We start from the raw sequence: 72089 nt of genomic DNA, 5'->3' as shown, positions 1-72089 counted from the left end.
GAAAGAAAGAAGGAGGAAATTGGCCGAAGCCATAAAGAAACCAAAGAAAAGAAATAAGATGGCTTATATATAATAGGTGTCCTGCTTAGCTTATATATATATATATATATATATATATATATATATATATGCTTTCCAGTTTCCTTTCCCATGTCTTTTTTTTTTGGTAAACCCAACTCCTAGAAACTACGACGGATGGAAGACTCTCTAAGAACAGATCCAGTCTTTCCTTTTTGATCGGGGATTTTTCTACTCACTGTCCAATGGTTGAAACTAAAGAGTAACGGACTTCTTTCCAGCTATCCTAACCTTCTGACATGCGAATATAAGAAGGATCAAATCATCACCAACTGCTTCATCTTTCAAGCCACTCTTTCTAATGATTCGTCTATGACATCATTCCAACTACCATCCGATCTTTCTTTAGATCTTGTTTCTCCTTTCAAATCTTTTTTTGAGCCACCACGTTTTTTACCTCCATCATATATATATATATATAAAAGCTAGACACCTAATCATTTCTATTACATTAATCATCATCATCAAACGAGCTATTAAGGGAATAAAAGAAAGAAATGCAAAATGTGAACCTCCCTTATATGTAACATCTCCCGTAAAATATTGTCATTAGTATCTAATCGGCCAGGCATGCTTCAGTTTTTGGGTAAGGCAAGAGAGAAAGAACTGTGAGAGAGAGAAAAGGAAACCGTGAACTTCCTTGAGCATTTGACTTTGATTTTTTGTAATTCGTAAAACCAATAAAAAATTTAATTCGATAAAAGTGTTTATATTCTCTTCTTTTATACGTTGGCGTTACTTTTGTCCGATAGAAGTTGATGGTGACGAAACTTCTCTTCTCTTTGAGTTTGGCCAATTAGAATTTTAGGAGGTACAAGCAATTACTAACGTTTTCTTCTTCAACAGTGATGGAGGAATTATCGTCGATCTAAAATTTCTCAATAGAATTTCATTTCAGGCATAGTCCAATCCAATAATTAACCCTCAATCAAAGTTTAATTTGTTTGTTACAAATACAAACTTAATAAAAATCGAGAGTATTTAATCCTTGGGTCGTCTCTCAAAAAATTATAGGAAAGTGTGCATATTATTGGTTATGATAAAGTATTTTTGGGGTTTTGGGTTTAATAGACAAGAAAAGTATAGGTCGAACTTATTAGCTACCATATAAAACCAACAATTAAAGAAATATAAATACTAAAAGGGCTACTTATGGCAAGGATCAAGAGTCAAAGTTTTCTATCTTGGACCATTAACCACAACATAGTGATTACAAAGGATTAATTCCACTTAGTTATCCTCTAACAATTGAAGGAAAGTCAAGTGGACATAATTGGTCCTAGAACCAATTAACAATCCTAAATCACCAATGGAACTAGACATCAACAATCTCAAGGGATCTAAGTCCTCAATCACAAGTCAAGAGCACCAAAATCTACTCTAAAATTTAACCAATCATTTTATCAAACACTTGGAAGGTACTAAAAGAAAATCATGGTAAAATAGCAAGAAAAATAAATTCTAAAGCTACCAAATGCAAGAATCAATAACTAACAATTAAAGAAAGCAACAATAAACATAGAAAACATAAATTGCATTAAAGAAAATTAAAATCAACAAGGGTCATGAACATAAAAGAAGCAAAATAAAAGAAATAACAAGTAAAACTAAGAAAGCAAAGGTGTAGTAACAAGAAATTGAAAGAAAAACTAAATCAAAGCAACAATTAAAGTCTAACCCTAAGAGGAATTTAACCTAATTATACCCTAATTCTAGAGAGAAAAGAGAGCTATCCTCTCTAGAATATAACCTAAAACATGTTTCTATTCTCTTCCTAATTGCTCTCCCTTGTTCCCTCTTGAATTTTGCATCAAATAGCTTTATAAATGAGTTAGATTGGGCTTCTACAGCCCCATAAATCGCCCCCAGCGTGTTTCATTAAGTTGGTCACGTGCTGCTTGTCACGCGTACTCGTGGGTCACGCATACGTGTCATATTGCGATTTTCAATTCTCGCGTACACGTGGGTCACGCGCACGCGTCGCATGACAGATTTCCGAAACTTAATTTCTTCATGAATTCTCCATCTTGCATGCTTTTTCTTTCATTTTTTCAATCCAATTCTTGTTTTATAAACCTGGAATCACTTAACAAATATATCAAGGTATCGAATGGAATTAAAGTGAATTAAATTTAGCAATTTTAAGGCCTAAAACGTATGTTTTTAATCATTAAGCGCAATTGAGAAGAATTCATAAAATCATGCTATTTTGGTGAATAAATGTGGAAAAAGTTCATAAAATCTATGAAATTCAATACAAGATAAACCATAAAATTACGGTTTATCAAGCAGCTCGGTCAGAAAGCTTCTCCGGAGTTTTCGTTGATTTTGATTTCGTACGTAGGTAGGTAGTTTCGTTTTTAAATTAAAAGTTTTTAATTCATGAATGCTCAAAAGCTTAATGAGTAATTGCAAATAATTTATGATTGTCTGGACTGGTTGAATGACGAATTTGTGTTGGATTTGTGATTGTAAAAATAATTGAATTTGATGAATATGTGTTTGGTTTCCTAAATGTTTAAGAATGCTAAAAATTCTAATTTTTAGCTGGTTGTGATGAGAGTTGTTGAAACTGTGGCTGTGAATAAATTATGTGCATGCTTTGGTAAAATGATGTATGAATTGAGATTAAAGTATTGATCGGAATTGTGTGGGATTGATGAAATTGTTGGATTGACTTATTTATTAATAATTTTGGTTGATTCTGAATTGAGTACTGGTTTGGATTGAGATAAGTTGAGAAATGATGAAAGTGAGGGAGCTCGTGAGGGTGGTAAAGTTTATGTTTAAGTAGAGGTTCTGTTTGAATTTCTGTAGAAATATACGAAAAATGATTTTATTTTAGAAACCTGATTTACAAGCTTATTTTGAGAAATGACTCTATGTTAGAAAAAGATTTGGTTTACATATTTACTCATATTGAGAAACGGCTTTTTGTATTAAAACTTTGATTTGTTTGAATTATCAAGAAGGGTTTTTGAAAATTGAAATGGATTGGAAGGGATTCTTGGAGGGTGGCAAAGCCCGAATTTTAGAAGAAATGCTACAGAAAATTTTATAAAACGATAAGCCTTTGTTTAAAGCATTATTTAAAAGAAAATTCGATTGAAGAATCGTATTAATTGATTTCGATTTATTAAGAAAAGTATAATGTATTATGTTCAATCTATTGAGAAAAGATTTTGTTTATGAATTGGGTTAGGTCTATTAAGAAAATGACTTTTATCTTGATGAAAAGTTAAAGAAGTTTGGATACTTAGGAATTAAGCATTTTGATGTTACAAGGGACGAGCGATTACAAGTGTAATTTTCTGGAGATGTGGAGGTGTAATTAATAATATGGTGATGTGGAGGTGTGGATAAATATGTGGTTATGCGGTAGCGTGATTGATTATTTGGTGATGCAGAAGTATGACAAAAAGAATAGGAATGAGAAATTAAGAATGAAAGGATAATTGAATATTGTATGTTTGAATGGGCCTTTGTGCCGAATGCTAATGCAGAAGTGCCCGCCTGACTGATAGCCTAAGATTGTTAATGCAGGAATGTCTGTCTAACTGATAGCATATTTTATGTTGAATGGGCCTTTGTGCCAAACCTCTAATGCGAAAGTGCCCGCCAAACTGATAGCCTAAGGTTGCTAATGCGGGAATGTTCGCCTAACTGATAGCCTGTTTCTTACCGTGATGCCAAGATATCCTAACTGACATGAGTTCGCCCATGATGATAATTGTGCCTGACTGACAGGATAAAGAAACTATATTTGGGGTTTGCCCTGAGTAACGTCGGATTGCGGGTAGACAACCAACGCATGAGCTCATGGCCTGCGTAGGACAGACATGCATCATATTGTTTGCACTTTTGTATTTGGTTGTGTTTTGCTTGTTGTATTTTCCCTATGATTGTGCTAGTTGTCTTATTCTGCCTTGCTTGTGTTTTTAATTGAGTCTCTAGTACTATTAGTTTATGTATTAAAGTGATTAAGAATTAATGTTGTGAATGAGTTTTGTTTTAAGTTAAAAAATTTTAAAGAAAGCAAGTAATAGTCTAAAGTAAAATTAAAAAGTATTTTCAAGGGCCTGATAAGAGAATAGTTTTACTGAGTAAAGTCAATTATTCATATTTTGGTTTATTACTTTTACGGCATTCACTTTTCCTACTGAGAACATGCGAGGACGCCGTTCTCACCCCTACAGATCTTTTGTCTCAGCGACAGGTTCGGGAATCCTTGGCAAAGAGCCGCGACCGATCCAAAGATTTTTATAAATATATGTATTCATATTTTCTGTATTTGGTTTAGTCCTAGAATTTACTTTCCCGATGCCGTTTATGGTTTTGACTTTTAGAGGGTCATGATTTGTAATTGAGAGTTTTTGAATAAGTCTAGTATATAAAGCTATGTGAATATATATACTCTTTTGGTTAAGTGTTATAAAATAAAGTCTCATTTCGGTTTCTTGTTTAAAATTTTGATTCATACCCGCGAAGGTTCAATATTAAATAAAAATAGTATAAATAAAAAGGTTTAGAGGTAAGTGGCGCCTGGGCTTTTAGTACGATCATGAGGTACTAAAAGCTAGGGTGTTACATTATGGTATCAGAGCAGTTCGTTCTTATTAGAGCCTTAGGAATGGACTGACAATGCTTCAACTATGACGAATATAAGTACAAATAGAAATAGTACAGCTAAGGACATATAAAAAAACACTTCATTATCTTCCTCATCCATCTTGAAAAGAGAAGTTTGTAGGGGAGTGAGAACATCATTCTCAAATGGGTTCTCAGTAAAAAGATTTTTAAGAATTATCATAAGAAGATATTTTAAATAAAACTATTTTCAAAATGCAGTGATTATCAATTTATTATTCAAATTTAAAATTCGTATTTTTCTTACAAAAATTTCAAGAAAAATAAAATTTTAACTAAAACTTACCACTAATTTAATCATTCATGGCCTCCAGCCTAAATACAACCAATCACAGCCTACGACCCAATGTATAATCAAATCTCGGCCTCTAGCCCAAATCAAATCACCTCGGCCTCCGGCCCAATAATAAACAATTCACCATCAAAACTCAATCTCAAACAATCCACGCTAATGCACTAGTATTTTACGCCAATTCCATCATCATGCATCCACACGTGTGCGCATGCCAGGCGTGCGCGTCGATGCTAAATCTCCAAAGCTCCATTCTTCATATTTCTTCCACTTGTGCATGCTCCCTTTCTCTCTTCTAAGCCTTCCTTGCCCTATAAACGCTGAAATCACTTAACAAACATATCACGACATTGAATGGCAATAGAAGAAGGTTAAAATATAGCATAATTAAGATTAAAGAGGCATGTTTTCAACCATGAAGCAGAATTGAGAAGGAGACACAAAATCATGCATTTTATATGAATAAGTGTGAGAGAATATTGATAAAACCCCCCAAATTCCACCCAAGATAAACCCCTAAAAATGGGGCTAGGGTAAGGGTATAGATGCATATGGTTGAGTGAGCTTGAAATTTGAATCTTTGACTAACCTAAGCTCTCACCTAACCTATGACAATTTATTCAGATCTAATATAATGACTAGCTACCCACGATTCTCACTTTTTCACATACTCATGCATTCTCTTTAGTTCAGATTCCATATGCATTGTTGTTGTTACCTTACTTTAGGGTATTTTGTCCCCTGCAATAAATTTTTTTATTTTTTTATTTTTTTAACATGTTCTTTTTTTTTGTTTGGTGAACTATATACAATGGTGCCAATGCATATGACTTAGGAATTTAATGCATGAGTACATACCCAATTCCCAATATCTTCAAAGAAAATACAAAACATACTCTTACCTCAACCAATGTCCCAAGTTTTCCCACATTTGAATGAAACACACTCATTAGCCTAAGCTAATCAAAGATTCAAATAAAGTACATTTATGGTTTTCCACTTAAAGGCTTGTAATGTGCTAAAATTAAGAACAAAATGGGTCAAAATAAGCTCAAAGTTGGCTAACAATGGTTGATGTAAAGTGAGGCTATTTGGGCAAGTGAGCTAAATAAAATGATGGCCTCAATCACACACATGCATTCATACACACAATAATAGACATATAGAGTCAAACAAATCAAGAATTGCAATCATAGCAGGAGAACAATGCACACAAGAATGGAAATACGTGGTTATATGATGTAACCACACAATTGGGCTCAAGACTTACATGCTTGTGTTCTCAGCTCAAAAACCATGTTCCAAAATAAATTCTTCAAGCAAGCTTAACACCAAAATTTTTTTTAAATTGGCAGGGTACCCTAAAAATATAGTTTCTTGGAAAAGAAGTCATCACCCTAACCAAGTAGTCCTAAAAGAAACAACTATTATGAAAAAAGTGTTCAAAAACAAAAACTAACCATGCAATTTATCCTAAGTAACAAAGGAAAATCAAAGTTGTGGGTGTTGAAAGAGAGAGATTATTACCCACGGAGATCGGTCGAACGACCTCCGTATACTTAAGAGTTAGCACGGTCCTCCGTGCTGGTAGTAAGGCGCAAAGGGCGATCAGGTTTGGAACTTCCATTATCCCTTTCATGAGTGCCATCTTCACTTAAGTTCGAAGTGGAATATTTGCCTTCATGTCGTTAGCCTCGTGTGGGACACCAGTAGCAGCAACCAAATCTGATACCAAGGCAAAAAATGGAATATTTTCCTTGGCATGTACCCGACCCATTACTTATTGGATGAGGAGAGCAATGTTGACCAGCCGCTCAATAAGTATGCACCAAACTAGTAAGGCGAGGTCCGTGGTGATCAATGACTCGTGAGTGCTTGGATGCACGTAATGAGATAAGATTTGGGCCCATGCTCGAGCCTCTACAGCAAGATGACGTGCATCAATGCTCTTAGGCCGGGGTCTGAGGCTCCCTTGGGTCCAAAATGGCTCCAGTCCAACAATTACCCGGAGGATAGCATCCCAATCAAAATCAAAATCAAAGTCATCACGCTGATGTAGGACCTCTTGGGAACCATCTACCTCATCCGCCACCGGCAAGACTTTAAGTATCCCTTGAATAGCTTCTTCCGAAACTGGGACTTGCTTCTGGCACTCAAAAACACTCTGAAAAGAAGGGGATTGGTAATTGGAGTAGAACTCCACCATCCAATTCTAGCTTATACCACGAAGATTCTGATCAAGGAATCCAAGAGATATGCGCCCGGTCTAAGGTAGAACGGAAGTGGTTGTCAGTCACGCGCGTTCATAGGTAAGAATGATGATGAGTGTCACGAATCATCACATTCATCAAGTTGAAGTGCAACGAATATCTTAGAACAGGAATAAATCGAATTGGATAGAAAATAGTAGTAATTGTATTAAAACTTGAGGTACAACAGAGCTCCACACCCTTAATCTATGGTGTGTAGAAACTCCACTGTTGAAAATACATAAGTGAAAGGTCCAGGCATGGCCAAATGGCCAGCCCCCAGATCTAAGAACTAAACGTCCAAAGATGAATAATACACTAGTAAAAAGTTCTATTTATACTAAACTAGCTACTAAGGTTTACAGAAGTAAGTAATTGATGCATAAATCCACTTCCGGAGCCCACTTGATGTGTGCTTGGGGTGAGATTGATCTATCCACGAGCTGAGGCTTATCTTAGAGTTGAATGCCAAGTTGTAACGTATTCTAGGCGTTCAACTCTGGTTCGTGACGTGTTTCTGGCGTTTGACTCCAGAATGCAGCATGGAACTAGCATTGAGCGCCAGTTTACGTCATCATATTACGAATAAAGTATGAACTATTATATATTGCTAGAAAGTTCTAGATGTCTACTTTCCAATGCCGTTGAGAGCGCGCCATTTAGAGTTTTGTAGCTCCAAAAAATCCATTTCGAATGTAGGGAGGTCAGATTCTAACAGCATCAGCAGTCCTTTGTCAGCCTCCTATCAGAGTTTTGCTCAGGTCCCTCAATTTCAGCCAGAAAATATCTGAAATCATAGAAAAACACACAAACTCATAGTAAAGTCTAGAAATGTGAATTTAGCATAAAAACTAATGAAAACATCCCTAAAAGTAGCTTGAACCTATTAAAAACTACCTAAAAACAATGCCAAAAAGCGTATAAATTATCCGCTCATCACAACACCAAACTTAAATTGTTGCTTGTCCCCAAGCAACTGAAAATCAAATAGGATAAAAAGAAGAGAATATACTATAAATTCCAAAATATCAATGAATATTAATTCTAATTAGATGAGCGGGACTTGTAGCTTTTTGCTTCTGAACAGTTTTGGCATCTCACTTCATCCTTTAAAGTTTAGAATGATTGGCTTCTCTAGGAACTTAGAATTTCAGATAGTATTATTGATTCTCCTAGTTAAGTTTGTTGATTCTTGAACACAACTACTTTTATGAGTCTTGGCCGTGGCCCTAAGCATTTTGTTTTTCAGTATTACCACCGGATACATAAATGCCACAGACACATGACTGGGTAAACCTTTTCAGATTGTGACTTAGCTTTGCTAGAGTCCCCAGTTAGAGGTGTCCAGAGCTCTTAAGCACACTCTTTTTGCTTTGGATCATGACTTTAACCACTCAGTCTCAAGCTTTCCACTTGGACCTGCATGCCACAAGCACATGGTTATGGACAGCTTGATTTAGCTGCTTAGGCCTGGATTTTATTTCCTTGGGCCCTCTTATCCATTGATGCTCAAAGCCTTGGATCCTTTTTACCCTTGCCTTTTGGTTTTAAGGGCTATTGGCTTTTTCTGCTTGCTTTTTCTTTTTCTTTCTAAAATTTTTTTGCCATTTTTTTTCGCAGGCTTTTACTATTCACTACTTTTTCTTGCTTCAAGAATCAATTTTATGATTTTCAGATCATCAATAACATTTCTCTTTGTTCATCATTCTTTCAAGAGCCAACAATTTTAACATTCATAAACAACAAGATCAAAAAATATGCACTGTTTAAGCATTCATTCAGAAAACAAAAAGTATTGTCACCACATCAATATAATTAAACTAAATTCAAGGACAATTTTCGAAATTTTTTTGTACTTCTTGTTCTTTTGGATTAAAAGAATTTTTCATTTAAGAGAGGTGAAGGATTTATGGAATTTATTCATAGCTTTAAGACATAGTTACTAACTACTAATGATCATGAAGTAGAGACACAAAACATAGATAAACATATAACATAAAAACCAAAAAGCAGAGAAAATAAGAACAAGGAATGAGTCCACCTTAGTGAGGGTGGCGCCTTCTTGAAGGACCAATGGTGCTCTTTGAGCTCCTCTATGTTTCTTCCTTGCTTCTGTTGCATGATCCCTAGTGATTTTGGTGCTCCTATCCTTAGTTGCTCCTAATAATTGTGTGGAGAAAAATTTATCCCCTGAGGTATCTCAGGGATCTCTTGATTTGTAGTCAAATGTTCTACCACTGAGCTATAGACCCTTTAGATGAATCTTTCCATCTTCTATGACTCGGAGGTGGAAGCCTTTGTCTTCCCTTTCTTTTTTCTAGAGGTTTCTCTGGCCTTAGGTGCCATCAATGGTTATGGAAAAGCAAAAAAAACTATGCTTTTACCACACCAAACTTAGAATGTTGCTCGCCTTCGAGCAAAAGAAGAAAGAATAGATGAAGAATAAGAAGAAGATATGGAGGAGATGGAGGGATGTGTGTATTCGGCTATATGGGTGGGATTGGGTGGGAAAGAGAATTTGAATTTTGAAGGTAGGTGGGGTGTATGGGGAAGAGTGGATAGATGTGAGTGGTGAATGAAAAACAGAAGCGATGACCATGAATGGTGAGAGAGATGGTGAGGTAGGTGGGGATTGATGTGTGGAAAACGATCCAACACAAAACTCACCGGCAAGTGTACCGGGTCGCATCAAGTAATAAAACTCACGGGAGTGAGGTCGATCCCACAGGGATTGAAGGATTGAGCAATTTTAGTTTAGTGGTTGATTTAGTCAAGCGAATCAAGTATTGGTTGAATTATTTTGTATCCAACAATAAGTAAATAACAGGAAATGTAAAGGGAGAGGGATGAATTGCAGAAATTAAAGAGAACGGAAAGTAAAGGTGCTGAATCTTATAGAACAAGAAATTAAATGACTGAAACTTAAAGCGCAAGAAATGTAAATTGCAGTAACTTAAATTGCAAGAAATGTAAATTGCTTGAATGAAAAGGGGAGTTGAGGATTGGGAATTCAGAATTTCAGCAAGGGAAATTAAATTGCAATGATTAATAAAGCAGAAGATGAATTGGAAGTAACTAGAATTCAAACAGGAAATGAAATTAAATTGCAGCACGGGTTCACAGAAGAACCAAAAGGAAAATGGGATCTCAGGACTCCAGAGACTAGATAGCAAAGTCTAGATCTCAATTGCCTTCCCAGATCCAAGTTCACAAAGCAATTAACAAGAAATTAAAGAAGAAGCAGTAAAGGAAATGAAATTGAACTCAATTATGCAGTAGAGAAATTAAAGAGATCTTGAATGGATATTGAGACAGAAATTCCTCAATTCTTCACACCCAAGACTCAAACAAGAAAAGTAAAAATGCTCAAGCAAGAACGAGGAAGAAGAGAGATCAATTCTCCTCCCCAATTCTCTGAAACCTCAGTTCCTAGCTCTCAATGAAGTCTCAGAATTCAAAACTCAAAAGAAGGTTCAAAAACTCAAAGTAAAGTAAAAGTTCAAAAGCTCAAAAAAAAGGTCCTAATTACATCAAACTATCTCCTATTTATACACTTTCTATTCTTGGATCTTGGGATTTGGATGGGCTTTTGATTTGGTGAAGAATTGAATTAAATTGGATTTTTTATCCAATTTCAGCCCATGAAAAATTGGCTTCCAGGAGGCTGCCCTGCCCTTATGGAGGGCAGGGCAGAAAATTGTGCGTGCAGCCCTTGGTGCGTGCGTGTTGGTGCTGCAGGATGCTGCCCTGCCCTTGTGGAGGGCAGGGCAGAGTTTTTTGGTGTGCCAGATTCTGCCCGTGCGTGCGTGCTTGCTGGCCGAGACTCCTTGGTGCGCCAGATTCTTGTGCGCTGGCCGTGCACCACAAAATGCTGCCCTGCCCTTGTGGAGGGCAGGGCAATGTTTCCAAAAGTGAAGCCCCGCGTTCGAAACTTGGTGGAGGCACACGCTACTTCTTTTCCTTGGTTTTCTTGGCACCAAAATAAGGCCTAGTTCCTTGCTTCCTCATGGTGCCAAGTTCGATCCTTGTGGCAAGCATTGGTAAGCTTTTTCCTTGAATTTACTTCTTTGATGAGCCCGATATTGCTCTTGAGGAGGGCAGGGCAGAGTTTTTGTTCCCTTTGATTCTTGGCATCAATTTGTGCTCCGCCCTTGTTGTGGGCAGGGCAGTGTTGCTTCTCAAAGCTTGTTTCATTATGTTGCCCTCCTGGAGGGCAGTGTGCCCTTGTAGAGGGCAATGTTTGCTTCCTCCCTTCCATGCGCCACACGCTTTTCTCCTTGGGCCACGCTTTCTTAAGCCACGTTTTTCCTTTTTTTCTTTCTTTCTTCACCTACAAGAAACCAAAACAACCACTCAAAGTATCTCTAAATTCACAAGGTTTATAATTCATTAAAAATCAATTAATTCTTACTCAAACCTCATGATTTAGCATCAATTTAATGGTAGTTGCTTGATTTAAAGAAGTTATGCATTTTCATTCCAAATCACTTACTTAGGATGCAAGAAAGTGCATAAAAACTAATAAAACAAGTGAAATTAGCTTGAAAAATGGGTATATGATGACTTGTCATCACAACACCAAACTTAAATCTTGCTTGTCCCCAAGCAAGCATCAAAACTAAGAGAAAATGAAATGAACAAGAAGAGCAATTATATCCTTATTAGGCATATAGCAGAACTTGATTTTTGGAGTTTTTATGCAGACAATGACAACCCAAGTTATTGTTTGCTGTTACATAATATACACCTTTCCTCAAAGGCTTACTAAACTTGCTGTTATAAGGTTTACTCCTTAATTACTCCCTTACTAACTTTTCTTTTCTCATGTTGCTTAACCAGCTTATTATTCTTTTGGAGGCTTGGTGTCTAATGTTGCAGTAGTAGCCTTTGGCTTTATTTTTACTCAACATCTTTCCACCATAGACACATGGCTTACTATTTTTTCCTAGGATCATTGATGCCCAGCATCTCTTTGGATAACTAAATGTTCTGTATCTAAGTTGCTCTTTATTATGGACTTTCAATTGGCCATCCCAAATCAGTTGATCTAAGTGACCGGGTTTTAAAATACCCCTCAGAATTTACTTATCCAAGCATATCCTAGTACAAGAACACCACAGGCATATGTCCTAGGGTCCAAGCTATTGGTGTCCAACCTTTATTCTTTGTTTTTCTTGCCACATTGGCTTTTTCTTCTTCCTTTTCTTTCTGATTTATTTTCTTTTGTTCTCAAGGGATTTTTCTTTATTGATAAGAACCTTTATAACAGCAAGCTAGCTCACATTTTAATGAAAATGATACTATGCAGCAATTATTTCATGAGTTATACATTTAATCAAACACATACACCACCATTAACTTCCATTCTTAACTTATGCAACATTGGATATTTACTTTCTAATTCAAACAATTCTCTTTTATTCAAGCATATGGGAAACAAAACAAAATTCAGCTAGGTGATGGATGACAAACACTTATGCAAATAAGCATTCTTAACAAACAATTCCACTTGCAACTAGATAAACACTTTAACAGGACATACAATGGTTTCCAGATTCAAAACACTTCACAGCAACAAGGATTAAGTTTAAATACAACCTTTGAAGTTGCAGCCTTTTGATTCTTCCTTCTGTTGTGTTCTCTTTGAGTTAAGATGCACCATATCTTCAGTTGTTGACTCATATCTTGCATAGTTCTCAAAGTTGCTTGTTTCTCAAGCCCTTAAGTGCATGGTTAGTATGCATAAATTGAGTGTGGCTCTTGGATTTATTTTGGTGTGTGAACGCCAAACTTAATTATTTGCCACAGCCTCTGATGCAACAAATCAACCATGTGTGAAACCTTGTGTCTTTGCTAAAGGTTATGGAATTAGAGCTAAAAAGCAGTTAAATAATTGAATAATTTGTTTGATTGCTTAGAGCTAGCAGTATGTAAGAGGTGAGAATGTGTTTTTAAATGAGATTTTTGGTGGAACACCAAACTTAGAATCTTTCATTCTCCCTTAAATTGTTTTGGTGTGCAACACCAAACTTAGCTCCTTGCAATCCATACTAATTTTCCAACATTTTTATTCAAAAAGCTATGAAAAGAAAACTACCTCAGGTTGGGTTGCCTCCCAACAAGCGCTTCTTTATTGTCACCAGCTTGACATCCTCCATTCTGCTGATCATGAAGATTGAAAATCACAGTGCCTTAGCTTGTTTTTCTTCACGGTGAACTTCCTTCCGATTTCCTCTTTGATGACCTCTATGAATTCCTGTGGAAGGATCTTAGTCACAATGTAGTGATTAGACAGCTGTGGGGACACCTTCATGGTTTGACTGTTTATCATTACTCTATCCCCTAGTGAAAATTTTCTAGTGGGGATTTTCTGCTTTTCTTTAATTCTATCCTCTGTCCCTCCTTGTAAGAATTCCTTGTTGTGTTTTTCTTGGCTGGTACTTTCTTTGTCCAAGGTTTTCTTACTTTCCTCTATGATCCTCTTCCATCCTTCCTTCTTTGCAGCATCTTCGTTGTTAGTTGGTTTGTCTCCAGTGGCTATGGGGGGAGTATTTACCCTCTTCTCACCCATTTCTGCAAAGTGCTTCACCAGTTGGGCTATCTGCCCCTCAATTTTTCTGATTGAAATCTCTTGGTTCTTTGTTATCTCCTCTTGGTGTTTCATCATTCTTTCAATTAAGATCTCCAAGTTCGTGATCCTCTGAGAGTCTTGTGAGATTGGTTGGTTGTGGGATGTTAAAGGTTGGAAGGGTGGGTGTTGTGGTGGCATGTAGTGGTTATTGTTACTATAATGGTGTTTTTGTTGGTTTGTGAAGTTGGGGTTGTTATGATTGAAGTCCCTTGGTTCGTGATTTTGATATTCGGTCCTTCTCCAGTTGGAATGAGTCTAGAAGTGTTTGTGTTGTGAGTATTGGCTCTGATTGGTATTAGTGGGTGAGTGATGTTGGTTGTTTGTGGTCATGGATTTGCCCTGGTTGAAACTTCCTTGTTCTTGATGTTGAGACTCCCTCATTCTCGGATAAGAATGGGGTCTCCATGGTGGAAATTGGGCATTCACTACAGCAGACTGCAGGCAATCAACTTTTCTATCTCTCAGCTCCATGTGTTGCTGTGTTTGATGGTGCATTTGGTTGTTCAGGTTCATGAATGCATTCACTCCTTCAAAATTCTTTACTTCTTTTTCTGAGATTGCATTTTGTGGTTTCTCATATGAGTGTTGGTTGTTGACTCCTTTGTCATTGAAGTTTGCAATTCCTTGGGCAGTTGTTGTTGCTTTGAGTAGGCCATCTGAGAAGTAGTCCACTGCTTTTCTTGTTTCTGGGGTTAATCCTTCATAGAAAGCTCGGAAGCCCACTTTATCAGTTGCTTTCTTGTATCTTTCCCATGCCTTGAAGAGTGGTTCTTCTTTTCCTTGTGTGAATGGACATTCCCCCTCTTCCAGCTTGATGATCTGTCGGGGTGGGGAGAATTTGGCCAGAAATTTGGTGACCAAATCGTCCCAACTAGTGATACTTCCTTGGGGAAAAGCTTCAAGCCATTGTGCAGCTTCACCCCTTAATAAGAAAGGGAATAACAAGATCTTATAAGTGTCATGATCTAGACCATCAGTTTTGACAGCACTACAAGTCTTCAGAAAAGTGGATATGTGCTGTTGAGGATCCTCCAATGGATTTTCGTCGTAGGAACAATTGTTCTTGATCAGTGTAATGAGTGGTGGCTTCATGTCATGCTATCCTTCATCTGCAGAGATTTCTTTTCCAATGATAGTCTTTCTTCTGACTTCCCTATTTTCCTGTGGCATGCAAACAATCAGGAGGAACAAATAGCAGCACTCTCGAGAATTGAGTGCAGTTAGTTGAGACAAACTCTCAAACAGTTAGTGAGTTGATAGAGGCAAATTTTCAAACAGTTAGTGTGTTAGTAAAAACTTAAAGAAACAAAAAAAAGTGCTTAATCTAGACCTCCACTTCACTTAATCATTGTCAATCTATTTCAATCCCCGGCAACGGCGCAAAAAACTTGATGTGTGGAAAACGATCCAACACAAAACTCACCGGCAAGTGTACCGGGTCGCATCAAGTAATAAAACTCACGGGAGTGAGGTCGATCCCACAGGGATTGAAGGATTGAGCAATTTTAGTTTAGTGGTTGATTTAGTCAAGCGAATCAAGTATTGGTTGAGTGATTTTGTATCCAACAGTAAGTAAATAACAGGAAATGTAAAGGGAGAGGGATGAATTGCAGAAATTAAAGAGAACGGAAAGTAAAGGTGCTGAATCTTAGAGAACAAGAAATTAAATGACTGAAACTTAAAGTGCAAGAAATGTAAAGTGCAGTAACTTAAATTGCAAGAAATGTAAATTGCTTGAATGGAAAGGGGAGTTGAGGATTGGGAATTCAGAATTTCAGCAAGGGAAATTAAATTGCAACGATTAATAAAGCAGAAGATGAATTGGAAGTAACTAGAATTCAAACAGGAAATGAAATTAAATTGCAGCACGGGTTCACAGAAGAACCAAAAGGAAAATGGGATCTCAGGACTCCAGAGACTAGATAGCAAAGTCTAGATCTCAATTGCCTTCCCAGATCCAAGTTCACAAAGCAATTAACAAGAAATTAAAGAAGAAGCAGTAAAGGAAATGAAATTGAACTCAATTATGCAGTAGAGAAATTAAAGAGATCTTGAATGGAGATTGAGACAGAAATTCCTCAATTCTTCATACCCAATACTCAAACAAGAAAAGTAAAAATGCTCAAGCAAGAACGAGGAAGAAGAGAGATCAATTCTCCTCCCCAATTCTCTGAAATCTCAGTTCCTAGCTCTCAATGAAGTCTCAGAATTCAAAACTCAAAAGAAGGTTCAAAAACTCAAAGTAAAGTAAAAGTTCAAAAGCTCAAAAGAAAGGTCCTAATTACATCAAACTATCTCCTATTTATACACTTTCTATTCTTGGATCTTGGGATTTGGATGGGCTTTTGATTTGGTGAAGAATTGAATTAAATTGGATTTTTTTTATCCAATTTCAGCCCATGAAAAATTGGCTTCCAGGAGGCTGCCCTGCCCTTGTGGAGGGCAGGGCAGGAAATTTTGCGTGCGGCCCTTGGTGCGTGCGTGTTGGTGCTGCAGGATGCTGCCCTGCCCTTGTGGAGGGCAGGGCAGAGTTTTTTGGTGCGCCAGATTCTGCCCGTGCGTGCGTGCTTGCTGGCCGAGAATCCTTGGTGCGCCAGATTCTTGTGCGCTGGCCGTGCACCACAAAATGCTGCCCTGCCCTTGTGGAGGGCAGGGCAATGTTTCCAAAAGTGAAGCCCCGCGTTCGAAACTTGGTGGAGGCACACGCTACTTCTTTTCCTTGGTTTTCTTGGCACCAAAATAAGGCCTAGTTCCTTGCTTCCTCATGGTGCCAAGTTCGATCCTTGTGGCAAGCATTGGTAAGCTTTTTCCTTGAATTTACTTCTTTGATGAGCCCGATATTGCTCTTGAGGAGGGCAGGGCAGAGTTTTTGTTCCCTTTGATTCTTGGCATCAATTTGTGCTCCGCCCTTGTTATGGGCAGGGCAGTGTTGCTTCTCAAAGCTTGTTTTATTATGTTGCCCTCCTGGAGGGCAGTGTGCCCTTGTGGAGGGCAATGTTTGCTTCCTCCCTTCCATGCGCCACACTCTTTTCTCCTTGGGCCACGCTTTCTTAAGCCACGTTTTTCCTTTTTTTTCTTTCTTTCTTCACCTACAAGAAACCAAAACAACCACTCAAAGTATCTCTAAATTCACAAGGTTTATAATTCATTAAAAATCAATTAATTCTTGCTCAAACCTCATGATTTAGCATCAATTTAATGGTAGATGCTTGATTTAAAGAAGTTATGCATTTTCATTCCAAATCACTTACTTAGGATGCAAGAAAGTGCATAAAGACTAATAAAACAAGTGAAATTAGCTTGAAAAATGGGTATATGATGACTTGTCATCAGGGATCCTGTGGGGTCCACATATCCTGAGAGGATCCTGTGGGGTCCACAGATCCTGAGGTGTCAAGGATTTACATCCCTGCACTAATTAGGCATGTAAAAAATGCCTTTCCATGCAATTCTGGCGTTTAAACACCAAAGTGATGCATGTTCTGGGCGTTCAACGCCCATGTGCAGCATGTTTCTAGCGTTGAACGCCAATTCTATGCTTGTTTCTGGCGTTCAGCGCCAGCTTTCCTCAGGGTGCATTCCTGGCGTTTGAATGCCAGGATGTTGCTTGTTTCTGGCGTTCAGCACCAGATCCATGCTCTGTTCTGGTGTTGAATGCTAGCCAGATGCTCCTTACTGGCGTTTAAACGCTAGTAAGTCCTTCCTCCAAGGTGTGATTTTTCTTCTGCAGTTTTTTATTCTGTTTTTAATTTTAATATTTTTTTCGTGACTCCACATGATCATGAACCTAATAAAACATAAAAGAACAATGAAAATAAAATAAAATTAGATAAATAAAAATTGGGTTGCCTCCCAATAGGCGCTTCTTTAATGTCACTAGCTTGACAGTGGGCTCTCTTGGAGCCACAAAGGTGATCAGGTCAATGTTGTGGACTCCCAACACCAAACTTAGTGTTTGGATATGGTGGTTCAACACCAAACTTAGAGTTTGGTTGTGGACTCCCAACACTAAACTTAGAGTTTGATTGTGGGGGCTCTGTTTGACTCTGTACTGAGAGAAGCTTACTGTGCCTCTTTTCCATGTTTATAGAAGAGTACCCTTGGGTCTTAATTTAATTTTATTCATCTACTACTAAACACAACATACATGTGACTATGCTAGCAATCAATTTATATAACAAATCTATATGAATTGAATATCTACCTACAATGGCAACTCAAACCACTTATTAAACAAGACTAAAAGAGATTGGAAAGAGTTTACCATGGTGGGGTGTCTCCCACCTAGTACTTTTAGTTGAAGTCCTTAAGTTGGACCTTTTGAGGAGCTTATTGTCATGGTGGCTTGTGCTTGTACTCATCCTTGAATCTCCAAGGATCTTTGCTTCTCAATTGGTTGATAGAATTTCCAACCATTTTCACCAATCTTGGGTGAATTTCAACCCAAGATATGAGTCCCCATAGTTGGTCTTCACATAGCGTACCGGGATCCCATATCTTATCTTCACACCCATCCGTGAGTTGAGTCTCATAATTTCTCTGTATGGGTGGTTGACATAAGGGCAGTTGGCACATAAAATTCTCTTTAGTCCACAAATTCTTCCTTCTAGACCCATACAAAGGGGTTCTTGTCCCATTATAATCCCTATATCTTAAAGCTTTGACCTTAGTGAGCTTTATACCAAATTTCCAACCACTACACAATTCTCTTTTTCCTTTAAGTCCACAAAGAGCTCTAAGTTGTCCATCCATTTCAATTAAACCATATTCAAATGAGAAAGTAAAACTTAGGGATAAGAATTTTACCCACTTGAATGTTATGTTGGATGGTGATTTGGGAAGGGTGACTTTCCCACATTTAGACAATGCAAGGCTTACTTCTTTATGCTCTTCTTTGGGTATTTCCACCTCTTGACAAATTTCTTCAATTTCAACCTTTTCGCTTTTATCACTTGGCTTGGTGTTGTCTTCAAGAACTTCGGTTTCTTGCCCAATGGGAGGTGATTCAATTTTTGATATGAATTCATTGATGAGTAAATCCATTTCTTGATCAACCTCTTCATATTCTTCAATTTCAATATACACCATGCCAACTTTTTCTTCCTTGGGGGGTTGTGCACACTCTTCTATGGTTTCAACTTCATGTCTACTAGGAGGAGATTCAATTATAGATAGAAATTCCTCCATGATTGAATCTATTTCTTGATCAACTTTCTCGTGTTCTTCAATCTTGATATGCTCCAGAGGTTGTTGAGATTCACATGGTAGTTCCGCATCTCTTAAATTTTGGGCCACTTCCTCCTTTATTTCAATAACCATAGGCTTCTCCAATTGCTCCATTAATACTACCAATTCTTTCTTTTTCCACCGGATTATCCGATATCTCCTCCATGCTTTGCTCTTCCTTAGGCTTTCCACATGAGGCTGTGGGGATAACTTGAGTATTCAAACATTGGTGGGCTAAAGTGATCACCACCTTGGTCAAATTGGTTACAAACGCAAATGTATCCCGCTTCATGGCTTCTTGTCCTTGAAGTAACAAGGTGAGAGGATCGTCTATTGGGACTTGGGGTGAGTAGGAAAGTTCATTATGTTGGAGAGAGGGTTCATGGTAAGAAGGTGGTTCTTCTTGGTAAAATTGTGGAGATGGTGTGTATTGAGGTGGTTCTTGGTAGTAATCTTGGTAGGGTTGTGGTGGTTCTAAAGATTCTTTCTCATAGTGGTCATAAGAATGTGATATGGGTGATTGGTCATATGGTGGATATGGATCATAGGAAGGTGCTTGGTATGGAGAGGCTTGTGAGTATGGTTGAGCATCATGTTGAGGATAAGGTTCATAGGCATATGGTGGTGGTCGATTATCATAAAAGGAATCACCATAGCCATTGAATTGGCATGCATTAGGATGAGAATTATACCTATAAGTATTCGGAGGTTGTTGCCAATAGGAGTGATCAATTCTTTGAGGCTCCTCCCATCTTTGATGGTTCCATCCTTGGTACATGTTATCATTGAAGTTCACATCTCTTACAACACAATTAAAGCCAAACTCATAGCCAAAGTAAGAGTTCATAGTGGAAAAACAAAATAGAACTAACAAAATCTAGGAAACAAGCAAAAGACAAACTATTTACAATATTCACATATGTACAATAACCAATAACATAACACCATTGCAAATCCCTGGCAATGGCGCCATTTTGATGATTTGATTTTTGACGGTTTAGAATTTCACTAATGAAATCTTGTTGTAAAGTATAGTCTCTAAACCAACAATAATCATTTCATACAAAAATTTTGTTTGTCACAAGTACAAACCCCTAAAATTTATAAACCGAAGTATTTAAACCTCGAGTCGTCTCTCAAAGGACTTGTAGGGTAGTGTTCTTGTTATTGGTTATGAACTTGTTTATTTTGGGGTTTTAGATGAGAAATATGAAAAGTAAATGAAATTTTATTAACAAAAAGGTCTTGGCAAGGTTTGATGATCAAGGACCTATATCATTATCACTAATCACAATCATGATAGTAGCAAGGATCAATCTCACTAAGTCATCCTCTAGCTAATAGCAAAGGAAAGTCAAGTGAGTTATATCAATCCAAGTCCATAAATCCTAGTTCACTAATTGAATTAATGAAGGCTAGAGTCAATGGCTATCAACTATCAATCACTTGGATATTAGCAACTCAAGAGTTCCTAAGTTATCTTCCCAAGCCAAGAACATAAAATTCTATTCTAACATTCTCCCAAGCATTTCATCAAACACTTGGAAGGTACAAAAAAGAAGTATAGTAAATCACAACAAGAATGAATTCTAACTACAATTGAATGTAAAGAATTAACAACAATAATGAAGGAAATCACAATTATCATGAATTACCTCAAATTGCATTATTGAATGAAAACAAAAGAACAACACTAGATCCACAACAAAATGAGGAATTTCAAGAATTAAAGTACATAACTAGAGAGAGGAAGAAGAGAATAGTAAGAATTGATAGAGGAAAAGTAAATCAAAGCATGAATTAATCCTAGATCTAAGAAGAGAGATTAACCTAAACCTAATCCTAATTCTAGAGAGAAGTGAGAGCTTCTCTCTCTAGAAACTAACTATAGAACTAATCCTAATGTGTATGTATGTACTATTGATGAAAGATATGCCTTCCCCTTCAATCTTTGGTCCTTTTAATGCATTTTGGCGCCAAAGTTAGTTGCACTGGGCCCCATAGCTTCCCAGAAATCGCTGGGCACGAGTTTCATTTAAAAATCATGTGGCCCTCGGCGCGGATGCGCATAGTACGCATACACGTCCCTGGTCGATATTGCAATGTGCGCGCGAGCGCCTTGTGCGCGTGCACGTCCTTGGACGAGATCAGTTCTTTGGCTTTTTGTGCTTCTCTCTACTTGCATGCTTCCTTCCTTGTTCCTTTGATCCATGCCTAACCTATTTTAACCTGAGATTACTAGCAAACACATCAAGGCATCTTATGGAATCAAGGATGAATTAAAATTACCAAAGTAAAGGCTTAAAAAGAATGTTTTTACATTCAAGCATAAATACGGGAAAGATAACAAAACCATGCTAATTCATTGGCTAAATGTGAGAAAATGTTATCAAAATACTCTAAATTCAACACAAGATAAACCCTAAAATCGGGGTTTATCAATCACCACCTGAGCTTCGCTACCGCTTCGGCTCTACGACCTCGCAAGGTGCTACTGTAGTGCTCTTTGGGCTTGCCGCTTTCTCAATCACTTGGTAATCGAAACACAACAACTATGCTCTAATTTATTTCTTGTATTTCAATTAGAATGTTGAAATCTGAGAGTAACCAAGTTGATCCATGAGCCAGATATGCCACTTTGTTGCTTAGAGTTCTGATTTTAGGGTTTTCAATTTGGGAGTTTGGGTATGTGGTGGTGCAATAGGTGAACTCTTGTAACCTTATTTCTCCTTTTATTCCACTTGATTTCCTTAGATTTCATACTCTGGCATTGTAAATCATTGAAATTTGTTTTAATAGTTCTTCCACCCTTGCTTTTTGTGTAGACAACTGCATGTTCTGAAGACCAGGAGGAAGACTAAGGCGCTATACTTCAAAACTCAAGACGACAGATTAGTTTGATAGATAGGCAGCATCATCAATACTTCAAATCTTCTTCTGACCAGTAAATGTACAATTCGGATCTTTAAGGTTTGTTTTCGAATTAGTGAGGTAGCAGAGGAATGAGTCGAGTATGTGTTTTCCTGATGCTAGTTTCTCTCTAATTCTCTTTAGTTGTGTAATCATTGATTTCATTTTTTTCTACATTGTTGTAATTGTCTAAGATTACTTTGTCCCTGCCAATAAACAAAAGGCCAAATGTGTATGATTTGCTCCCAAGAGTTAATTTATTTATAATTTTATATAATATACATTCAGTATAGTTAAAAAAGTTTTAGTAGTATGTTAGTGTCAAAATAGTAGGCTAAAACTTCATACAACTATAATATAATATTCATACAAGTATACAAGATTATCCATTCTATAAATTGTGTCTGTTGTTTTGTCTTAGAACCTTTTGTAATGGAAAAATGATACAATCCTATAATCCACTATAAGTTATCAAATATACATCCAAAACATGGTTAGGTCAAAACACTATAAGTTAATTAATTGATTATTGATTAGCTCTTACTGCTGTTTGTGATTATTCATTATAAATGTGCTGCTGTCCTGCTGTTCTTTGTGCTTTTGTGGCTTAATTATTATTAGATTGTGACTGTCTTGATCAAATTGTTGAGGATTGTTGCCTGCAGATTTGGGTGCTCTAATTGAATATCTATAGTTTCTGTTTTCATGATTTGTTGGTTTGTTTGAATATCTATATGTGAGGATCAAATATTGCTTGTCTATGAGTATGTTCCTAATAGGACACTCCATCATCACTTGCATGGTAACGTGAGTTTCACTTAATTTTTTTTTTGACAAAGTTGATGACCTCATTAATTTCTGCTCTTTTGTGATTTGGTTGTCATATGTGAAATGTTGCAGGAAGTAGAATGCTAGTGTTGACTTGGGACAAGAGGTGCAAGATCGCTATTGGTGCTGCAAAGGGCTTGGCATATCTGCATGAGATGTATGTATATCTTTGTATTTTGTTATTTAATTATAGATTCTTATAGTTAACACTAAAGCTATTAGTTTGCATCATGTGTAGAAAATCTTAGCGTGTGGTTTTAGTTTTTTAGTTCTTTTTGGGGATAATTTTTGCACAACTTTAGCATGAAATTCAAACAAAATTCTGGACTAAATTAACATACAATTGATATGAAAAATTTTGCCTTAGCTTAGCTATTTCAGAATCAGTAATAAATTGTTGTAATCTTGGCTAAGAAATTTTTAATTAGTGATTACTATTCAAGCTACTTTTAGTTTGATTTATTAAATGATAATGATGCTGAAAATTCTGTTTGTTAGAGTGCAGAATTTGTTGAAAGGCTAAAAGCCAAGTGTCATGATTGAATTAATTGATGATACATACTAATGATTACTTGAGATGATGTTGGACTATTTGTTATATATAATGCAGTAAATTGATGATAATATATGTGAATTATTTGAGTGATTTGTGGATGGATTGTTGTGTTGAGTAATGCAGAAATTGTTGATTTCATATGAGTATGCTTAAATGTGAAAACTGACCAAAAATGGTGATTTAATAATCCTAAGTACTTGGGGCTAATTTAATCTTTTCAATAAGTCACAACAGGTAAAAGAAAGTTAGAATGCAAGGTTAGAGTGAGTAAAAGCTAGGAATCAATTTTTGACCTCTCAAAACCCAAGGTTACATGTTGCAGAATTATGCAGTTTCGGACATCACTTTGTGAATAAAACTGGGAGCAATTTAGCCACTCAAAATGAGTGAAATTATTTTTCTATAAAATTTTGATATGTCTAGATTGTTCCTCTAAAATTTCAGAATTTTTTGATATGTGGTTTGGGAGATATGATTTTTAGAAAATGGTCATTTTCTGCAGAAATATTGCTGTCCGAATTCTGGAACAGAAATTTCAAAACCACATATCTCAATACTCTGAAACTCTTTGCAGGTGAAACCAAAGAGGGGTGAAATATTAGGATGTCTAGTATTTTATGTCCAAATTTAAAAAAAAATTCGAGTTTTGTAGAGAAAGTTGTGCTTTCTGGAAGTAGGGCTGTTCACTGTTGTGACAGCATCCTTTCCTTAAAACAAAACCATATTTCAAAAGGCATAACTTTTTTCTAGAGAAGTGAAAATTCTCTGAGACTTGAACTGGGTGAAATATGGGTAATTCTAGTTCAACCACACCAAAATCTAGGAGAATCCAACAAAAGATGGATTTTATATGATTTTTCTAAATTGGTTACTGCTTGCTATTTTTCTGAAGTGTACTAAATAAGTACTTAGTAATTTTTTGAAGGGTGCATAGAATTTAAACTGTATTTTTTAGTTACGATCTTGTAGTCTAAGCACAATTTATAATTGATTCGCTTCATACAGGTGAGTTAGGGAGCAATCATGATGATTCCATTGTTGATTTTATCAGAGGAAACATGAATTCAGAGGAAGCTTCACAAATTCCTAAAAAAATTACAAGGTCTTTAGCTTCATCTTTTGCACAAAATTTTGCTTCATCTTTAGTTAAATTTTGTTTGTTTTCTATTTCTTTTTGGTCTTTAGTTTCATCCTATATTATTATTAGTTAACTGGTTTCAATTTTGTTCCTTGGGTTTGAGTTTCTTCTCCAAAATTTCTGGTTGAATCATGGATAAGAGCATGTTAGCTGGTTTGGAATCACTTCTAGAAGCTGATCAGCAAAGAATGACATCCATGATGGAATAGGTTTAAATTTGTGACAGGTACCTCCTCTTCACTCTATCTGTTAACTAATTTAATGTGTTTTGAGCTTCATGTTCCTAAAATTCTACGTTAGGTCAACACAAATAATTTCAAATTTTTGTGGTGCTTGTTGTTCTGAAGCCATAGCCAAGTTCTCTATTAAACCAATGTAACCACTTTTGAATGTTGCATCTGGACGTTAAGGGAACAACATTTTTAATTACTTAGAATGGTTGAAGAATTAAAAAAAGAAACAAAGACAACTAAAGTAATTTCAAGATTCATTTTCTCACATGGTGAAGCATTTTTATTAATCATCTGTGTTTGAAGTTGTTCTGTAGAGAATTATATCTCTGATAAGCTTCTTATGTAACTTTTGTTTGTGTAGATTCAAGCTGCATTTTGAGCGGACAAAATCAGGAGAACTCCTCCAACACCACAAGATGAGATGAGAGCAGGAATGAGCTACTTCCACGATAAATGAAGAACATAGGGACAAATGAGTGGGTAATCAGAGAGTGACTTCCTGAAGTGATAAGGGATGTTTCTTTACTAGCTAGAATGATGGCTGCTAATTTGTATTATTCCCAGATAAAAGATCTTATGTTTGAAGTAATTTATTTTTAGAGAAACAAATTTTATTTTTAGAGAAATAATTTATTATTCCCAAATAGAAGATTTTATGGCTACTAATTTATTATGGCAACCTAAATCTTGTTTAAGGATAATTTTTATTATTTAAAGAATAATTACATAGTATTATTATGTATTTATTTTTATTTTATAATGTTTCACTAATTTAATTAAAAATATAGGATTATATATATAATTATATTATTAAATATTAGGTTTTAGAAAGAAATTATTAATATATATATATATATATATATATATATATATATATATATATATATATAGAGAGAGAGAGAGAGAGAGAGAAAAAAAAAACAATAAGAGACCTAAAGCTACACTTATATACAGTAGCTATAGTATATAAAAAAAAATAAAGGACCTAAGGCTACACTTATAAAAAGTAGCAATGGTATATAATATGGCTACGCTTTACAGGTGATGCAGTAGCATTGAAAAGCGTAGTCTATTCTGGCAAAAATAGAAGCTGAAAAGCGTAGCCTTTGGTCTTGGACAGCATCACTTCAAAAGCGCACCCTATTCTCAAATGCCAAAAGGGTAGCCCTTGGTGCAGAAAAGCGTAGCCTTTGAGAATAGGCAACGGTCGAATAGGAATCACCCAAAAAATGTAGCAAAAGCGTAGCCGTAGCCTAAGGCATCATTTTTTTCACTTTTGGCTACACTTTTCAAGTGTACCTAAATGGGTGTTTTTCTTGTAGTGCATTCAACTTAAATCAGCAAGAGAGAGAGAGAGAGAATTGGAGAAGATGAAGTTTCATCTTCGAATGTATTAGTGTTGTGTGAATGGGATTTTTGCTTATGCAAACAATGTTTAACTTGATCCAAATTTCAGATAGATTTATCATATATTACATACATATTTTTTTGTCAGCCTCTGTTTTAAATTTCAATTTTAGTTTTATCGAAAATCAATTTTAGTTTTATCGAAAAATTACCGAGAAAAATTAAAATCCGTCGATAAATTTGTGAAAAAATTTGTTCAATTTTTATTAACAGAAAATCTGTTGAAAATTTATCGTTATTTTCGATAATAAAATTCTGTCAGAAAAATCTGTATGTAATCTAATATTTTTTAGTAGTGATTTGTAATAAATTTTGTTGTTGTTACAAAATATTCTTATTATATAACAATAACTAATTATTGTTAAAAAAATTTTAATTTATAATAATTTTAAATTTGATATAATTTTTTTGTTACTTTCATTTTCTTGTAGTGAAAGTGAAGAACAGATACCAGAGCATGCAAAGCATCCATGTCTCCCTCACCTTTCTTGCTGGTCACGGGATGCCATGTTGCAGGCGAAACAGGCCATGCAAATCGCCCGTGCGTGCATGTGTGTCACCTAATTAGCTTCTAGCAAGTGGCGAGATGGAAACATCAGACTTACATAAACTGCGAAAAAGTTGTGTCACCATACACGCGTACAAACCCCCTCTTTCTCATTCACCTGCACATCACCAAAAAATAACCAATATTCTATCCTTTGTTGTGTTCCTTTCAGTTTTTTTCCTTCCCGTCATGAATCACAAAAATAAACAAGTTTTTATTAAGGGGTCATCTTTTTTTCTGATAAATAATTTCATCTGAGAACATGTAACGAGTTAATAATAATGTATTATGTTGATATGATTAGACGTGGTCCACGTCAACTTCTTGTATGTTTTCAAACCCTTTTCACTATTGCACTTGTTGCATTGAATGGCCATGGTCCATGGATAGCTACGACGACTAAGAGCTTCTCATCATACATAGCAAACAATAAAATATAATATAATGCTATCCTTGATTTCCTCCCTGCCTATATCATTATCATTCACGAGTTTACTGCATTATTGCAAGCAATAATGAATTAATGATGGTACTTCATTAATATCATTTAGATAATTATTAACTTGTATCAATCTATATGGTCTCTTCATTCACACTTGCGCAATGTTGAATAATAGTAATACCTTTAAGACTGATGTATGTGCAACTTGTTAGTGATGATAGATGTACATACATCGATGAGATTGAATCTGGCAAAATATTTTGTGCTGTCTCTATCTCATGTAATCAATCAAATCAACTTAAAGCATCTTCATTAGCTGCTCTCATATGCATGATCTTAAATTTTGATGATCTGTCCTAGTACTTTCCTTTATATTACTTCCGTAGTTAAATTATAGAAAAGTTATCACCTATTCCAATGTATTATATGGAACACCAATGTTCTTAGTACTACCAGGTATGCTTATAACTTTTATCCTTTAGCAAAGGAGAGAATAATGACTATTTTAATCAAGAATGTAGTTCTGAAATGACCATATATTTTAGTGGCTTGTCTAGACTTGTGTCTTGTGATAAAGCGGGTTTCATTCGTCTCTGACACTTCATTCGTATTCAATTGGTGTCAGATTATTAGAGTTGAAAAGCATGGAAAAATGAAAGTTAGACATCTATAACAATATATAATGGGAAAATCCATTTTTGGTGTCCAAATTTTTTTTCCATTTTTATCCTTTTTAGTAACCTACCTCCAGTTACAATATTCTGCTATTTCATTTCCATCCACGTTCACCTCAATATAACTTCTCCACGTTAATTTCTTTCACATCACGTTACTGCATCCGTTACAAAATTCTACTACTTAATTCTCCACTACTGCATCAGTTAATTCCTCTCACATCAATTACTCCGTCAATTGTATTATTCCTATTTTTTTTCTTAATCTCTCTCACTTCACTGGTTACTCCATATCTCTCCGTAATAGAAAAAATTTCTTTCATTTTTCCTCTGCTGCATTCTTCTCACTTCGCCTAAATATAATCTGTAATTTATTTTTTGTCATTAAATAAAAGTGTATAATTGTTTTTATATGTTTCTTTGATTAATTATAGTTGACAACATACCAATGGAAGATTCACGTGGGAGTGGTCGACGAACTTGGCAAGACTATGCCAGACAACGAAGACAAAATATGAGTGAAGAATAGAGGCAGCAACACCTTGCCAAAAGGCGTGCCAGTTACCGAGAGAGTATTAGACGAGGAAAACAAATCGATACATCAAGTGGACCAATTAACATGGCAACACCATTACAAGATATCACAAATATACCTCCTCAACAATACTCTATATCAGGTACTCTAAATTATACTTCTCAGTATTAAATTTATATTGTTAGTTTATTATTTAATATGATTTATTTTTTACGATATATCTATGTTACTGGACTCTTAGTACGTACCAATTATGTATAATCTATTTCTTGCGTGTACCCTTAAATTATCAAATTACATTATTTTCATCTTAATAATGAATTTTTTACATATACAGATACTCACAATAACACCGGAGCTGGTTCAAGTAATATACCAAACGATCCAAATATGGGTAGGAATCTTATATTTATATTTATTTAATTAATAATAATTTATTTTTCCTTAAATTTTGATTCAATAACTCTTTTATTATTGGTCTAAATAATATTATTATATTATCTTAAATGTAATTTACATCATTATAATCTAAATTATTAAATAGTTTAATAATTTTTTAACATAATATCATACAAATATAAAATTTTTATAACTGTATTATTATAAGAAAAATATATATATTCACTGTTTAATAATATATTTGTTATTAAATTTTCTTATTCTGTAAAAAAAACTTAATAGATAATTCTGGTATATTTTTTTAACTTTTTTTTTCTACAATTTAGTTCGTCATTTAATTTGAATTATTTCTACAGTATCTCTATGTTACCGTACTCTACCGAATGTACTTTTAAATTCTCAGCCTACATTATTTTCATCTTAAGAATAAATTTTTTAAATATTTAGATACTCATAATAAAAGCGAAACTGATTCAAGTAATAAATCGAATGGTAATAAATATGGATAGGACTCCTGTATATTTATTTAATTAATAGTAATTTATTTTTTCATAAATTTTGATTCAATAGATCTTTCATTATTGTCCTAAAATTTTCTCGCGCCGTATCATTATAAAAAAATTAAATTAGATATATGTTTAATATTATAATTGTAGCTTAAATTTTTTCACTGTATAACAAAAAAAATTAGTTGATAATTTCAATATTTTTTTTATACTTTTCCTTCTAAAAAATAAATATATCAGAAGTGATTATTTTTTCACTACATAAATTTAAATTGATAAATTTACTATTTCAATATTATAAGTTATAGATGCTACCAGTTTAATATAATTTTTATATTCACGAATTATTTATCTCTAAAGAAAAATTATACACTGTAAAATATAATCATTTAAAATATATTATTGTCGTTCCCAAACAGTCCAAATATGGGAAGAAATCCTATATATTTATATTTATATCTATTTGTTTAATAATTATTTATTTTTTCTTAAATTTTGATTCCATAAATCTTTTATTATTGGCCTAAATAATATTATTATAGATATTATTATATTGTCTTAATGTACTTTATATAATTATAATCTCAATTATTAAATAGTTTAATAATTTTTTAATATAATATTATACTGCCAAACAATTTTTATAATTGTATTATTATTAAAAAAATATATATGTTCAATGTTTAATAATATATATTTATTATTAAAATTTAGTAGATAATTCTGGTATTTTTTAAATTTTTTTCTACAATTTAATTTGCCATTTAATTTGAATTATTTCTACAATATCTCTATGTTAATGTACTCTTAGTACTATTTATTTGTAATTTATCTATCGAATGTACTCTTAAATTGTCAACATACATTATTTTCATGTTAATAATAACTTTTTTAAATATTTAGATACTCACAATAAAAACAAAACTGATTCAAGTAATAGACTAAATGGTAATAAATATGGATAGAACTTCTGTATATTTATTTAATTAATAGTAATTTCTTTTTTCATAAATTTTGATTCAATAAACCTTCCATTATTGACCTATATAATATTATTATAAGAATAAATAAAATGTTCTCGCACCGCATCATTATAAAAAAATTATATTAGAAGATATATGTGGTTAATAATATAATTGTAACTTAAATATTTTCACTATATAACAAAAATAATTAAATTTTCGATATTTTTTTTATACTTTTCCTTATCAAAAATAGATATATGAGAAGTATTAATTTCTTCACTACATAAATTTAAATTGATAAATTTACTATTTTTAAGATAATTATTATGCTACCAGTTTAATATAATTTTTATATTCATGAATTATTTATCTCTAAAGAAAAATTAAACACCGTAAAATAAAATCATTTAAAATACATTATTGTCGTTCCAATAATATGATTGCTATTATTCAGATGCTCATAATAATAGTGGTCCAATTAATATTTAATAGAATTTTACGTTTCATATCTTTTTTAATATTCTACAATTCTTTTAAACGTTTTATTTAATACACAAAAAAAGTTAAAATAATTTTAATAAATATATATAACATTGTAAAAAATAAATGATAATTTCTTCGCTTAATAAATCTATTATACGGCTACACTTGAATTTTTTTTCAAATGGTGACTTTTTACAGGTCACCATTTGAAATACACTTAATAATTCTATCATGTATTTGTATTTTAAGTCACTATCCATTTTTTTAGTTATTCAGAGTTTGAATAATTATGATATTAATGGGTATTCTACGTTTTCTATTACTTTCAATCAATTTAATTTGGTATGATTTGTTTCTTTAAAAGTAACCTCTCAATTACCACTGATAGTGTATAGACTTAATTTAATGAAAAATTTTATAATTTTGTTGATGTGTTCTTTTTACATACTATCAGAAATTCATAGAAATAGATCTGATCAAAACAGTAGACGTGAAGAAAATGTAACTGGTTAGTATTGTACTTTTTTTCTTTATATATTTACTATTGTGACATAATTTTAATTGGTAAATAAATTTATAAAAAAAATATTATTTTATCCTTATATGTTAGCATATTAATGTATTCATAGTAAACATTAAGTGTGAGCATAATTGGTGTTAAAAAAATTATTTATTTAAGATCATTACAAGAACCAATTATAAAAAAAGAGTGCCAGTGCCTAACAAAAAAAAATTTAAAATCTATACACAAAATTTTTTTATAAAAACCAATAAAATACTTAAAATATTTATTTGCCAATTAAAATAAAAAAATGTAAACTTTAGCAAAAATAATAAAATAGGTAATTTAAAAAAGTTTTATATTTTGTTGAATCATTCTGTTATAATTCACACAAACATGACAAAATAAAATAATTAAATAAAATGTTAAAAAAATTATTTATTTAAGATCATTACCAGAACTAATTATAAAAAAAGAGTGTCCGTGCCTAACAAAAAAAATTAAAATCTATACACACAAACAATTTATAAAAACCAATATAATACTTAAAATATTTATTTGCCAATCAAAATGAAAAATATGGAAACTTAAGCGAAAACGAAAAAAAATTAATTTAAAAAATTTTATATTTTGTTGAATTATTTTATTATTATAATTCACACCAATATGACAACATAAAATGATTAAATAAAATATATTTTAAGAAATAAAATAAATAGTAAAAATTAAAATGATAACTCTAGGCGAAATCATACAAAATAAAAATTATTAGAAGTAATAGAATAAATAAAATATGAACAAATATTATCGTCATGTATTGTATTATTTCGACCAGTAATATCTAAACATTTAAAAAACATGAAACAAAACATAGAAGCTAAAAAATTTGGCCAAAGACAAAAATTGTCATATCCTATATAAGATAATTCACTAAAAAATGCTATAAGACAATTGATGAACAGAGAACTTTATACAAAAAAAAATTATGATATATAAAGAAAGTTTTTTTTTTAAAAAAAATTATTTATTTCAGACTCAATCTATATTGTATTGACTATTTAATCTAAAAAAATAATCCATGATAAACATAGTATTACCATATAAACAAAAATATATAATGGAACAAGAAAATAATAAACATTTAGAATAATATAATGTTGTTATAGATCGTAAGTGATTTTAACTTTGTTATAACAGTTTCAAATAAAAGGTTTTAAACAAAATGATTTTATTAAAAAAAGAATAAAACTATATTGCTACAGAATAAATAATATTTCTTTATAATTAAAAGAATAAAAACATTTCTTTAACGAATAAAAAACATCTTTAGAAAGAATAAAATAAAATATTTTATAATTAAAATTGTTAAATACATCTGAATGACAAAATTTAAAAAAAATAAAGTCAAACAACATCACAATATATTATACAATGTAACAAAGTCAAGAAAAATGATTGAAACATCACTTAAATATTTGATAGCTACTTATCTCTTTTTTATGATGATTACTATAATGGAAGTAATTTTTTGTATTTATAATCAACAAAGAACTATTTTTTTAGTTGTTACAAAATTCATCATTTTATGATTTTCATTATGAATGTAACCAAATATATGTTAATTTAATACGAGTACAGAAATTAGATAAAATGTTCGAGCATCCCATAATTGTGCTCGAAATTTTCAAGAGGATGGAACAATAATTCGAACTCCACTACCAGTCCCAAGGACATGTCATTACTGTAGCGCACGTCTATTTCACCATGAGACGTTCGAGATGTGCTGTAATGGGGGAAAAGTCTCTCTTCCCCGAGTAAATGCTCCTCAGGAATTGCTTGAAATCTTCTTGGACCCCTCTGCAGAAGGAAACCATTTTAGAAAACATATTCGTGGATACAATCATGTATTTTCCTTCACTTCGTGTGGTGTGCACATAGACGAACAACTGGCTATAACAGGTCATGGTATATATACATTTCGTGCTCAAGGCTCAATATATCACAGTATAGGAGGATTTCATCCGGATCAGGGCACGCGGCCACGGTTTTTGCAACTGTACATATATGATACTGATCACGAGTTGCAGAATAGGATGCTGAAGAACACACAACTACATAAAACATTAGTTTTCAAGTTACAACAATTGCTACACCGGTATAATCCTTTTCTCCATGTGTTTCGCCAGCTTGCACAACGGTCAGATGTACATGAGTGTAGTTTGGTCATTAGAGAGCGACCTGCTAATCAGCCACAATATAGTCTTCCAACTGCGTCGCAGGTAGCAGCCATAATTGTTGATGATGACGTTGAAACAATAATTCGTGGGCGAGATATTAAGGTGCAAACTCATGCTGGTAGCCTACGAAGGATTCAGGAATTCGTTGGCTATTACGATCCACTACAATATCCTCTTCTTTTTCCATTTGGAACTCATGGATGGGATATCAATACCCGAAGTCAAAGTGGCGGCAAAGTATCGTGCCGAACATATAATAGTTATATGCTCCAGGTACAAATCTCTATTTCCTACGCAGCATAGACTTCAATAAAATTATGCCAAAAAATTGATCAATGTATTTAATCTTTTTTGCAAATTCTAAAAAATTTGTAGATCCGCACCGATGATCATTCCACCGTATTGCAAGCAGGACGACTACTACAACAATATGTTGTTGATAACTATGTGAAAATTGAAATCGGAAAGTTAAGATGGGTTCGAAATAGACAGAAGAAATTACGGGCTGAATTATACCAAGGTTTACAAGATGCTTTGCACACAGGAGAAACTAATGCAGGTAAACATTGTTGTATCTAATTGTTACTTTGAAAATCATTAAGAATTACCCAAAATAATTATTAAAACTAATAATATTTCTCTATATATTTGTCTTCAGAAAATGTTGGAAGAAAAAGAACAATATTACCATCGTCGTTCATTGGTAGCCGTCGCGACATGACCCAACGATATGAAGATGGAATGGCGATTGTTCTTAAAGAGGGAAAGCCAGATATTTTTCTCACAATGACATGCAATCCATCTTGGACTGAAATAACTTCAGAACTCAACCCAGTTCAAACTCCACAAGATCGTCCAGATCTAACAACAAGAATTTTTCGAGCCAAATTTGAACAGCTGAAAGAGGATGTAATTACTAAGGGTGTCTTGGGAAAGGTGAAGAGCTATATTTATGTCACTGAGTTTCAAAAAAGAGGGTTGCCACATGTACATATATTGCTAATCTTAGAAAACAATGACAAGTTAATTGACCCGGAGCATTATGATAGTTTGGTACGTGCAGAGATACCATCTAAAGAAGTAGAACCACACCTACATGATGCTGTGCTAAAACATATGATTCATGGTCCTTGTGGTACACTTGATCAATCTTCACCCTGCATGAAAAATGGCAAATGTAAACGCAACTACCCAAAAGAGTTCGCAGCAGAAACACGAAGAGGTGACGACTCATATCCGCAATATAGGCGACGATTCGACACTCCAGTACAAATTAACCAAAATGTCACGGTTGACAATAGATGGGTAGTTCCGTACAACCCTTGGCTACTACTAAAGTATGATTTCCATATTAATGTTGAGATATGTAGTAGCATCAAGAGTATAAAGTATCTCTACAAATATTGCTACAAGGGTCCAGACCGGGTTGCAATGGAAGTTCACAACAGTTCTAATGTTGACGAGGTCCAACAGTTTGTTGATGCAAGATGGATTGCTGCTCCAGAGGCATGTTGGAGAATATTTAAATTTAACCTTTACCGAATGTATCCATCAGTGGAAAGGTTACAAATTCATTTGCCAAATCAACATCAAGTGAGCTTTTATGATCACCAAACCATTCCTGAAATACTTAATGATGATTATTTCTCTAGAACAATGCTCACTGAGTTCTTTGCTCTAAATTGTGAGGAGGACCAATGATGAGCGGATATTTTATACGCTTTTTGGGGGTAATTTCATGTAGATTTTAGCATGTTTTAATTAGTTTTCAGTAGAATAATATTAGTTTTTAGGCAAAAATCATATTTCTGGACTTTACTATGAGTATGTGTGTTTTTCTGTGATTTCAGGTATTTTTTGGCTGAAATTGAGGGAGCTGAGCAAAAATCTGAGTTAGGCTGAAAAAGGACTGCTGATGCTGTTGGATCCTGACCTTCCTGCACTCGAAATGGATTTTCTGGAGCTACAGAAGTCCAATTGGCGCGCTCTCAACGTCGTTGGAAAGTAGACATCCAGGGCTTTCCAGCAATACATAATAATCCATACTTTGCGCGAAGATAGATGACGTAACTTGGTGTTGAACACCAAGTACATGCTGCTGTCTGGAGTTAAACGCCAGAAACACGTCATGATCTGGAGTTGAACGCCCAAAACACGTCATAACTTGGAGTTCAACTCCAAGAAAAGCCTCAGCACGTGGATAGCTTTAGTCTCAGCCCCAGCACACACCAAGTGGGCCCCAGAAGTGGATTTCTGCACCAATCATCTTAGTCTACTCATATTCTGTAAACCTAGGTTACTAGTTCACTATTTAAACAACTTTTAAAGATTTATCTTGTACCTCATGACATTTTAAGATCTGAATTACATACTTTTTGATGGCATGAGTCTCTAAACTCCATTGTTGGGGGTGAGGAGCTCTGCAGCGTCTCGATGAATTAATACAATTCCTTTGTTTTCCATTCAAACACGCTTGTTCTTATCTAAGATGTTTATTCGCGCTTAATTATGGAGAAGGTGATGATCCGTGACACTCATCACATTCCTCAATCCATGAACGTGTGCCTGACAACCACCTCCGTTCTACATCAGATTGAATGAGTATCTCTTAGATTCCTTAATCAGAATCTTCGTGGTATAAGCCGGATTGATGGCAGCATTCATGAGAATCCGGAAAGTCTAAACCTTGTCTGTGGTATTCCGAGTAGGATTCTGGGATTGAATGACTGTGACGAGCTTCAAACTCCTGAAGGCTGGGCGTTAGTGACAGACGCAAAAGAATCAATGGATTCTATTCCAACCTGATTGAGAACCGACAGATGATTAGTCGTGCTGTGACAGAGCATAGGAACATTTTCACTGAGAGGATGGGAGGTAGCCATTGACAACGGTGACACCCTATATAGAGCTTGCCATGGAAGGAACCCTGCGTGTGGGAAGAGGACTTCAAGGAAAAGTAGAAATTCAAAGGATAACGCATCTCCAAAACTCCAACATATTTCTCATTATTGCACACCAAGTAACGATTTGATTCTCTCTTATTTTTCTAATAATTTTAAATACTTTGACTCCTTACAATTAAATCCAAATAATTTTATTGGCCTCCTGACTAAGATTAATAAAATAAACATTGATTGCTTCAAACCAATAATCTCCGTGGGATCGACCCTTACTCACGTAAGGTATTACTTGGACGACCCAGTGCACTTGCTGGTTAGTTGTGCGAATCACAAATTCGTGCACCAACCAACAATCTAGGCATCTTTTGTACACGGAAATTCCAGAGTATTACACTTGGCACAACAAGGAAAAGGAATGGCGTCGGCGCAAGACACATAGGAGATCCACTGGTAGAATTTATACTGTATCACCTTCAGAAGGAGAAAAATTCTATTTGCGTATTCTGTTATCTAATGTCAGAGGACCAATCAGTTGGGATGACTTGCTAACAGTGAATGGGATCCAATATTCGTCCTTCAAGCAATCTGCTCAACATCGAGGATTGTTAGAGAGTGACAGTAGCATCCGTGAATGTTTGGTTGAGGCATCTGTTTTACGATTGCCATGTGCTTTGCGAAGGTTGTTTGCAACCATCTTAATATTTTTTGAGCCTACAGATGTAAGAAGCTTATGGGATGAATTTTTTTCATATATGGTGGATGATTATCCGTCAACCAGCACCACAACAGCCTTAGTGTTCACAAATCGGCTACTCAGGGATATAAATGATATACTCCTTCAGCACGGAAAACAGATTACACAATACGATTTGCCAGCTTTAACTCATGAAAATGACAATGACAACTCGATACACAGAGTTATCCAAGAAGAACTGTCTGTCGAAGTACCCCGGGAAGACCTGTGTTCCGTAACAAGATTGAACAATGACCAGTCTAAAGCTTTCAAGTGCATTATGAATACAATTGATCGAAGAGAAAGTGGAGTGTTCTTTGTTGATGGGCCAGGAGGATCAGGCAAAACATTTCTTTACAGAGCTATAATTGCAGAATTGAGAAATAAGGGTCATATTGTCTTGGTAACTGCATCATCAGGAATAGCCGCAACATTATTGCCTGGGGGTCGAACAGCTCATTCTAGGTTTAAGATCCCAATTAATGCAGAACCATCATCCATTTGCAACATAAGCAAACAATCAGATCTTGCAAAGCTGATTAGACAAACAACGGCAATCATCTGGGATGAAGCACCTATGGCAAATAAAGAATCGGTGCAATCATTAGACCGCACTCTGAGAGATATATTAGCAAACGATATGCCATTTGGAGGAAAAGTGATGGTGATGGGAGGAGATTTCCGCCAAGTAATGCCTGTGGTACCGAAAGGTAGTAAGTCACAAATGATTTCAGCTTCTATAGTTAAGTCTCAATTATGGGCTTCCACTAAAATTCTCCATTTGCGACAAAATATGCGATCTTCTAATGATCATGTTTTTGCTGAGTACCTTATGCGCATTGGTGATGGAATTGAACCCACCATACATGAAGACTTTGTACGGATACAAGCAAATATGGCAATTCCGTGGGAGGGTGAAACATCGTTACACAAGTTAATAGAAGAAATATTTCCAAACTTACAATCTCATGGGTGGGACGCTTCTTACATGGTAGAAAGGGCAATATTGACGCCAAAAAATCATGATGTGCAACAGCTTAATGATATAATTATCAACCAGTTTCCAGGAGAAGAACGAAATTTAGTCTCATTTGATGAAGTAGAAGGAGATGCTAATAATTTATATCAACAAGAATATCTTAACTCAGTTTCTACAGGCGGGTTGCCACCTCATGTGTTGAAGGTAAAAAGAGGTGCACCTTTGATGTTATTGAGAAACATAGACCCTAAGGCCGGCTTATGCAATGGTACAAGGTTACTATGTCGTGGAACTTTTCAAAACATGTTGGACGTAGAAATTTTAACCGGTCATCACTGTGGAAGAAGAGCTTTCTTACCTCGGATAAAACACAAAACAACAGAAAATTCAGGACTGCCATTTATCCTTATCCGGAAGCAATTTCCTGTAAGGTTGAGTTTTGCAATAACAATAAACAAATCACAAGGACAGACAATTCCTAAAGTAGGGATCTATCTCCCTAAACATGTATTTAGCCATGGCCAATTATATGTTGCTCTGTCTCGAAGTATTTCTCAGTCAACTACAAAAATTTTAGTCAAAGAAGGAAAAATAGATGGAACAAGTGGTGAATTTACCAGAAATGTAGTTTTCAAAGAAATATTGTTACCTTCCCCACAGGTAATTTATGTTCTTAGTAAGTGTGTGTAGTTACTTCTTGGTACAATTCAGTCTACATATAATTTTAATCTTTAAATCTTTTTCATTGATATATATATCTATGTATACAAACTTTAATTTATTGAGGATTAACGACTAATAATTTTTTAATAGACAATTTGATTTCAAAGGAGCTCATCAATATATGCCAGGAGATAAAGACAACCAACTTGAACATTTGTTTTATGCAACAGGTACGTACTAATTATCATTAACTAAGACATACTATATATATACTAGAAATATATTAACAAATATCAATTACAGGAAGAAGGATTCCAAAATCTCTGGAGTGCATGGAAAGATGAGCAAGCAATTGCATCAATCCAACCAATAGACAATAAAGTAATTTTTTAAATTAATTACTGTCAAAATTGCATTCAATATACATACTTCTATTTCTATGTTAGTAATCATAATCATATGTTATCTAATAGGTTCATTCCCTTCAAATTTATTCTATTGGCTGGGGAGGAACGGTTAAAACAGACAAGACCCAATTCTGGAAGATGATAAAAAAGGAAATACTGCTCCAACAACATACAAGGTAACACAATCATCGTAATCAGAATGTTATTGATATGCCTATTATCTATCCCCTTCTATGTTCTTCTTTTACTAATAAAATATGAAGGAAAAAAGTATATGCCTAAAATATTAAAAGGTTACTCTGAGATTGTAACGGAGATTATGTTTCTCATGTTGAATAAAGTTACAAAAAATAATTTTAAACTACAGATAATAAATTAAACATTTTTCTTTTTCCAGCAACAAACTCATAGGAGCGGAATCAACTGATGTTAGTAAAGAACAACATTGCAGGTACCTATCATTAGATTAAGAAACCACCCAAAATAGAGGTAATATCGGATACTTATAGATTTGAATGCTCTACAGAGGGTTTAATGGCTTCTTTTGTTGTGCATGTGTAGGAAATCCAACCTCAAACAAGAAATTTCAATTTTGCAGGTTTTATATTTTTTATTGTTAACTTTTCGTTCAAATATAATGAAATTTGTATTGGCATATGGTATATTTTATTGATTTCTAAATTTTGTAGTTCTTCAAGGCTCAAGAATCTATTGATAAGGAGATGTATGAGGAATTGCTAAAGATTTTTTCTTGGTACAAATTCAGAAATTACTTTAGATTTATCTTAACGTTTTTACTTATAGTTTGATATATAATCACAAAAAAAAGACATAATTATTTTTCTTTTTTACACTTTTTGTAGGCACAAGAAAGATTCTTCAAATACAGATCCGTACTTTGGTTTACCACTTAAAAAAAAAGGTCCCTAAACAAAGAAAAAAACGTGACTTTTAAATATGGCTCATTTTTTTAAACAATCGTATTTTTCTATTTATTTTTATGACTTTGAGTTAGATAGAAGAAGATAAAATAATATTGTAATAATTATTTTATATGAATTATGTTATTTGTAGATTTGTAGATAGGTGACGTATGTGTTCATTATAATTAAATCATTTTCATATTGTTATTGTTTATAGATAGGTAATATATGATTATTTTAATTTGAACATTTTTATATTATTATAGATTATTCTATATTATTATTTTTATGTTATTCGAATTTAAAATTTTAAAATTCATTGAAATAATTAACTTTAAACCCCATAAAAAAAGCGGCTGAACAGGCACGGTAGTGCCTGTTGAGCCGCTAGTATTATTAATTTGAAAAAAAAATCAATTCAATCCATTCAAATTTTTAGTTAAAATAGACAATTAAAGATAACTAATTAATAAAATGAATAGAATATAATAAAGAATATTTTAGTAGTATAAATAATTAAATTAAATTATTATATACAATTTTTATTTGTTACCTTATTATAATTTAAGTTAACATTAATGGTAAAAAACTAATTTTAAATAGCCTCAATTTATATTTTACAACATAATTAAAGCATAATTCATACTTTTTTGTTTTGTGGTTAATCAATATTTTTAAAAATTTTTTATTAAGTCTTTTGTATTTTATGATTGATAAATTTTTTTTACAAAACACAAATTTATGATGAATTATTACAATTATAATTAATTAAGAAAATAAAAAAACTATAAAAAAATCAAATAAAAGATAAGAAATAGAGTAAAAATTTATTTTAAAACCAAAAATTTATCAATTATAATGTATAATTTAAGAACAATAAGATAAAAAATATCTAAAATTTTATAATAGTATTTGAAATTTTCAATGACGATAATACAAAGAGTTTAAATCTATCAAATAAAATTAATAGTTACCTTTTTGCACATCTTATTTAAATTTAAATTTTAAAATTTAATTTATATCTTTTTTTTCTAATATAAATTATTTTTGACAAAAAATAGAGAAAAAATTATTAGACCAAAAAAATATTTTTTCAAAGAATTATTATAAAGAAATTTATAATTAGAAAAGAAAATAATAAAAATATTAATAATAATAAAAAAATAAAATTCATATTAAAAAATGTTAAAAAAATAATAAAATTCGTATTAATAATAATAATGATAAAAAATAATAAGAAAGAACAGCATTTATTTTTCATTTTTTCAGTAATAATAATAATAAATTCGTATTAATAATAACTAGCGGCTCAACAGGCACTACTACCGTGCCTGTTCAGTTGCTTTTTTTATGGGGTTTAAAGTTAATTATTTCAATGAATTTTAAAATTTTAAATTCGAATAACATAAAAATAATAATATAGAATAATCTATAATAATATAAAAATGTTCAAATTAAAATAATCATATATTACCTATCTATAAACAATAACAATATGAAAATGATTTAATTATAATGAACACATACATCACCTATCTACAAATCTACAAATAACATAATTCATATAAAATAATTATTACAATATTATTTTATCTTCTTCTATCTAACTCAAAGTCATAAAAATAAATAGAAAAATACGATTGTTTACAAAAAATGAGCCATATTTAAAAGTCACTTTTTTTTCTTTGTTTAGGGACCTTTTTTTTAAGTGGTAAACCAAAGTACGGATCTGTATTTGAAGAATCTTTCTTGTGCCTACAAAAAGTGTAAAGAAGAAAAATAATTATGTCTTTTTTTTTGTGATTATATATCAAACTATAAGTAAAAACGTTAAGATAAATCTAAAGTAATTTCTGAATTTGTACTGAGAAAAAATCTTTAGCAATTCCTCATACATCTCCTTATCAATAGATTCTTGAGCCTTGAAGAACTACAAAATTTAGAAATCAATAAAATATACCATATGCCAATACAAATTTCATTATATTTGAACGAAAAGTTAACAATAAAAAATATAAAACCTGCAAAATTGAAATTTCTTGTTTGAGGTTGGATTTCCTACACATGCACAACAAAAGAAGCCATTAAACCCTCTGTAGAGCATTCAAATCTATAAGTATCCGATATTACCTCTATTTTGGGTGGTTTCTTAATCTAATGATAGGTACCTGCAATGTTGTTCTTTACTAACATCAGTTGATTCCGCTCCTATGAGTTTGTTGCTGGAAAAAGAAAAATGATTAATTTATTATCTGTAGTTTAAAATTATTTTTTGTAACTTTATTCAACATGAGAAACATAATCTCCGTTACAATCTCAGAGTAACCTTTTAATATTTTAGGCATATACTTTTTTCCTTCATATTTTATTAGTAAAAGAAGAACATAGAAGGGGATAGATAATAGGCATATCAATAACATTCTGATTACGATGATTGTGTTACTTTGTATGTTGTTGGAGCAGTATTTCCTTTTTTATCATCTTCCAGAATTGGGTCTTGTCTGTTTTAACCGTTCCTCCCCAGCCAATAGAATAAATTTGAAGGGAATGAACCTATTAGATAACATATGATTATGATTACTAACATAGAAATAGAAGTATGTATATTGAATGCAATTTTGACAGTAATTAATTTAAAAAATTACTTTATTGTCTATTGGTTGGATTGATGCAATTGCTTGCTCATCTTTCCATGCACTCCAGAGATTTTGGAATCCTTCTTCCTGTAATTGATATTTGTTAATATATTTCTAGTATATATATAGTATGTCTTAGTTAATGATAATTAGTACGTACCTGTTGCATAAAACAAATGTTCAAGTTGGTTGTCTTTATCTCCTGGCATATATTGATGAGCTCCTTTGAAATCAAATTGTCTATTAAAAAATTATTAGTCGTTAATCCTCAATAAATTAAAGTTTGTATACATAGATATATATATATCAATGAAAAAGATTTAAAGATTAAAATTATATGTAGACTGAATTGTACCAAGAAGTAACTACACACACTTACTAAGAACATAAATTACCTGTGGGGAAGGTAACAATATTTCTTTGAAAACTACATTTCTGGTAAATTCACCACTTGTTCCATCTATTTTTCCTTCTTTGACTAAAATTTTTGTAGTTGACTGAGAAATACTTCGAGACAGAGCAACATATAATTGGCCATGGCTAAATACATGTTTAGGGAGATAGATCCCTACTTTAGGAATTGTCTGTCCTTGTGATTTGTTTATTGTTATTGCAAAACTCAACCTTACAGGAAATTGCTTCCGGATAAGGATAAATGGCAGTCCTAAATTTTCTGTTGTTTTGTGTTTTATCCGAGGTAAGAAAGCTCTTCTTCCACAGTGATGACCAGTTAAAATTTCTACGTCCAACATGTTTTGAAAAGTTCCACGACATAGTAACCTTGTACCATTGCATAAGCCGGCCTTAGGGTCTATGTTTCTCAATAACATCAAAGGTGCACCTCTTTTTACCTTCAACACATGAGGTGGAAACCCGCCTGTAGAAACTGAGTTAAGATATTCTTGTTGATATAAATTATTAGCATCTCCTTCTACTTCATCAAATGAGACTAAATTTCGTTCTTCTCCTGGAAACTGGTTGATAATTATATCATTAAGCTGTTGCACATCATGATTTTTTGGCGTCAATATTGCCCTTTCTACCATGTAAGAAGCGTCCCACCCATGAGATTGTAAGTTTGGAAATATTTCTTCTATTAACTTGTGTAACGATGTTTCACCCTCCCACGGAATTGCCATATTTGCTTGTATCCGTACAAAGTCTTCATGTATGGTGGGTTCAATTCCATCACCAATGCGCATAAGGTACTCAGCAAAAACATGATCATTAGAAGATCGCATATTTTGTCGCAAATGGAGAATTTTAGTGGAAGCCCATAATTGAGACTTAACTATAGAAGCTGAAATCATTTGTGACTTACTACCTTTCGGTACCACAGGCAGTACTTGGCGGAAATCTCCTCCCATCACCATCACTTTTCCTCCAAATGGCATATCGTTTGCTAATATATCTCTCAGAGTGCGGTCTAATGATTGCACCGATTCTTTATTTGCCATAGGTGCTTCATCCCAGATGATTGCCGTTGTTTGTCTAATCAGCTTTGCAAGATCTGATTGTTTGCTTATGTTGCAAATGGATGATGGTTCTGCATTAATTGGGATCTTAAACCTAGAATGAGCTGTTCGACCCCCAGGCAATAATGTTGCGGCTATTCCTGATGATGCAGTTACCAAGACAATATGACCCTTATTTCTCAATTCTGCAATTATAGCTCTGTAAAGAAATATTTTGCCTGATCCTCCTGGCCCATCAACAAAGAACACTCCACTTTCTCTTCGATCAATTGTATTCATAATGCACTTGAAAGCTTTAGACTGGTCATTGTTCAATCTTGTTATGGAACACAGGTCTTCCCGGGGTACTTCGACAGACAGTTCTTCTTGGATAACTCTGGGTATCGAGTTGTCATTGTCATTTTCATGAGTTAAAGCTGGCAAATCGTATTATGTAATCTGTTTTCCGTGCTGAAGGAGTATATCATTTATATCCCTGAGTAGCCGATTTGTGAACACTAAGGCTGTTGTGGTGCTGGTTGACGGATAATCATCCACCATATATGAAAAAAATTCATCCCATAAGCTTCTTACATCTGTAGGCTCACAAAATATTAAGATGGTTGCAAACAACCTTCGTAAAGCACATGGCAATCATAAAACAGATGCCTCAACCAAACATTCACGGATGCTACTGTCACTCTCTAACAATCCTCGATGTTGAGCAGATTGCTTGAAGGACGAATATTGGATCCCATTCACTATTAGCAAGTCATCCCAACTGATTGGTCCTCTGACATTAGATAACAGAATACGCAAATAGAACTTTTCTCCTTCTGAAGGTGATACAGTATAAATTCTACCGATGGATCTCCTCTGTGTCTTGCACCGACGCCATTCCTTTTCCTTGTTGTGCCAAGTGTAATACTCTGGAATTTCCCTGTACAAAAGATGCCTAGATTGTTGGTCCTCCTCACGATTTAGAGCAAAGAACTCAGTGAGCATTGTTCTAGAGAAATAATCATCATTAAGTATTTCAGGAATGGTTTGGTGATCATAAAAGCTCACTTGATGTTGATTTGGCAAATGAATTTGTAACCTTTCCACTGATGGATACATTCGGTAAAGGTTAAATTTAAATATTCTCCAACATGCCTCTGGAGCAGCAATCCATCTTGCATCAACAAACTGTTGGACCTCGTCAACATTAGAACTGTTGTGAACTTCCATTGCAACCCGGTCTGGACCCTTGTAGCAATATTTGTAGAGATACTTTATACTCTTGATGCTACTACATATCTCAACATTAATATGGCAATCATACTTTAGTAGTAGCCAAGGGTTGTACGGAACTACCCATCTATTGTCAACCGTGACATTTTGGTTAATTTGTACTGGAGTGTCGAATCGTCGCCTATATTGCGGATATGAGTCGTCACCTCTTCGTGTTTCTACTGCGAACTCTTTTGGGTAGTTGCGTTTACATTTGCCATTTTTCATGCACGGTGAAGATTGATCAAGTGTACCGCAAGGACCATGAATCATATGTTTTAGCACAGCATCATGTAGGTGTGGTTCTACTTCTTTAGATGGTATCTCTGCACGTACCAAACTATCATAATGCTCCGGGTCAATTAACTTGTCATTGTTTTCTAAGATTAGCAACATATGTACATGTGGCAACCCTCTTTTTTGAAACTCAGTGACATAAATATAGCTCTTCACCTTTCCCAAGACACCCTTAGTAATTACATCCTCTTTCAGCTGTTCAAATTTGGCTCGAAAAATTCTTGTTGTTAGATCTGGACGATCTTGTGGAGTTTGAACTGGGTTGAGTTCTAAAGTTATTTCAGTCCAAGATGGATTGCATGTCATTATGAGAAAAATATCTGGCTTTCCCTCTTTAAGAACAATCGCCATTCCATCTTCATATCGTTGGGTCATGTCGCGACGGCTACCAATGAACGACGATGGTAATATTGTTCTTTTTCTTCCAACATTTTCTGAAGACAAATATATAGAGAAATATTATTAGTTTAATAATTATTTTGGGTAATTCTTAATGATTTTCGAAGTAGCAATTAGATACAACAATGTTTACCTGCATTAGTTTCTCTTGTGTGCAAAGCATCTTGTAAACCTTGGTATAATTTAGCCCGTAATTTCTTCTGTCTATTTCGAACCCATCTTAACTTTCCGATTTTAATTTTCACATAGTTATCAACAACATATTGTTGTAGTAGTCGTCCTGCTTGCAATACGGTGGAATGATCATCGGGGCGGATCTACAAATTTTTTAGAATTTGCAAAAAAGATTAGATACATTGATCAATTTTTTCGCATAATTTTATTGAAGTCTATACTGCGTAGGAAATGGAGATTTGTACCTGGAGCATATAACTATTATATGTTCGGCACGATACTTTGCCGCCACTTTGACTTCGGGTATTGATATCCCATCCATGAGTTCCAAATGGAAAAAGAAGAGGATATTGTAGTGGATCGTAATAGCCAACGAATTCCTGAATCCTTCGTAGGGTACCAGCATGAGTTTGCACCTTAATATCTCGCCCACGAATCATTGTTTCAACGTCATCACCAACAATTATGGCTGCTACCTGCGACGCAGTTGGAAGACTATATTGTGGCTGATTAGCAGGTCGCTCTCTAATGACCAAACTACACTCATGTACATCTGACCGTTGTGCAAGCTGGCGAAACACATGGAGAAAAGGATTATACCGGTGTAGCAATTGTTGTAACTTGAAAACTAATGTTTCATGTAGTTGTGTGTTCTCCAGCATCCTATTCTGCAACTCGTGATCAGTATCATATATGTACAGTTGCAAAAACCGTGGCCGCGTGCCCTGATCCGGATGAAATCCTCCTATACTGTGATATATTGAGCCTTGAGCACGAAATGTATATATACCACGACCTGTTATAGCTAGTTGTTCGTCTATGTGCACACCACACGAAGTGAAGGAAAAAACATGATTGTATCCACGAATATGTTTTCTAAAATGGTTTCCTTCTGCAGAGGGGTCCAAGAAGATTGATGAGCGGATATTTTATACGCTTTTTGGGGGTAATTTCATGTAGATTTTAGTATGTTTTAATTAATTTTTAGTAGAATATTATTAGTTTTTAGGAAAAAATCATATTTCTGGACTTTACTATGAGTTTGTGTGTTTTTCTGTGATTTCAGGTATTTTCTGGCTGAAATTGAGGGAGCTGAGCAAAAATCTGAGTTAGGCTGAAAAAGGACTGCTGATGTTGTTGGATTCTAACCTCCCTGCACTCGAAATGGATTTTTTGGAGCTACAGGAGTCCAATTAGCGCGCTCTCAATGGCGTTGGAAAGTAGACATCCAGGGCTTTCCAGCAATATATAATAGTCCATACTTTGTGCGAAGATAAACGACGTAACTTGGCGTTGAACGCCAAGTACATGCTGCTGTCTGGAGTTAAACGCCAGAAAAACGTCATGATCCGGAGTTGAACGCCCAAAACATGTTATAACTTGGAGTTCAACTCCAAGAAAGGCCTCAACTCGTGGATAGCTTTAGTCTCAGCCCCAGCACACACCAAGTGGGCCCCAGAAGTGGATTTCTGCACCAATTATCTTAGTTTACTCATATTCTGTAAACCTAGGTTACTAGTTTACTATTTAAACAACTTTTAGAGACTTATCTTGTATCTCATGACATTTTCAGATCTGAATTACATACTTTTTGACGGCATGAGTCTCTAAACTCCATTGTTGGGGGTGAGGAGCTCTGCGGCGTCTCGATGAATTAATACAATTCCTTTGTTTTCCATTCAAACACGCTTGTTCTTATCTAAGATGTTCATTCGCGCTTAATTATGGAGAAGGTGATGATCCGTGACAATCATCACCTTCCTCAATCCATGAACGTGTGCCTGACAACCACCTCCGTTCTACATCAGATTGAATGAGTATCTCTTAGATTCCTTAATCAGAATCTTCGTGGTATAAGCCGGATCGATGGCGGCATTCATGAGAATCCGGAAAGTCTAAACCTTGTCTGTGGTATTCCGAGTAGGATTCTGGGATTGAATGGCTGTGACGAGCTTCGAACTCCTGAAGGCTGGGCGTTAGTGACAGACGCAAAAGAATCAATAGATTCTATTCCAACCTGATTGAGAACCGACAGATGATTAGCCGTGCTGTGACAGAGCATAGGAACGTTTTCACTGAGAGGATGGGAAGTAGCCATTGACAACGGTGACACCCTACATAGAGCTTGCCATGGAAAGGACTTTGCGTGTGGAGAAGGATTTCAAGGAAGAGTTGAAGTTCATAGGACAAAGCATCTCCAAAACTCCAACATATTTCTCATTACTGCACAACAAGTAACGCTTTTATTCTCTATTATTAAAGTAATAACTATTTATTTTATGCCCTTTTCTTTATTAAAATACGAGGCTAAAGAATCCTATTGGTATCCTGACTAAGACAAATAAAATAAACATAGCTTGCTTCAATCCAACAATCTCTGTGGGATTCGACCCTTACTCACGTAAGGTATTACTTGGACGACCCAGTGCACTTGCTGGTTAGTTGTGCGAATTACAAATTCGTGCACCAAGTTTTTGGCGCCGTTGCCGGGGATTGTTCGAGTTTGAACAACTAAAGGTTTATTTTATTTCTTAGATTAGGAAGATTTTGGTAATTGGGTCAGAGTCTTTTATTTTCTTTTCAAAAATATTATTTTTCTTTATTAATTTTTAATTTCTCTTGGAGTCTAGTGTCTTATTCTAAGTTTGGTGTCAATTTCATATTTTGTATTTTCTATTTAAAATTTTCGTATTAGTGTCTGTGTTCTTCATTGATCTTCAAGTTGTTCTTGTTTATTTTGCTTGTTTGATCTTGAGTTTTTCTTGTTTTGTGTCTTTTCTTGTTTTTCTTTTGCTTTTTCAAAACAGTAACTTTCAAAAATTTTTACTTATATCTATAAATATAATACATTTTAAAAAAAAAATTCAACTCTGAAGTTGCTGCCCATTTTGCTGGAACTTTAGTAGTTGTTCTTCATAATTGGGTATCTTCTTTGGAATCTTTTTTTTAAAAAAAAAAGAAAAAAAATAATTTTTCTTTTATTGAATCTTGTGCCAAACTCTAAGTTTGGTGTTTTCTTGTGAAGTTTTCTTTAATTTTCGAAAAATTGTCTTGGTTTTCTAAAAATTTTAAGTTTGGTGTTCTTTCTTGTGTTCTTGGTGTTCTTGTGAATCTTCAAAGTGTTCTTGAGTCTTTCTTGTGCTTTGATCTTAAAATTTTTAAGTTTGGTGTTCCTTGGTGTTTTCCCTCCAAAATTTTCGAAAATAAGGAACATTGGATCTAAAAATTTTAAATCTTGTGTCTTTTGCATATTTTTCTCTTTCATCATAAAATTCAAAATTCAAAAAAATTATATACTTTCTAACTAATTTTGAACTACATTTTTCGAAAATTTTATATAAAAATTCAAATTTCAATTTCAAAATATTTTCAATTTCTTTTATTTATTTCGTTTTTATTTTATTTTATAAAAATTAATTTTTATAAAATAAATAATAGCAACATACATATCATCTCTTTTATTCCATCATGGAATTAAGTGGGAATGATCAGTCCAGGAGGACTCTGGGGTCATATGCTAACCCCACTACTGCTTCATATGGGGGTAGTATCTGTATACCCTCCATTGGAGTTAGTAGCTTTGAATTGAATCCTCAGCTCATTATCATGGTGCAGCAAAACTGCCAGTATTCTGGTCTTCCACATGAAGAACCTACAGAGTTTCTGGCACAATTTTTACAATTTGCTGACACAGTACATGATAAAGAAGTGGATCAGGATGTCTACAGATTATTACTATTTCCATTTGCTGTAAAAGATCAAGCTAAGAGGTGGTTAAATAACCAGCCTAAGAACAGCATAAAAACATGGAAACAGCTGTCAGAAAAATTCCTGAATCACTATTTCCCTCCAAAACGGATGACATAGCTAAGGCTAAGCATCCAAGGCTTCAAACAAGGAGATAATGAATCCCTTTATGATGTCTGGGAGAGATACAGAGAGATGCTAAGAAAATGCCCCTCTGAGATGTTTTCAGAATGGGTGCAATTAGACATCTTCTACTATGGGCTTACAGAAAAAGCTCAGATTTCTCTAGACCACTCAGCTGGTGGATCTATACATATGAGAAAAACAATTGAAGAAGCTCAAGAGCTTATTGATACAGTTGCCAGAAATCAACATCTGTACCTAAGCAGTGAATCTTCCATGAAAGAAGAAGCTAAAACAGTAACTGATGAACTCAGTCCTGTAGATCAGGCCAATGAATTCAATCAGCAATTAGACTTTCTAACTCAGCAGCTAGCCGAATTCAAGGAAGTATTACAGGAAACAAGAATGGCTAACAGGAATATGGAAGTGCAATTAACGCAGACAGAAAAGCAACTGTCAAAATAAATAGCAGAAGAATGCCAAGCAGTTCAATTAAGAAGTGGGAAAACATTAAATACCTCACTTCAAAGCAGCAGAAAGCTAAGAAATGAATAGATGTCTACTCAAAATCCCTCTGAGGACAATCAGAGCCCAGAGAGGAATAATGCTGGCGCTGAACGCCCAGATCATGCTCATTCCTGGCGTTCAACGCCAGAAACAAGCATGAATCCGGCGTTGAACGCCCAAAAGGAACATGGTTCTGGCGTTCAAACGCCAATAACAAATGGGGAGATGGCGCCTAACGCCACTTCAGCTTCCACCCCTGGCATTCAAATGCCAGTGGGGGATCAGTCACATACAAGTGCTGATGACAACCCTTCTAAAAAGGCTTCCCAACCCACTTCTGTAGGTAATAAACCTGCAGCAACTAAGGTTGAGGAATACAAAGCCAAAATGCCTTATCCTCAAAAACTCCGCCAAGCGAAACAGGATAAGCAATTTGCCCGCTTTGCAGACTATCTCAGGACTCTTGAAATAAAGATTTCGTTTGCAGAAGCACTTGAGCAAATACCCTCTTATGCTAAGTTCATGAAAGAGATCTTAAGTCATAAGAAGGATTGGAGGGAAACTGAAAAAGTTTACCTCACTGAAGAATGCAGTGCAGTCATTCTGAAAACCTTACTTGAGAAGCTTAAAGATCCTGGGAGCTTTATGATACCATGCACATTAGAGGGTACTTGTACCAAGCAAGCTTTATGTGATCTTGGGGCAAGTATCAACCTAATACCTGCATCTACTATCAGAAAGCTTGGTTTGGCTGAAGAAATCAAACCAACCAGGATATGTCTTCAACTTGCTGATGGCTCCATTAAATACCCATCAGGCGTGATTGAAGACATGATTGTCAAGGTTGGGCCATTTGCCTTTCCTACTGACTTTGTGGTGCTGGAAATGGAGGAGCACAAGAGTTCAACTCTCATTCTAGGAAGACCTTTCCTAGCAACTGGCCGAACCCTCATTGATGTCCAAAAAGGGGAAGTAACCTTGAGGGTCAATGAGGAGGAGTTCAAGTTGAATGTTGTCAAAGCCATGCAACATCCAGACACCCCAAATGACTGTATGAGTGTTGATATTATTGACTCTCTGGTAAGAGAGGTCAATATGGCTGAGAGTCTCGAATCAGAGCTAGAGGACATATTTAAAGATGTTCAGTCTGACCTGGAGGAATCAGAGAGAATAGTAGAACCTCTGAAAAGCCCTCAGGAAGAGGAAAAACCTCCTAAACCCGAGCTCAAACCATTACCACCATCCCTGAAATATGCATTTCTGGGAGAAGGTGATACCTTTCCTGTAATTATAAGCTCTATCTTAGAGCCACAGGAAGAGGAAGCACTAATTCAAGTGCTAAGGACACACAAGACAGCTCTTGGGTGGTCCATCAGTGATCTTAAGGGCATTAGTCCAGCCAGATGTATGCACAAGATCCTATTGGAGGGTGACGCCAAGCCTGTGGTCCAACCACAAAGGCGGCTGAACCCAGCCATGAAGGAAGTGGTGCAAAAGGAGGTCACTAAATTACTAGAGGCTGGGATTATTTATCCTATTTCTGATAGCCCCTGGGTAAGCCCTGTCCAAGTTGTCCCTAAAAAGGGAGGCATGACAGTGGTTCACAATGAAAAAATGAACTGGTTCCTACAAGAACAGTTACAGGGTGGCGTATGTGTATTGATTATAGAAGGCTCAATACAGCCACCAGAAAGGATCATTTTCCTTTACCATTCATAGACCAAATGCTAGAAAGACTAGCAGGTCATGAATACTACTGTTTCCTGGATGGATATTCAGGTTATAATCAAATTGCAGTAGATCCCCAGGATCAGGAGAAAACGGCATTCACTTGCCCATCTGGAGTATTTGCATACAGAAGGATGCCATTTGGCCTGTGCAATGCACCTGCAACTTTTCAGAGGTGCATGCTCTCAATTTTCTCTGATATGGTGGAAAAATTCCTGGAAGTCTTCATGGATGACTTTTCAGTATTTGGAGACTCATTCAACTCCTGCCTTAACCATTTAGCACTTGTTCTAAAGAGATGCCAAGAGACTAACCTGGTTTTAAACTGGGAAAAATGTCACTTTATGGTGACTGAAGGAATTGTCCTTGGGCACAAAATTTCGAACAAGGGAATAGAGGTGGATCAAGCTAAGGTAGAAGTAATTGAAAAATTACCACCACCTGCCAATGTTAAGGCAATCAGAAGCTTTCTGGGGCATGCAGGATTCTATAGGAGGTTTATATAGGATTTTTCAAAAATCGCCAAACCTCTGAGCAACCTGCTAGCTGCTGACACGCCATTTATATTTGATAAAGAGTGTCTGCAGGCATTTGAGACTCTGAAAGCTAAATTGGTCACAGCACCAATCATCTCTACACTAGACTGGACATTACCATTTGAATTGATGTGTGATGCCAGTGACCATGCTACTGGTGCAGTATTGGGACAAAGGCATGACAAGCTTCTGCACGTCATTTACTATGCCAGCCGTGTTTTAAATGACGCACAGAAGAATTACACAACCACAGAAAAAGAGCTACTTGCAGTGGTTTACGCCATTGACAAATTCAGATCCTATTTAGTAGGATCAAAAGTGATTGTGTATACTGATCATGCTGCTCTTAAATATCTACTCACAAAGCAGGATTCAAAGCCCAGACTTATAAGATGGGTGTTGCTTCTGCAAGAGTTTGATATAGAAATAAGAGACAGAAAAGGGACAGAGAATCAAGTAGCAGATCACCTGTCCCGAATAGAACCAGTAGAAGGGGCGTCCCTCCCTCTCACTGAGATCTCTGAAACCTTTCCGGATGAGCAACTCTTTGCCATCCAGGAAGTGCCGTGGTTTGCAGACATTGCAAACTACAAGGCAGTGAGATTCATACCCAAAGAGTACAGTAGGCTGCAATCAAAAAAATTGATCACAGATGCAAAGTACTATCTTCGGGATGAACCATATCTCTTCAAGAGATGTGCAGACGGAGTAATCCGTAGATGTGTGCCTAAGGAAGAAGCACAGAAAATTCTATGGCACTGCCATGGATCACAGTATGGAGGACATTTTGGAAGTGAGCGAACAGCCACAAGAGTCCTCCAATGTGGCTTTTACTGGCCTACTCTCTATAAAGATTCCCGAGCATTTGTACTTAATTGTGACAGCTGCCAATGATCTGGCAACCTGCCTCACAGTTATGCCATGCCTCAACAAGGAATCTTGGAGATTGAGTTGTTTGATGTATGGGGTATTGACTTCATGGGACCTTTCCCACCATCATACTCAAACACTTATATTCTGGTGGCAGTGGATTATGTATCCAAATGGGTGGAGGCTATTGCAACACCCACTAATGACACTAAAACAGTGTTAAAATTCCTCCAGAAACACATCTTTAGCAGATTTGGTACCCCTAGAGTATTAATCAGTGATGGGGGCAGTCATTTCTGCAACAAACAGCTTTACTCTGCTTTGGTTCGTTATGGAGTTAGCCACAGGGTGGCCACTCCATATCATCCACAGACTAATGGGCAAGCTGAAGTCTCAAATAGAGAACTCAAAAGAATCCTGGAACGGACTGTAATTAACCGTAGAAGGGATTGGGCAAGGAGCTCTGATGATGCTCTGTGGGCATACAGAATAGCATTCAAGACCCCTATAGGGACCTCTCCATACCAGCTTGTGTATGGAAAGGCATGTCACTTGCCAGTGGAACTGGAACACAAGGCCTACTGGGCAACCAGATTCCTAAACCTTGATGCCAAGTTAGCTGGAGAAAAACGATTGCTCCAGTTAAATGAGCTAGAGGAATTTAGACTCAATGCTTTCGAGAATGCAAAAATATACAAAGAGAAAGCGAAAAGATGGCATGATAAGAAATTGTCATCCAGAGTCTTTGAGCCGGGGCAGAAAGTTCTGCTATTTAATTCTAGGCTCAAATTATTTCCTGGGAAATTAAAATCCCGGTGGAGAGGTCCATATGTAATTACAAGTGTATCACCATATGGATACGTAGAGCTTCAGGATAATGACTCTAACAAAAAGTTCATTGTTAATGGACAGAGAATTAAACATTATCTTGAAAGTAACTTCGAGCAAGAATGCTCAAAACTGAGACTTGATTAGAGCTCAGTGGTAGTCCAGCTAAAGACAATAAAGAAGCGCTTGCTGGGAGGCAACCCAGCCATTTACAAAGTTTATTTACTAATTAAATAAATTTCTTTTTTTTTTTACAGGTATGAGTCCAAGTATCTTCAAAGGGTAAAAATAGCAATTGATTGAATTCACAGAGTTACAGGGAAATTTGGAAGCTCACTGGCGTGAAAAAGCCAGTAAGAAACATTTTGGGCGTTGAACGCCCAAAAGAAGCACCCACTGGGCGTTCAACGCCAGTAAGGGTAGCCATCTGGGCGTTAAACGCCAGAAAGGAGCATCTTCTGGGCGTTGAACGCCAGAAAGAAGCACCTTCTGGGCGTTTAACGCCACGTTGACAGCGTCTTGGGCGTTCAGAAAAACGCCCAGTGACAAAGGACTTCCTGGCATTCAACGCCAGAAAGAAGCATCAGCTGGGCGTTGAACGCCCAGGAGAAGCAACAATTGGGCGTTAAACGCCCAAAACATGCACCAGTTGGGCGTTTAACGCCAGAATGGTGGGGAGGAGGTAAAATTCGTTTTTCTTCACAAATTTTCTAATTTTATGTTTCAATTCATAATTTCTTGCATAAACATGTTTTAAAATATCATTCTTCAATTCCAAAAACTTTAATCCTAATTTCTAAAAACACTAATTTCTAAAATCCCTTTTTCAAAAATATCAAATATATCTTAATCCATAAACACAAATCTTTTTCAAACTCATCATATCTTTTGAATTTCGAAATAGCCTCTCCTTCTATTCCTCTCCTTTCCTTTCTTTTGCTTGAGGACAAGCAAACCTCTAAGTTTGGTGTGATTTGCCATGATCACTGAGCTAAAACTCATTAAGATCATGGCACCTAAGGGAACAGGAAGAGCAAGGATGTGAACTTAAGGGAGCTGAAGTGTCAGAAATTAATTCTTGAAGGCACCCCACAGACTAGAGGAACATCCACTTCCCAAAACACAGGTCGTTGAGTTCTAATCTTTGCCTTAACTCTGTGATAACTGTTCTTATTAGAAATTTACCTTAGAAGTTATATATTAGTAGTAGTAATTAGTATCTCTACTTTGATTTTAATTCCAATTAAGTTATAATTTATTTTTTTCATCATCATTAAACATGAATAAAATAGTAGATTTTTAGAATAAAGAGGCAATATTTTTTCGAGTTCTTAATAAGAAAAATTCTAATTAATTATATGTGGTGGCAATACTTTTTGTCTTCTGAATGAATGCTTGAACAGTGCATATTTTTGATATTGAATTTTATGAATGTTAAAATTGTTGGCTCCTGAAAGAATGATGAACAAGAGAAATGTTATTGATGATCTGAAAAATCATGAAAGTGATTCTTGAAGCAAGAAAAAGCAGTGAAAAAGCAAAAGCTTGTACGAAAAAAAAAGGAAAAGAATAGAAAGAAAAAGAAAAAGCAAGCAGAAAAAGCCAATAGCCCTTAAAACCAAAAGGTAGGGGTAAAAAGGATCCAAGGCTTTGAGCATCAATGGATAGGAGGGCCCAAGGAAATAAATCCAGGCCTAAGCGGCTAAATCAAGCTGTCCCTAACCATGTGCTTGTGGCATGCAGGTCCAAGTGAAAAGCTTGAGACTGAGTGGTTAAAGTCGTGATCCAAAGCAAAAAGAGTGTGCTTAAGAACTCTGGACACCTCTAATTGGGGACTTTAGCAAAGCTGAGTCACAATCTGAAAAGGTTCACCCAGTTATGTGTCTGTGGCATTTATGTATCCGGTGGTAATACTGGAAAACAAAATGCTTAGGGCCACGGCCAAGACTCAATAAGTAGCTGTGTTCAAGAATCAACATACTAAACTAGGAGAGTCAATAACACTATCTGAATTCTGAGTTCCTATGGATGCCAACCATTCTGAATTTCAAAGGATAAAGTGAGATGCCAAAACTGTTCAGAAGCAAAAAGCTACGAGCCCCGCTCATCTAATAAGAATCTGAGCTTCACTTAAAACTCTGAGATATTATTGCTTCTTAATTTCTTTTCATCCTATTTTATTTATCTAGTTGCTTGAGGACAAGCAACAATTTAAGTTTGGTGTTGTGATGAGCGGATATTTTATACGCTTTTTGGGGGTAATTTCATGTAGATTTTAGTATGTTTTAATTTTTAGTAGAATATTATTAGTTTTTAGGAAAAAATCATATTTCTGGACTTTACTATGAGTTTGTGTGTTTTTCTGTGATTTCAGGTATTTTCTGGCTGAAATTGAGGGAGCTGAGCAAAAATCTGAGTTAGGCTGAAAAAGGACTGCTGATGCTGTTGGATTCTAACCTCCCTGCACTCGAAATGGATTTTTTGGAGCAACAGGAGTCCAATTGGCGCGCTCTCAACGGCGTTGGAAAGTAGACATCCAGGGCTTTCCAGCAATATATAATAGTCCATACTTTGTGCGAAGATAAACGACGTAACTTGGCGTTGAACGCCAAGTACATGCTGCTGTCTGGAGTTAAACGCCAGAAAAACGTCATGATCCGGAGTTTAACGCCCAAAACACGTTATAACTTGGAGTTCAACTCCAAGAAAGGCCTCAACTCGTGGATAGCTTTAGTCTCAGCCCCAGCACACACCAAGTGGGCCCAGAAGTGGATTTCTGCACCAATTATCTTAGTTTACTCATATTCTGTAAACCTAGGTTACTAGTTTACTATTTAAACAACTTTTAGAGACTTATCTTGTATCTCATGACATTTTCAGATCTGAATTACATACTTTTTAATGGCATGAGTCTCTAAACTCCATTGTTGGGGGTGAGGAGCTCTGCGGCGTCTCGATGAATTAATACAATTCCTTTGTTTTCCATTCAAACACGCTTGTTCTTATCTAAGATGTTCATTCGCGCTTAATTATGGAGAAGGTGATGATCCGTGACAATCATCACCTTCCTCAATCCATGAACGTGTGCCTGACAACCACCTCCGTTCTACATCAGATTGAATGAGTATCTCTTAGATTCCTTAATCAGAATCTTCGTGGTATAAGCCGGATCGATGGCGGCATTCATGAGAATCCGGAAAGTCTAAACCTTGTCTGTGGTATTCCGAGTAGGATTCTGGGATTGAATGGCTGTGACGAGCTTCAAACTCCTGAAGGCAAGGCGTTAGTGACAGACGCAAAAGAATCAATGGATTCTATTCCAACCTGATTGAGAACCGACAGATGATTAGCCGTGCTGTGATAGAGCATAGGAACGTTTTCATTGAGAGGATGGGAAGTAGCCATTGACAACGGTGACACCCTGCATAGAGCTTGCCATGGAAGGGACTTTGGGTGTGGAGAAGGATTTCAAGGAAGAGTTGAAGTTCAGAGGACAAAGCATCTCCAAAACTCCAACATATTTCTCATTACTGCACAACAATTAACGCTTTTATTCTCTATTATTAAAGTAATAACTATTTATTTTATGCCCTTTTCTTTATTAAAATACGAGGCTAAAGAATCCTATTGGTATCCTGACTAAGACAAATAAAATAAACATAGCTTGCTTCAATCCAACAATCTCCGTGGGATTCGACCCTTACTCACGTAAGGTATTACTTGGACGACCCAGTGCACTTGCTGGTTAGTTGTGCGGATTACAAATTCGTGCACCAAAGATTTCAAGCAATTCCTGAGGAGCATTTACTCGGGGAAGAGAGACTTTTCCCCCATTACAGCACATCTCGAACGTCTCATGGTGAAATAGACGTGCGCTACAGTAATGACATGTCCTTGGGACTGGTAGTGGAGTTCGAATTATTGTTCCATCCTCTTGAAAATTTCGAGCACAATTATAGGATGCTCGAACATTTTGTCTAATTTCTATACTCGTATTAAATTAACATATATTTGGTTACATTCATAATGAAAATCATAAAATGATGAATTTTGTAACAACTAAAAAAATAGTTCTTTGTTGATTATAAATACAAAAAATTACTTCCATTATAGTAGTCATCATAAAAAAGAGATAAGTAGCTATCAAATATTTAAAGTGATGTTTCAATCATTTTTCTTGACTTTGTTACATTGTATAATATATTGTGATGTTGTTTGACTTTATTTTTTTTAAATTTTGTCATTCAGATGTATTTAACAACTTTAATTATAAAATATTTTATTTTATTCTTTCTAAAGATGTTTTTTATTCGTTAAATAAATGTTTTTATTCTTTTAATTATAAAGAAATATTATTTATTCTGTAGCAATATAGTTTTATTCTTTTTTTAATAAAATCATTTTGTTTAAAACCTTTTATTCGAAACTGTTATAACAAAGTTAAAATCACTTACGATCTATAACAACATTATATTATTCTAAATGTTTATTATTTTCTTGTTCCATTATATATTTTTGTTTATATGGTAACACTATGTTTATCAAGGATTATTTTTTTAGATTAAATAGTCAATACAATATAGATTGAGTCTGAAATAAATAATTTTTTTTTAAAAAAATATTTTCTTTATATATCATAATTTTTTTTTGTATAAAGTTCTCTGTTCATCAATTGTCTTATAGCATTTTTTAGTGAATTATCTTATATAGGATATGACAATTTTTGCCTTTGGCCAAATTTTTTAGCTTCTATGTTTTGTTTCATGTTTTTTAAATGTTTAGATATTACTGGTCGAAATAATACAATACATGACGATAATATTTGTTCATATTTTATTTATTCTATTACTTCTAATAATTTTTATTTTGTATGCTTTCGCCTAAAGTTATCATTTTAATTTTTACTATTTATTTTATTTCTTAAAATATATTTTATTTAATCATTTTATGTTGTCATATTGGTGTGAATTATAATAATAAAATAATTCAACAAAATATAAAATTTTTTAAATTAATTTTTTTTCGTTTTCGCTTAAGTTTCCATATTTTTCATTTTGATTGGCAAATAAATATTTTAAGTATTATATTGGTTTTTATAAATTTTTTTGTGTATAGATTTTAATTTTTTTTGTTAGGCACGGACACTCTTTTTTTATAATTAGTTCTTGTAATGATCTTAAATAAATAAATTTTTTAACATTTTATTTAATTATTTTATTTTGTCATGTTTGTGTGAATTATAACAGAATGATTCAACAAAATATAAAATTTTTTAAATTACCTATTTTATTATTTTTGCTAAAGTTTACATATTTTTTATTTTAATTGGCAAATAAATATTTTAAGTATTTTATTGGTTTTTATAAATTTTTTTTGTGTATAGATTTTAAATTTTTTTTTGTTAGGCACTGGCACTCTTTTTTTATAATTGGTTCTTGTAATGATCTTAAATAAATAATTTTTTTAACACCAATTATGCTCACACTTAATGTTTACTATGAATACATTAATATGCTAACATATAAGGATAAAATAATATTTTTTTTATAAATTTATTTACCTATTAAAATTATGTCACAATAGTAAATATATAAAGAAAAAAAAGTACAATACTAACCAGTTACATTTTCTTCACGTCTACTGTTTTGATCAGATCTATTTCCATGAATTTCTGATAGTATGTAAAAAGAACACATCAACAAAATTATAAAATTTTTCATTAAATTAAGTCTGTACACTATCAGTGGTAATTGAGAGGTTACTTTTAAAGAAACAAATCATACCAAATTAAATTGATTGGAAGTAATAGAAAACGTAGAATACCCATTAATATCATAATTATTCAAACTCTGAATAACTAAAAAAATGGATAGTGACCGTAAAATACAAATACATGATAGGCAGTTAGAGTTCCTGTAAAAAGTCACCATTTGAAAAAAAAATTCAAGTGTAGCCGTATAATAGATTTATTAAGTGAAGAAATTATCATTTATTTTTTACAATGTTATATATATTTATTAAAAATATTTTAACCTTTTTTGTGTATTAAATAAAACGTTTAAAAGAATTGTAGAATATTAAAAAAGATATAAAACATAAAATTCTATTAGATATTAATTGGACCACTATTATTATGAGCATCTGAATAATAGCAATCATATTATTGGAACGACAATAATGTATTTTAAATGATTTTATTTTACGGTGTTTATTTTTTCTTTAGAGATAAATAATTCGTGAATATAAAAATTATATTAAACTGGTAGCATAATAATTATCTTAAAAATAGTAAATTTATCAATTTTAATTTATGTAGTGAAGAAATTAATACTTCTCATATATCTATTTTTGATAAGGAAAAGTATAAAAAAAATATCGAAAATTTAATTATTTTTGTTATATAGTGAAAAAATTTAAGTTACAATTATATTATTAACCACATATATCTTCTAATATAATTTTTTTATAATGATGCGGTGCGAGAACATTTTATTTATTCTTATAATAATATTATATAGGTCAATAATGGAAGGTTTATTGAATCAAAATTTATGAAAAAAGAAATTACTATTAATTAAATAAATATACAGGAGTTCTATCCATATTTATTACCATTTAGTCTATTACTTGAATCAGTTTTGTTTTTATCATGAGTATCTAAATGTTTAAAAAATTTATTATTAACATGAAAATAATGTATGTTGACAATTTAAGAGTACATTCGATAGATAAATTATAAATAAATAGTACTAAGAGTACATTAACATAGAGATATTGTAGAAATAATTCAAATTAAATGGCAAATTAAATTGTAGAAAAAAAATTTTAAAAATACCAGAATTATCTACTAAATTTTAATAATAAATATATATTATTAAACATTGAACATATATATTTTTTTAATAATAATACAATTATAAAAATTGTTTGGCAGTATAATATTATATTAAAAAATTATTAAACTATTTAATAATTGAGATTATAATTATATAAAGTACATTAAGACAATATAATAATATCTATAATAATATTATTTAGGCCAATAATAAAAGATTTATGGAATCAAAATTTAAGAAAAAATAAATAATTATTAAACAAATAGATATAAATATAAATATATAGGATTTCTTCCCATATTTGGACTGTTTGGGAACGACAATAATATATTTTAAATGATTATATTTTACAGTGTATAATTTTTCTTTAGAGATAAATAATTCGTGAATATAAAAATTAATTAAACTGGTAGCATCTATAACTTATAATATTGAAATAGTAAATTTATCAATTTAAATTTATGTAGTGAAAAAATAATCACTTCTGATATATTTATTTTTTAGAAGGAAAAGTATAAAAAAAATATTGAAATTATCAACTAATTTTTTTTGTTATACAGTGAAAAAATTTAAGCTACAATTATAATATTAAACATATATCTAATTTAATTTTTTTATAATGATACGGCGCGAGAAAATTTTAGGACAATAATGAAAGATCTATTGAATCAAAATTTATGAAAAAATAAATTACTATTAATTAAATAAATATACAGGAGTCCTATCCATATTTATTACCATTCGATTTATTACTTGAATCAGTTTCGCTTTTATTATGAGTATCTAAATATTTAAAAAATTTATTCTTAAGATGAAAATAACGTAGGCTGAGAATTTAAAAGTACATTCGGTAGAGTACGGTAACATAGAGATACTGTAGAAATAATTCAAATTAAATGACGAACTAAATTGTAGAAAAAAAGTTAAAAAAATATACCAGAATTATCTATTAAGTTTTTTTTACAGAATAAGAAAATTTAATAACAAATATATTATTAAACAGTGAATATATATATTTTTCTTATAATAATACAGTTATAAAAATTTTATATTTATATGATATTATGTTAAAAAATTGTTAAACTATTTAATAATTGAGATTATAACGATGTAAATTACATTTAAGATAATATAATAATATTATTTAGACCAATAATAAAAGAGTTATTGAATCAAAATTTAAGGAAAAATAAATTATTATTAATTAAATAAATATAAATATAAGATTCATACCCATATTTGAATCGTTTGGTATATTACTTGAACCAGCTCCGGTATTATTGTGAGTATCTTTATATGTAAAAAATTCATTATTAAGATGAAAATAATGTAATTTGATAATTTAAGGGTACACTCAAGAAATAGATTATACATAATTGGTACGTACTAAGAGTCCAGTAACATAGATATATTGTAAAAAATAAATCATATTAAATAATAAACTAACAATATAAATTTAATACTGAGAAGCATAATTTAGAGTACCTGATATATAGTATTGTTGAGGAGGTATATTTGTGATATCTTGTAATGGTGTTGCCATGTTAGTTGGTCCACTTGATGTATCGATTTGTTTTCCTCGTCTAATACTCTCTCGGTAACTGGCACGCCTTCTGGCAAGGTGTTGCTGCCTCTGTTCTTCACTCATATTTTGTCTTCGTTGTCTGGCATAGTCTTGCCAAGTTCGTCGACCACTCCCACGTGAATCTTCCATTGGTATGTTGTCAACTATAATTAATCAAAGAAACATATAAAAACAATTATACACTTTTATTTAATGACAAAAAATAAATTACAGAAGATTTTACATTATATTTAGGCGAAGTGAGAAGAATGCAGCAGAGGAAAAATGAAAGAAATTTTTTCTATTACGGAGAGATATGGAGTAACCAGTGAAGTGAGAGAGATTAAGAAAAAAAATGGGAATAATACAATTGACGGAGTAATTGATGTGAGAGGAATTAACTGATGCAGTAGTGGAGAATTAAGTAGTAGAATTTTGTAACTGATGCAGTAACGTGATGTGAGAGAAATTGACGTGGAGAAGTTATATTGAGGTGAACGTGGATGGAAATGAAATAGCAGAATGTTGTAACTGGAGGTATGTTACTAAAAAGGATAAAAATGGAAAGAAAAATTGGACACCAAAAATGGGTTTTCCCATTGTTATAGATAATTATTGGGACGTTTGCTTTGCTCAGTAATATTTTTAATATATTTAATCTGATTAATCATGTCTTTTTTATTTTATGTTAATTTAACTAATTAAAATTAATGAATTTAAGTTATTTTAATTCTTGCAACTTTTTATTTTAATAATCTATTTCAATTAATGCATTAATACAATTTTAATATTTATATGTCATTACTAATAATCTCATTTTAAAGTGATGTTTTATCCCAATATATATATAATGTTTAATTGTAGAAAATTTACTATTTTTTTATACGATTAGATTAGACATATTTATATTCAATTTATTTGATTACTTAATTAGAATTAGTTATATTAAAATATTAGATTAAGATTATGGTAGAATAATTATATTGTTATTAATTAATTATATTAAAATATTAAGATTATGATAGATTATCATTATTTTATTACTTTTTATTTTGATATTAATTCAGATATTTAGTTTTTTTAATTATTATTTTTATTCTTTTATTCTATGTGTTTATTTTGATAAATCTTGCTAAATTAAACAAGATATTGTATATCTTCTTTTTATTCCTCTTTTATACACATATAAAATTTATTAAATTATTTCTCTTCTGTCTAATAATTTTGTTTCTCTTCTATTTATATTTCTTTCGTTCAATATTTTATTAGTTTTTATTTTTATGAATTTTACTTTATCTTATATATTTATTCTTATTACACCTAATATGTTTTATTTAAGTGTAATATACATTCTTATATATGTTATAGAAATATGATTTTATTCTATTAACTTGCCAAACTCCTGCTCATAAGAAAGAGAAGAGAACAAGAAAATGTGGAATCCTCTATGTCACAGTATGGAGATTCCTTGGGGTGTCAGAGGAAAAGAAAAATAGAAGGCAGAGGTAGAAAATTCGAACTTATCAAGAAAGACGGAGTTCGAATTGTGCATTAAGGAATAGTGTTAGTCCATAAATAGAAGGAGGTGAGAAGAGGGGAAGAAATTTTTGAAAACACTAAGTAAAGGATTTTGAAAATATTTTGAAAAACACTAATTGATTTTCGAAAATAAGAGTGGGAAAGAAATCAAGTGATTTTTGAAAAAGATTTTGAAATTAGAAATTAAAAAGATATGATTGAAAACTATTTTGAAAAGGATGTGATTAGGAAGATATGATTGGTTTTAAAAAAATGTGATTGAGAAGATATGATTTGAAAAATATTTTTAAAAAAGATTTGATTTAAAAAATTAATAACTTGTCTAACAAGAAAAGATATGATTCAAACATTAAACCTTTCTCAACAGAAAAGGCAACATACTTAAAATGTTGAATCAAATCATTAATTGATAGCAAGTATTTTTGAAAATGGAAAGAAATTGATTTTGAAAAAGATTTGATTGAAAAGATTTGATTTGAAAAAGATTTGATTTTGAAAAGATTTTGAAAACTTGAAAAAAAAATTTGCATTAAAAACAAAATCTTCCCTCTTGTGCCATCCTGGCGTTAAACGCCCAGAATGGTGCACATTCTGGCGTTTAACGCCCAAACTACTACCCTTTTGGGCGTTAAACGCCCAGCCAGGTACCTTGGCTGGCGTTTAAATGCCAGTATGTCTTCCTCACTGGGCGTTTTGAATGCCCAGCCTTTTTTGTGCATATCCTCTGCTGAATGTTCTGAATCTTCAATTCTCTGTATTACTGACTTGAGAAGACACAAATTAAAAATATTTTTGGATTTTTAATAGTGAGGAATAATCAAAATGCAACTAAAATCAAATAACAATGCATGCAAGACACCAAACTTAAAATGAGACTCTAGACTCAAACAAGAAATTTTTGGATTTTATGATTTTCTAAATTTTTTTGTGCTTTTTCGAAAATTAAGTGGAAAAAGAAAATAAAGGTATCAAAATTCTTAATGAGAATTCCAGGAATCATGCAATGTTAGTCTAAGACTCCGGTCCAGGAATTAGACATGGCTTCACAGCCAGCCAAGCTTTCAAAGAAAGCTTCGGTCCAAAACACTAGACATGGCCAAAGGCCAGCCAAGCCTTAGCAGATCACTGCTCCAACAGCAAGATTGATAGAAATCAACAAGCTCTTGTGATGATAAGTTGAAACCTCGGTCCAATGAAATTAGACATGGCTTCACAGCCAGCCAGACTTCAACAAATCATCATGAGACTCTAGAATTCATCTTTAAGAACTCCGAAAAAAAATACCTAATCTAAGCAACAAGATGAACCTTCAGTTGTCCATACTCGAACAATCCCCGGCAACGGCGCCAAAAACTTGGTGCAGGAAATTGTGATCACTACAACTTCGCACAACTAACCAGCAAGTGTACTGGGTCGTCCAAGTAATAAACCTTACGCGAGTAAGGGTCGATCCCACAGAGATTGTTGGTATGAAGCAAGCTATGGTCACCTTGTAAATCTTAGTCAGGCAAACTCAAATGGATATGGGTGATATACGAATAAAACATAAAGATAAAGATAGAGATACTTATGTAATTCATTGGTGGGAATTTCAGATAAGCGTATGAAGATGCTTGGTCCCTTCCGTCTCTCTGCTTTCCTACTGTCTTCATCCAATCCTTCTTACTCCTTTCCATGGCAAGCTTATGCAAGGGTTTCACCGTTGTCAGTGGCTACCTCCCATCCTCTCAGTGGAAATGTTCAATGCACCCTGTCACGGCACGGCTATCCATCTGTCGGTTCTCAATCAGGCCGGAATAGAATCCAGTGATTCTTTTGCGTCTGTCACTAACACCCCGCCTTCAGGAGTTTGAAGCTCGTCACAGTCATTCAATCATTGAATCCTACTCAGAATACCACAGACAAGGTTTAGACCTTCCGGATTCTCTTGAATGCCGCCATCAGTTCTAGCTTATACCACGAAGATTCCGGTTAAAGAATCCAAGAGATATCCACCCAATCTAAGGAAGAACGGAGGTGGTTGTCAGGCACACGTTCATAGGTGAGAATGATGATGAGTGTCACGGATCATCACATTCATCAAGTTGAAGAACAAGTGATATCTTAGAACAAGAACAAGCAGAATTGAATAGAAGAACAATAGTAATTGCATTAATACTCGAGGTACAGCAGAGCTCCACATCTTAATCTATGGTGTGTAGAAACTCCACCGTTGAAAATACATAAGAACAAGGTCTAGGCATGGCCGAATGGCCAGCCTCCCAAAGTGATCAAAAGATCTAAAGATCAAAAGATTCCAAAGATCAAAAGATGAAAATACAATAGTAAAAGGTCCTATATATAGAGAACTAGTAGCCTAGGGTGTACAGAGATGAGTAAATGACATAAAAATCCACTTCCGGGCCCACTTGGTGTGTGCTTGGGCTGAGCATTGAAGCATTTTCGTGTAGAGACTCTTCTTGGAGTTAAACGCCAGCTTTTGTGCCAGTTTGGGCGTTTAACTCCCACTTTGGTGCCAGTTCCGGCGTTTAACGCAGGGAATTCTGAGGGTGACTTTGAACGCCAGTTTGGGCCATCAAATCTTGGGCAAAGTATGGACTATCATATATTTCTGGAAAGCCCAGGATGTCTACTTTCCAACACCGTTGAGAGCGCGCCAATTGGGCTTCTGTAGCTCCAGAAAATCCACTTCGAGTGCAGGGAGGTCAGAATCCAACAGAATCTGCAGTTCTTTTTAGTCTCTGAATCAGATTTTTGCTCAGGTCCCTCAATTTCAGCCAGAAAATACCTGAAATCACAGAAAAACACACAAACTCATAGTAAAGTCCAGAAAAGTGAATTTTAACTGAAAACTAATAAAAATATACTAAAAACTAACTAGATCATACTAAAAACATACTAAAAACAATGCCAAAAAGCGTACAAATTATCCGCTCATCACAACACCAAACTTAAATTGTTGCTTGTCCTCAAGCAACTGAAAATCAAATAAGATAAAGAGAAGAGAATATGCAATGAATACCAAAAACATCTATGAAGATCAGTATTAATTAGATGAGCGGGGCTTTTAGCTTTTTGCCTCTGAACAGTTTTGGCATCTCACTCTATCCTTTGAAATTTAGAATGGTTGGCTTCTTTAGGAACTCAGAATCCAGATAGTGTTATTGATTCTCCTAGTTAAGTATGATGATTCTTGAATACAGCTACTTATTGAGTCTTGGCCGTGGCCCAAAGCACTCTGTCTTCCAGTATTACCACCGGATACATACATGCCACAGACACATAATTGGGTGAACCTTTTCAGATTGTGACTCAGCTTTGCTAGAGTCCCCAATTAGAGGTGTCCAGGGTTCTTAAGCACACTCTTTTTGCCTTGGATCACAACTTTATTTCTTTCTTTTTCTTTTTTTTTTCGTTTTTCTCCTTCTCTTTTTTTTTCGAATTTTTTTTTTGTATTCACTGCTTTTTCTTGCTTCAATAATCATTTTTATGATTTTTCAGATCCTCAGTAACATGTCTCCTTTTTCATCATTCTTTCAAGAGCCAACATTCATGAACCACAAATTCAAAAGACATATGCACTGTTTAAGCATACATTCAGAAAACAAAAGTATTGCCACCACATCAAAATAATTAATCTGTTATAAAATTCAAAATTCATGCAATTCGTCTCTTTTTCAATTAAGAACATTTTTCATTTAAGAAAGGTGATGGATTCATAGGACATTCATAACTTTAAGGCATAGACACTAAGACACTAATGATCACAAGACACAAACATAGATAAACATAAGCATAATTTTTTCGAAAAACAGAAAATAAAGAACAAGGAAATTAAAGAACGGGTCCACCTTAGTGATGGCGGCTTGTTCTTCCTCTTGAAGATCCTATGGAGTGCTTGAGCTCCTCAATGTCTCTTCCTTGTCTTTGTTGCTCCTCTCTCATGATTCTTTGATCTTCTCTAATTTCATGGAGGAGAATGGATTGTTCTTGGTGCTCCACCCTTAGTTGTCCTATGTTGGAACTCAATTCTCCTAGGGAGGTGTTTAGTTGCTCCCAATAATTTTGTGGAGGAAAGTGCATCCCTTGAGTCATCTCAGGGACTTGATGATGAGAGGGGTCTCTTGTTTGCTCCATCCTCTTCTTAGTGATGGGCTTGTCCTCATCAATGAGGATGTCTCCCTCTATGTCAACTCCAACTGAATAACAGAGGTGACAAATGAGATGAGGAAAGGCTAACCTTGCCAAGGTAGAGGACTTGTCCGCCACCTTATAAAGTTCTTGGGATATCACCTCATGAATTTCTATTTCTTCTCCAATCATGATGCTATGAATCATGATAGCCCGGTCTATAGTAACTTCGGACCGGTTGCTAGTGGGAATGATTGAGCGTTGGATAAACTCCAACCATCCTCTAGCCACAGGCTTGAGGTCATGCCTTCTCAATTGAACCGGCTTTCCTCTTGAATCTCTCTTCCATTGGGCGCCCTCTTCACAAATGTCTATGAGGACTTGGTCCAACCTTTGATCAAAGTTGACCCTTCTAGTGTAAGGATGTTCATCTCCTTGCATCATGGGCAAGTTGAATGCCAACCTTACATTTTCCGGACTAAAATCCAAGTATTTCCCCCGAACCATAGTAAGCCAATTCTTTGGGTCCGGGTTCACACTTTGATCATGGTTCTTGGTGATCCATGCATTGGCATAGAACTCTTAAACCATTAAGATTCCGACTTGTTGAATGGGGTTGGTAAGAACTTCCCAACCTCTTCTTCGGATCTCATGTCGGATCTCCGGATATTCACTCTTTTTGAGTGAAAAAGGGACCTCGGGGATCACCTTCTTCAAGGCCACAACTTCATAGAAGTGGTCTTGATGCACCCTTGAGATGAATCTCTCCATCTCCCATGACTCGGAGGTAGAAGCTTTTGCCTTCCCTTTCCTCTTTCTAGAGGTTTCTCCGGCCTTGGATGCCATAAATGGTTATGGAAAAACAAAAAGCAATGCTTTTACCACACCAAACTTAAAAGGTTTGCTCGTCCTCGAGCAAAAGAAGAAAGAAGAGAGTAGAAGAAGAAGAAATGAGAAAGAAGGGAATGGCTTTGTGTTCGGCCAAAACGTGAGAGTAGTGGTGTTGATGTTGTGTGAAAATGAAGGAGTGAAGATGGGTTTATATAGGAGTGGGGGGGCTTATGGTTCGGTCATGTATGGGTGGGTTTGGGAGAGAAAGTGGTTTGAATTTGAAGGGTGAGGTAGGTGGGGTTTTATGAAGGATAGATGTGAGTGGTTAAGAGAAAGATGGGATTTGATAGGTGAAGGGTTTTTGGGGAAGAGGTGTTGAGGTGATTGGTGAATGGGTGAAGAAGAGAGAGAGTGGTAGGGTAGGTGGGGATCCTGTGGGGTCCACAGATCCTGAGGTGTCAAAGAAAAGTCATCCCTGCACCAAATGTCATGCAAAAATGCGTTTTGAGCCAATTCTGGCGTTAAACGCCGGGCTGGTGCCCATTTCTGGCGTATAACGCCAAGTGCTTGCCCTTTTCTGGCGTTTAACGCCAGTCTGGTGCCCCTTTCTGGCGTTAAACGCCCATCTGTCACCACGCCCTACAGTCGCGAGTTTGAAGCTTGTCACAGTCATCCCATCCCAGATCCTACTCGGAATACACAGACAAGGTTTAGACTTTCCGGATCTCAAGAATACTTCCAATGGATTCTAGCCTATACCACGGAAGTTCCAATCTCAGATTCAAATGCCCCATTGTCAGAGGGGAGTCGATGTGAATCATTGATTAGAAACCCAAGAGATATACATTCAAGCTTATCTTCATGTAGAACGGAAGTGGTTGTCAATCACGCGTTCATAAGTGAGAATGGTGATGAATGTCACTTAATCATCACATTCATCATGTTCTTGTGTGTGAATGAATATCTTAGAACAAGAATAAGCATGAACTGAATAGAAAACAGTAGTACTTTGCATTAATACTCGAAGAACAGCAGAGCTCCACACCTTAATCTATGGTGTGTAGAAACTCCACCGTTGAAAATACATAAGTGATGATGGTGTAGGCATGGCCATGAAGCCAACCCCCAATGTCTAAGATAGCATAAAACTGATCAAAGATAGATACCAAGATTTATATACAATAGTAAATAAGTCTTATTTATAATAGACTAGTTACTAGGGGTACAGAAATGAGTAGGTGATGCAGAAATTCACTTCCGGGCCCACTTGGTGTGTGCTTGGGCTGAGCATTGAGCTTTACACGTATAGATGCTTCTCTTGGAGTTAAACACCAGCTTTTATGCCAGTTTGGGCATTTAACTCTAACTTGTAACCTATTTTTAGCGCTTAATTTCAGAATATGGCAGAGAATGGGCGTTTGAACACCAGTTTGCGTTGTCTAAACTCAAGCAAAGTGTGGACTATTATATATTTTTGGAAAGCTCTGTATGTATACTTTCTAACGCAATTGAGAGAGTGCCATTTGGAGTTCTGTAACTTTAGAAAATCCACTTCGAGTGCAGGGAGGTTAGAATCCAACGACATCAGCAGTCCTTTTTAGCCTCTGAATCAGATTTTTGCTCAGGTCCCTCAATTTCAGCCAGAAAGTACCTGAAATCATAGAAAAACACACAAACTCATAGTAAAGTTCAGAAATGTGAATTTAGCTTAAAAACTAATAAAAATATACTAAAAGCTAACTAAATCATACTAAAAACTATATGAAAACAATGCCAAAAAGCGTATAAATTATCCGCTCATCACCCATCTATGTGTAGACTCCATGTAGTAAGGTTTTTTGGACTTTTGGTGTATTTGGCAATGAAGTCGGCAAGATATTGTAATTTGATGGCTGCCCGAGTTTCGTATCTTAAATCGAAATCGGACAGTTCTGTTGCCCATTATAAAATTCTCCTAGGCAAGTCCATTTTTTGTAGGATATTTTTCTTTGGTTGATTAGTGTAGACTTTAATGGTATGGGCTTGGAAGTAGGGTCGGAGCCTTCGGGATGTAATAACAAGGGCATAAGCAAACTTCTCTATCTTTTGATAATTCAGTTCTGCTCCTTGTAAGGCTTTGCTGATGAAGTAGATAGATTATTGCCCCTTTTCGTCTTCTCGAACCAGGGCCGAAGCTATGGCCCGACCTCCAATTGATAGGTATAGCACAAGTTCTTCCCCTTTTTTCAGGTCGGATAAGTATGGGTGGTTGCCCTAAGAATGCCTTGAAGTCCTGGAAGGCTTGTTTGCATTCTGGGTGTTCCGAGGGTTACCTGAAACTGAAGGTCGATCTCGGAGGAGATCTATTGTGGTGGTCGGAGTTGTCGTGTCTGGCTTGTTGAGCCTTGAGATGTTGCTGATCCTTGATCACTGGAGGGTGGTGGTACCTGCAAGAGACTCCGATGCTTAAGTTAGCATGGGCTTTAAGCAGGTTTTTTATATAGAATCAGTGAGTGAGCTATACCTGGGTGCTCCAGTGTATTTATAG

At 34.3% G+C, this 72089-nt stretch overlaps 2 protein-coding genes across 2 annotated transcripts; one reads left to right on the top strand and one right to left on the bottom strand.

Annotated features, from left to right (window-relative positions):
* Nucleotides 1-33026: 33026 nt before the first annotated feature.
* On the top strand, nt 33027-40249 carry LOC112705121 (uncharacterized). The gene is made up of 7 exons (XM_029288715.1): nt 33027-33758; nt 33861-34044; nt 34144-35047; nt 36906-38301; nt 39857-39921; nt 40031-40089; nt 40242-40249. Exons 1-7 carry the CDS (start codon nt 33027-33029, stop codon nt 40247-40249), a joined length of 3348 nt encoding a protein of 1115 aa, XP_029144548.1.
* A 1373-nt stretch (nt 40250-41622) lies between these two features.
* Nucleotides 41623-63211, bottom strand: LOC112705119 (uncharacterized). The gene is made up of 9 exons (XM_029288714.1): nt 62983-63211; nt 62731-62787; nt 46568-47139; nt 46282-46465; nt 44861-46183; nt 43578-44617; nt 41956-42020; nt 41788-41845; nt 41623-41634 (listed from the first exon to the last, which is right to left on the bottom strand). Exons 1-9 carry the CDS (start codon nt 63209-63211, stop codon nt 41623-41625), a joined length of 3540 nt encoding a protein of 1179 aa, XP_029144547.1.
* Nucleotides 63212-72089: the final 8878 nt, after the last annotated feature.

Source organism: Arachis hypogaea, chromosome 8, assembly GCF_003086295.3.
Source record: "Arachis hypogaea cultivar Tifrunner chromosome 8, arahy.Tifrunner.gnm2.J5K5, whole genome shotgun sequence".
Classification (NCBI taxonomy): Eukaryota; Viridiplantae; Streptophyta; class Magnoliopsida; order Fabales; family Fabaceae; genus Arachis; species Arachis hypogaea.
Note: the sequence above shows the minus strand (reverse complement) of the source record. Positions and strands in the feature narration are given on the sequence as shown.

Bases quoted from the DNA above. Each gene is read 5' to 3' on its own strand.
- LOC112705121 (XM_029288715.1), top strand. From the start codon at position 33,027: ATGTGCTGTAATGGGGGAAAAGTCTCTCTTCCCCGAGTAAATGCTCCT. The intron at 33,759-33,860 runs GTACAAATCTCT...AAAAATTTGTAG, and splicing joins ATAATAGTTATATGCTCCAG to ATCCGCACCGATGATCATTC. The intron at 34,045-34,143 runs GTAAACATTGTT...ATTTGTCTTCAG, and splicing joins CACAGGAGAAACTAATGCAG to AAAATGTTGGAAGAAAAAGA.
- LOC112705119 (XM_029288714.1), bottom strand. From the start codon at position 63,211: ATGGAAGATTCACGTGGGAGTGGTCGACGAACTTGGCAAGACTATGCC. The intron at 42,021-43,577 runs GTAAAAAGAGGT...TAAATTTTGTAG, and splicing joins TTCCACCTCATGTGTTGAAG to TTCTTCAAGGCTCAAGAATC. The intron at 41,846-41,955 runs GTACAAATTCAG...CACTTTTTGTAG, and splicing joins TTGCTAAAGATTTTTTCTCA to GCACAAGAAAGATTCTTCAA.